The sequence below is a fragment of the Nansenia antarctica genome (assembly GCF_963989245.1).
Source record: "Nansenia antarctica genome assembly, chromosome: 2".
NCBI classification, from domain to species: domain Eukaryota; kingdom Metazoa; phylum Chordata; class Actinopteri; order Argentiniformes; family Microstomatidae; genus Nansenia; species Nansenia antarctica.
The window spans coordinates 11576007-11648095 of NC_137675.1; the positions used below are offsets into that span (position 1 = coordinate 11576007).

Sequence of the window (72089 nt, forward strand, 5' to 3'; positions counted from 1 at the left end):
CTGACAGTTAAGGTTAGTGGTGAGAGAACTGCTCATTTCTCTCTGCTGTGGCGTCACCGCCTGATCACACACACACACACACACACACACTCACACACACGCATGCACAAACACACACACACACACACTCACACACACACACAGGGGGGTGGTGTGTGGCCCAAGAGGTAGAGCTGGCGTCTAATAATCGCAAGGTCGGTGGTTTGATCCCCGGCTCCTCCTTTCGAGGTGTCCTTGGGCAAGACACTGAACCCAAATTTCTTCCAAGGCCGGCGCCTCGCATGGTAGCTTGTGCTATCTATGTATGTGTGAATGAGAGGCCATTGTAAAGCGCTTTGGAATAAGGTGCTATAAGTGCAGTCCATTTACACACACACACACACACACACACACACACACACACACACACACAGAGTGAGTGACAGGTAAGGTCAATTGTGTGTCAGTCTATTGATCAGTGTGAATGTTGATGTGGACCACCGCTCTGACATTGTCACCATTGTCTGTGGAATGACCATGTCACACACACACGCACTCCTTTCTGCTGGCCACCACATCACACACACACACACACACACACACACTCCTTTCTGCTGGTCAACATTACTTTGGTCTATATACCCACAGACACTGAAGATTCCATTCAAAATAGGAACATCCTGTGTATTCATCTCCACGAAACATTCAATTAGTACAAAATGTGATTCTCATTTTAACTCACTAATTTAAGCAGTGCAATGCAGTACATTTAAAAGTACACTTTTCCCACTAAACTTCCATTAGACAACTCGTTGAAAACACATTCTGAATCCATTTGTCCATCAGGAATTTATTTGTGGAAGCAGAGAGTGCAAAATTCATGATACCAGGAAAGTATCTGGATATGGAAATAAGTACTAAACTAAAGGTTTATATACTGTATGCAGCCTTCATCCCACCTCCAGCCCCAGACCTCCCTCCAGCCCTGGCAACAGGGCTCAACCAGAGCCTTTTTGGTGATGCATTTGGGCTCCAAGTCCTGCATAAAAGCTTTTAGCAATACAGTGCAGGTGGATTTAATTTTCTTTCATAAAAAAATCATGTCTTCAGGGGTCTTAAGTGGCGTAGCACATTAAGGGCTACACATGTGGGTGTGTGTGTGTGTGTGTGTGTGTGTGTGTGTGTGTGGGTGTGGGTGGGTGTGTGGGTGTGGGAGTGGGTGTGGGTGGGTGTGGGTGTGGGTGTGGGTGTGGGTGTGGGTGTGGGTGTGGGTGTGGGTGTGGGTGTGGGTGAGGGTGTGGGTGTGGCCTTCAGGAACTTCCTGAGGCACCGCTGGTTGGATAGTTCCTGCAGGCTGGACAGCTCACACCCTGTGATGTCTCTCTCCAATAAAGCAGAAGAATCCTATCTTCATTCTTTAATAAAATACACTGATGTGTGGACAACCATTTTTCTCTCCTAACAATACAAGCTTATTTCCGGTGAGAATACTTGTGTGTATGATGATGATATTATTGATAGATCAGGGGAGGCTGGTGGAGGTGTGTTTGACATCATTCCTCATTCCAATCGATGCTTTACAATGAGTCCGTCCACAGATTTCTACTTCCACCAGCCTCCCCTGATCTTTATGAACGATTACTGATGATTGATTGAACGAAGTGCAAATTGATTGAGGTTTATGTATCAAATTTATTTTAAAAAAAATTTAAGAACAAAATGGCCTCACCTCCATTCATGACTACTTTTTCATTCCACTTTTCACCACAGATGTAATGTGATGTCTTCTGATATCTCTTATGGCTTCCCACATCTACAGTGTCCAGTCACATGACTCTGGCCAGCGAGACTAGGTATTTTTGGCTGTCCAAGGAGAAATGTTAGTGATTCAATCCAAATGTTTTCAGTTGAAAAAGGTCACAAGTGTCCTCTTTGTCCTCTTCGACAAGATTAGTGTGTGTGTGTGTGTGTGTGTGTGTGTGTGTGTGTGTGTGTGTGTTTGTGTGTGTGTGTGTTTGTGAGTGTGTGTACATGCATGTGTGCGTGTGCTTATGCACGCTTGTGTTTGTGTGTGTGTGTGTGTGTGTGTGTGTGTGTGTGTGTAGACCACCCACCTCACCTGCCAATGGCAGCCTACGCCTGTCAGTTGGAGCTAGAACTCTGCCCTTCCACACCTGCCAGATGAATAACCTGTTATTTACATGCAAAAGGCAAAACTACATTTTGGATCAAACCACAGTGGACAAAGGCCATTTTTCAGTATTATTGTACTGCTACACCTACTGTGACTCCAAGTCCTATATTAGGTTTTCACAGTCAGCTAAACTCTCACTTGGATCATCCTCCAAGGAACAGACAAGTTTTGTCGATGGACAGGACTTAATTTAAAGAAGTGTGAAACTGAAATAAACATACAGAAAAGCATACATCAGTATTACAATACAACATAGCTTACTCAAGCTAGTTACAATTAACATAACTAATTCACTGTTAATCGCAAGAACATGAGGTCAAAACTATAATTTTCTTTACCAGAATAACTAAATGCAAGTATATGATGAACTAATCAGGTAAGCAGGAAGTAACTTAAACGAATACCACTCTAAGGATAAGTAACTACGCCCCTAGAGGCAGGGAGGCTCTAAAAATAAAGGAAACTGTTCCATAACAATTATGTTGTACTCTTAATCAATTAAGTTTGACTGCTTGAAGATGTATGAAATTGTAAAACAAAAAATAGGATGGATGATGATGCTGAGGATGAGGATGAGGATGATGATGAAGGAGATAATAAGCTGCTGGATTGAAATCAGGTGTAGTGCTGAGGCACAAATGTGTACATTTCAAGCCTGCAAACTGCGACACTTTAAATGAATGTGCAATAACACTATGTGCAATATGACAACCCTAGGGTACATAAGGTTGCAGAGAATAGGAAATGTTAGAATAGGTATAGCATAGCATAGAGTACAGCACAGTGTTTTATTTGTATAGTATAGTATAGTGGATAGTGTACATAGCCTTTATTTATGTAAACCAGCTCCTTTCCCTTCTTGTTTTTTTTTTTTGTTTTTTTCCCCCTAGCACCAGGGGAGCCCCCCCTCCCAAATTTCGTTGTTTGGTACCTGTACTATATCAATGACAATAAAGACCATTCATTCATTCATTCATAATGATGATGCTCTTCAACCTGGTCACGTTCTTGTAAGACAGTCAATGTCAGCATCAGTTGGAGCAACCACAACAAGGCCACAGTCTCAGTCGTTCGGACACCAACTGTCGCTCATGTCTCAAGGAAACGGCCCATACCAATGTCTTTTCTATGACTCATCGGACAAACTATGACGAGGTAGACTCCCCATTCACATTCAGGTGCTGCAGCTTTACGTTGGCGCATGCGCAGACCGTCGTCTCGGAGCCCGAGAACATGACCTCAGGTCTCAGATATATAAGTCTTGTAGCGATGCTTTTTTGAAGACGCGCTGTTGCAGGATCAGTGGGAGGCGACAGTCAGGCAGCAACGGTAGAAGACGGCATCCTTTCACAGAATAACAACTTCAACAAGTCTCGTCTGTCACAGTGAAACTCAGGTATTTGGGAAATGGTTTGTTTGTACTTTGGAAATAGTTGTTGGTTGGGAGGAACAATTAAGTGTGTTTATCATAACTTTGATGACTATGAATTGGATATTATTATGAGGGATAGAGATTACACAGTTGACATACAAGTGAATTGAAAAGTAATTTAATAACACTACATTGTGATACGACAAGCAAATATAACATCAGCAAATGTTTTTATTTCGATGACATGACAGGCTATCGCAGGCAAAATACAAATGAAATACAAAATCAATCTCCATAGGTAAAACAACTTTTCAGAGTGACACCCACAGCCTACGTGTGTAAATCTTCACGCATACATTTTTGTGTGTTGATATAGAACCTGCTAAAAATGATGCTTGTTTTGTTCTCAGATTGACCCTATCCACTGAGATGAAGTTGAATGTTTTCGTTTCGGCTGTGGCGCTGCTCGGTGCCTTCCAACCCCGCTATGAATGTAGAGCCATCGAGCATGCCCAAATATCCCATCTTCACACAGAGCTACAACAGCGAACTCTCCCTGTCCTCCTGCGGCTAGGAGAGGAGTACTTCATCCGGCTCGACAACGCAAATAACAACTCGCCTTCATCATCCGCATCTAACGCGTCCCCCGGAGCCTCGGCGACCGTTAACCGGGCGCTCCAACTCCAACTGCGAGTCCTTCAAGGTAAAAACGGTAACATCAACCGGGATTTGAGCAGCTACGCTGACCAGATGGAAGACCTAGAAGAAAGAGGAAAGCGGTCTGAAGACCCTCCTATCTCGTTGGACCTGACGTTCCACCTGCTTAGAGAAGTTTTAGAAATGGCTCGAGACGAGCAAATAGCCCAACAGGCAAACAATAACCGAAGAATGATGGACATCTTCGGAAAATAATAGTGAGAAAAAGATTTTGGGGAAAAAGTTGTTTACATCTTGCACAAGTATATACTGTACAATTCATTTTCTGCATTAGGCTACTCTTGAATTCGTTAACCTTTGTTCTTTAATTTATCATTTTTCTATTGACTAAAATAAGAGTTTTAGCTGTTTACTAAAATCCGAGCTGTAATTTGCTGTATAGTAAATATATTGTGTCATAAAAAGCAGACACTGTGTACTAGCACATAGCCCGTTGAAACTGCTGACATGCTGAACACAAATATCCTTTAATTTTCTCAATTTATATTAAAGCATCACATAATTTTGTATAGATTGTTAGTCACACATTTTGTTCCAGCAAAAATGGATATCACCTCTGAAATTTCCTCTGTAGCCTACCCATATACTTGTTAAAGTTTGATAATAAAATACATTATGAGCAACCAATCATATTTGTTGTGCAAGAGAATGTCTAATATTTATATTTGTAATAAAACGTTTCCAAGTTATATTCATGCCTTGTTTTGTAGCATAAATTGTTGAGTGTCTCAAGACACATTCTGGAACTCTTGCTGCAGGTGAACTCGCGCATAAATCTACCATTACGCACAACAGCGCCAAATTACGCACACGTACGTTTCTCAAATCAAGGGATCGACCCAGAGCACGTTTTCACAGCAGTATCAAGTAGTAGAAGAGCTAGATAGATTTACAATCAAACGGAAATAACGGTAACAGAGTGGCGAGATGACGCTGACGGACTCAACCAAATAAGCCATTACTGCAAATCTTGAGTCTTGATGTTAGATGAGCTATTTGTCTTGATTGTTTAGCCAGGAGAAGGAGAAGACATGACGCGTGTCTTTGTCGTCCGTGTTTTCGCTGTGTTGACTTGTTGCCGTATCAGAGGGCGCCTGTGAACATAATAAAACAAACAACAAAACATTTAGAGTAGCTCTTACACTGTAAGGTTTCAAAGACAGTCCAAAATAGCCTTGTGTTTGGAATCAGGAAATCGGATTATATAACTATAATGTAAAGAATAATTAATAATTTAAAATAAGGATATCAATTATTATATAACCATACAGAATGTAATATTCCACACGTCCCCGTCAATGATTCATTGAATAAACGTTTAGCATAGAAACAGGAGTGAACATCTGCATTTTGCATTCAGGGCAACACGATATTCAGTGGAGCCTATGTTAACGTCTTTGAAATACATACAATATCCAGAATGCATCGAAAAGTAACAGAATCACACATAAAAATATATTTAGGATATAGTGTTTTTGTATTTATCGCAAAACACACACGCACGCACGCACGCACAGATTGCGTCAATAACAACGTCAATAACAACTTGCATGTAGTGTACACTCAGGCCACTTTCAAAACCACTTGTAATGGCTATATAAATAATCAATACATATTTTTGGAATATCAATATAATAAATAATCATGAATATTCATGATGTCTGCTGTGTGAGACGATCATGTCAATATCTACAAGTGTCACCTGTTGGACCAACACCCATAACGATGGAGGAGAAGGAATAATTGACTTGTTAGAGATCATAAAACAGTTTTGGCTCCATCTCTAGGTACACTGTAGTATAAAAACACCTCAGGACTGAGCACATAATGAAGTATTATAGTATTAGTAAGGTAATGTCTGTAAAAGAAGAATGAATATGAACTTATGTCACCTATGTTCTAATTTTGGGCTTCTTTTTTTTTTTACTGTAGACCCGTGGAGGCCGGTGGAAGTAGAAACCGGAGGACGGGCTCATTGTAATGAATGGAATGGAATGAGGAATCTGCTTAGTCAAGGGAGACTGCTTAGTCAAATGTATTGATTAGTCGCTTTGGAGTAAGGCGTCTGCTAAATGCCCAAAATGAAAAATGTAAATGTAACTGCACTCAAGCTGCTCTAAAATGAGGTGGGAAAGGGGAGGAGCCTAACTACGTCACGAAACATGAGTTAATGTAACCAATGAAGAAGTGAACGTAGCCTACCCAGGAGAGACATAAGAGTAGACTTTATCACACTCCAAAGCTGATGCAGAATAATAAACAAAGCCAGAACTGTCAGGCAGAAAACTACTTCCTGTGAAGAAACAAGACAACAAGACAAAGCTTGCTTCATTTCTTCCAAGATTCATGGAAGTCTTGTCAAGCAGCATGATATGATGTATTTCACACGCACGCGCACACACATGCACACGCACATGCATGCACACACACACGCGCACGCGCGCACACACGCACACACACACACACACACACACAGACACACGCACACGCACACTAATCACAATAGGCTCTCCAAACACATAAAATGAATGCAGACTGATCCAGATGGCTTATTCAATTCTCATGATTGTGTTGGCATGAACTCTCTGCTGCTCAATCTAATTAGCTTTCTCACATGCAGATGAAACTCAACGGTGAGGACATGTAGCAGAGAGGATGATAATTATCACCACCCCCCCAACCTCCCTCTATCCATCCATCTATCCCTCCCTTCATCCTTCCACCCCTCTCTCTCTCTCTCTCTCTCTCTCTCTCTCTCTCACTCTATCCCCCCCCCACATCCACCCCCCACTCCATCCCTCCCTCCCTCAACCCCTCCCACTCTCCATCCCTCCTTCCACCCCTCCTCTCTCCCTCCCCCATCCCTCTCTCCCTCCACCCCTCCCTCCGTCCCTCCTTCACACATACAGTGGCCCCAGCAGCAGGAGAGCAGTCAGGCGTGTCCTTGTACAGCTGTCCTGCGGAGGTGAAGGCCTGTGCTGTGAGTGGAGCCAGGTCCCACAGAGACCGACTCACCCTGGACAGCTGCTCCAACACAATGACTGACTGAGGCGTTGCGATACATATTTGATATTGATTGGATTCCAGTAACAATAGCCAACCCCCTCCCTTCCTCCATCCCTCTCGTACCCCTCTCCGCCCTCCCTCCATCCGTCCCTCCCTCCCTTCCCCCCTCCGCCATCCATTCCTCCCTCCCCTCCTCCATCCCTCCCTTCCCCCTCCTCCATCCCTCCACCCCTCTCTCACACCCCCTAAGGAGATTGAAGTTAAATAAAGCGTGAAATAATGGCAGCGATGTGACGCATCTGTAATACAGTAATATGGACATTTCCAGAGCCAATATAAATGTCCTGGTTGGGTAAGTTTGGCCTGCCAGGGCTACTGTACTATTTGACTTCAATGGCACCAGGGTGAGACCAATCACATCTCTCAAAAGTCTCTGCTCTCCCTGCCTACCCATCCAATCAGGCGAGCTTAGCAAGCGGCGGACCTGAAGACTGGCATGAAAGGCAGTGCTCGTGGGCCTGATTGACAGGGGTGAGGGACATTCCACCTCGCCTGATTGGCTGGAACCGGTGGGCACGGGTGGGGAGTTGCAGGTTTAATGCAATAATATAGCACTGCTATTGAGAGTGTGTCACAGAGGCTTCACCGATAACTAGCCAAATGTCCTCTCACCTGAGCTGGGAGATCTCCTGGCAGGCCCGGGGCCTGGGCCTGTGCCTGGGCTTGGGCTTGGGCGGAGGCCAGTGGTGGGAACTGGACTTGTGCCTGGGCTTGGGCTTGGGCGGAGGCCAGTGGTGGGAACTGGATGGTACCAGTGCCCAGTGCTCTCGGAGGCAGGGGAAGTGTCGGCTGGGTTGGGGTGGGGGTCAACCTGGCCGGGGTCGGTTGGGGAGCTGTCAGCTGGGATGGGGTGGGGTTCAACCTGGCCGGGGTGGGCTGGGGGGGTATCAGCTGGGTTGGGGTAGGGGTCAACCTGGCGGGGGTGGGCTGGGGAGGTGTCGGCAGGGCGGGTATGGGTGTTGCTGCTGCCGGCTGCTGCTTTGGGGGATTGGCTCCTGCAGGACGGGCGGGCGGGTCTGGGCGGGTCGCTGCAGGAACTCCTCTCCCTTCTACCGTTGCAGCAGGAACTCCTCTCCCTTCTACCGTTGCAGCCTCTCCTTCATCCTCCTCCTCGTCCTCTTCATCATCTGAACAACCGTTGAGGTCAGAGTGAGAAAAAAGTGAATTGATGACAGTCAGTCAGTCAGTCAGTCCCTCCCTCCTTCCCACCCCCCCTTTCTCCTTCCCTCCCTCCCACCCTCCCTCACTCCCTCCCTCCCTCCCACCCACCATCCCTTCATCCCTCCCTCCCTCCACCCATCTCTCCATCCCTTCCCCCTCCTCGCTCCCTCCCTTTCCCCTCTCCTCCCTCCCTCCACCTCCCTCCCTTCCCCCTCCTTCATCCCTCCCTCCCTCTGTCCCTACCTTTAATAAAGTCTATAGTGAGCAGTGCCCTCCTGGCCTGCTCAAAGTTGGCCGTGTAGTGATCCATGTTCTCGTACCCTCTCTCCACCTTGTCCAGGTGGGATGTGTTGGTGCCTTCAACGATCCTGGACAGACAGACAGGAACGGGAAGTCCAAACAATCACCACAGGAGGTTCTGAGTAGCAGCATTAATGCAGAGCCCATCTGGGTCGACACCAGGGGAGGTTGGTGGAGCTAAACATCGGAGGACGGGGCTCATTGTAATGCATGGAACGAAATAAGGAACGGTGTCAAACATTGTGTTATGTGTTTTGATACCATTCCTCATTCCGCTCCATGCATTACAATGAGCCCGTGGTCCGATTTCTACCTCCACCAACCTACCCTGTGGTGGGCTTGACCGAGCTTGCCAGGCACGCTAGTGTTGTTGTGGTTGGAACTTCTGAGGCTATCCCAATAGCTCCATTTGTCCAGATAAAGGGTAAATCAAGCGCACCTCAAGTATTCAGAAAAAGACAACACAGACTCCTACTGGTGTCCGGTCTGGTGATAGACGCGTACTCACTTCTGTAGGAGAGGCTTGGCAGTCTGTGAAAGAGAAGATGAGACGGTTCATATTTCTCAGAAAACTGCCTCCATGTAGATTTCTTATCCTACTCATGTTAAAGAACATTCTCCTCCACGGAGGCTGGTGGAGGTAGAAATCGGAGGACGGGGCTCATTGGAAACGCACGGAACGGAATAAGAAACGGTATCGAACAGGCATTCCTATTTGCATTCCATGCATTGCAACATGCCCATACTCCGATTTCCCCTTCCTCCTCCTCCACCACCACCAGCCTTCCTCTGGGTTAATCACCCCCCCTGAGACACACCGCTCCAGGTCCTTACCTGTAGGAAGGTGGCCATCTCCGACTCCTCCATGGTCTGGATCCCCGTCTCTACGACCTTGGCCATGTTCACCAGGTGGTCCGTGTACTTCCTGCTCAGCCCTCGTATGTAGCCCAGCTTCTCGTCCTCCTCGGAGCTGACGGTCAGGGTCATGTCCCCTTTCTTCTCCTCCAGGAGGGCGTACAGGTGGTCGAACGACTCACACACCGTGGACTTCTGCCTCCTGCCGTTCTCCTGCGATCACAACAACAAGTGTTTTATTTTATTGTTGTTTGTTGTTTTTGGGGGGCTGGGATCTCACATTACAGCAGTAAACAGAAACCAAATATTTTTTAAACAAAACAAGGAGATTGTTAGAAAGTTGAAAAAAGTACTAGGGGAGAAGTCAACTCATCATAACCAATGTGTAGCACCCACCTGAGACTTCAAGGAGACTCCAAGAGTCAGAATTGTAGCATATACTGTACACTTATAATATAATAATTGACGTTCAATGTTGTCGCTGTCATGTCCTGATAAGAAAATATACTATATAATACTTGATGGTTACGACGTTCCAAAAATAAATTGTAATAGGGGAGTGAAAATGGGTCAGAAATTGGGTTTGATATTAGTAGATAATAACCGATATGAAAATGCTTTTAACCACTAAACACAAGCGAGGAGGACACTTCCGGTTGAACGATGTAGTGGATGGACGCATGGTGTTTGCCTCCCGCACATTTTCGAAATAAGTGAGTGTTTCCCCATTAACAAGGCAGCTAAGCTAATTCCAATAGGTACCCTTCCCTTCCGACTGGCCCACACCAGTTTCCGCTACTTAGGCATCAACATTGCTCATTCCCTCGCCTCTCTCCATAAAAATAATTTCGCAAAGTTGGTTATGGAAATTAAATCTGATTTGGGGCGCTGGAACTCTCTTCCTCTTTCCCTGATGGGTAGAATCAAGAGAAATACTGCAGAGAAATACTGTAGAGAAATACTGCAGAAAAGTAAACGGGAACAAGGCCTTGCATTGCCTAACCTTTTGTTTTATTATTGGGCGGCTAATCTTCAGAAAATTCATGCGTGGTGTAACTCGCCCAACCTTGATTGGTGCATAATGGAAGACAGTTCTTCCCGCCCATCCTCCCTGGCGGCGTTGGTTTGTGCCCCTCTGCGTTCCTGTTGTCCCAAATACATTAGTAACCCAATTCTACTCTCTTCCTTGAAAATTTGGAAACAATTCAGACAACATTTCAAACTTTCTGCCACGACCCCATGCAGCCCCATTAGTAATAACCACTTGTTTCTGCCCCCTAGGTTAGATACCGCTTTCAATTTGTGGAAGGAGAGAGGCCTGGTTTGTTTCAACGATTTATATTTAGAGGGCTCATTTGCCACCTTCACTGATCTCCGTGTTAAATATAATTTGCCCCACTCTCATCTGTTCCAATATTTTCAGGCCTGTAATTATGCTCGCACCCATTTCACATCCTTCCCTCAACTTCCAGTGGGCTCTCTTGTCTCTGAGGTGCTCTCTCTCTCCCCCTGTGGCACGTGGTATGATCTCAGTTTGATATGACATTATATCATCCTCACGTGTGGCCTCTCTTGAGAGGGTTAGGGGTAAATGGGAAGAGGAACTTGGACTCGAGATAACGGACGATTGGTGGGAGGAGGCCCTAATCAGGGTCAACTCAACAACTTCGTGTGCCCGTCTAAGCTTGATTCAATTTAAGGTCCTACATAGGATCCATTTTACAAAAGCCAGGCTCAGTAAGTTGTTTCCGGGTACAGGTGATACCTGTGATAGGTGTGGCTCGTCACCGGCCGATCACACTCATATGTTTTTTTCTTGTCCAAAATGTGTAGATTTCTGGTCTGGTTTCTCTAAGACACTAAGCGATGCCCTCAAGGTTACAGTAGAACCCTGCCCTTTGAAAAATCTGATGTTGTTGCCTTTTCCTCACTCATAGCCCGTAGACGTATTCTGTTGCAGTGGAAAAGTCCAACTCCACCTTCTACTACGACCTGGCTAAACGACTTGATCTCATTTTTGTCACTAGAAAAGGTGAAATATTCATTAAGAGGCTCGATAGCGAATTTCTATAAAAGATGGCAACCTATCATTTCTTATATAAATACTCTTTCCTCTCTGGATCCCAATTGATTAATTAGTTTATTGTTTGAGGTGAGCACCCAGTGTATCTGTTCTTTTGTACTTTTCTCCCTGTTTCATTTCATTTCATTTAATATGTGTTTTTTAATTTTATTTATTACAATATTTAATTTACTTAATTTATACATTTAGTTTTTGTGCTTGTTTTTATTTTTTATTTATACATTTTTAATTGTTGTCTTGTTTTGTCTCTCACTTGAGAGTTTGGGCTGGGTGGGTGTTTAGGGGGTAAAAAAAAAGAAAAGAAAGGTGTTCTAGTTCTCTGTTCGAACACCAAATGGGGGATAAAGAAAAAAAACTCTCATTTAGTTTTTATTAAGTCATTTGTATACTTTGCATTTGTATATTCTTGTCCCTGACTTGTATGCCTTTGTTCGCCAATAACAAAACAAACAAACAAAAAAAGCGAGGAGGAACCCGTTAATGGACTGACCTCTACAGTCCTGCATGTCTCCTCCAGCTGGCTGATGATAGCCTGAATCCTGTCGTTGTTCCCCACTAACATGGATATACAGTCAGTCAGCTCCGTCTGGACACACACACACACACACACACACACACACACACACACACACACACAAACACACACAAACACAGAAAGGAGAGGAAAAAGACAAGCCTTTCAGAGAAGGATGTAAAATGTTACACGCCATCTTTCATCATGTGTCTGAAATAGAAAACAACCCTCATCGGTGTTGACTGACACATACATAAAGGCTTTAGACCTTTCCAATTACGAGATGCAATTCAGCAAGAAACAGGTGGAAATGTCAAGTTTAACAACAACCCGGGGAGCCCACCTTTTGCCTTGTGAACACGGTGGTGAGCTGGGCGACCTCGCAGTCCTTGTGCGCCCCGAACACCTTGCAGAGAGAGCAGGTGGGAACGCCGCAGGTCACGCAGTAGATGTTGATCTTCTCCTCCGCGTGCTCCTCACACATTGGACCCTCTGTCTTCACCGGCTCCGGCTCCGGCTTGGTGCTGCAGGGGGGGGGAACCACAGGGCTGAGGTACAGGGGACAGGAGACCACCAGGAGAGGCTGGTGGTGGAGGTAGGAATCGGAGGACGGGGGGCTCGTCGTCATGCACGGAATGGAATGAGTTGTGTTTGATGCCATTCCTCGACAACGAGCCCCCCCCCCCCGTCCTCTGGTTTCTACCTCCGCCGGCCTCCACTGTGTTCCACGGTGGATGTTTTCCACATCACGTTATTATTCAGTTAGTCTCCCCGTCGGGTTGTTGGCGGGACCCTGAACACAGTCGTAACTTTGTCGCTCGTGTTCGTCTGGCCAACGATGCTAGGCTAACGTTTGAACTTGTTTGATGTTTGTTTTTGATGTTTATTACGTCGTCGTCGTCGTCGCCGAATCACTTTGTCTTGGCAACTCTTGAGCTGTTCTTTTCACACTGCGACAACTGTGCCAGCCAACTATTCAATGACACTGACTCGTTAAAGACGCAATTCACACTCTAAAATCAAAGGAGCAGGTGACTCCTGCCCATAGGTCCGCTTTTATAAACGTTAATTCTTGTGTCTCTTTTGAACTGTAGCTAGGTATAAAATTTGATCCCAGCAGGTGTGTTTTATGTTGTATGTTGTTTTTAGGTGCTATTCAATATAAACTATTTCTGAATTGGCATTTACGTCTGTGACTTCTTATGGCAGGCTATAATACATTGATATCTGTAGAATGTAGACAGACCCTGACCGTAAATATAAATAGTAGTCCACTCAAGACCTGATGCCTCACTGGCCTACATATAAAAATAGGCCCCTTGTGAACAGGCAACGCTTCAGCCACCCCTGGAGTCACACTCTGGGCTAGCTGTTTTCTAGGCCACAATGCTGCGGAACATTGAGAGAGACATAGAATGTGTTGAATAGAATGTTGGGAAAAGAATATGTAGAATAGAATATGTAGAATAGAACATGAATAATAGAATGTGTAGAATAGAATGTGTAGAATAAAATGTGAATAATAGAATGTGTAGAATAGAATGTGAATAATAGAATGTGAATAATAGAATGTGTAGAATAGAATGTGAATAACAGAATGTGAATAACAGAATGTGTAGAATAGAATGTGAATAACAGAATGTGTAGAATAGAATGTGAATAACAGAATGTGAATAACAGAATGTGTAGAATAGAATGTGAATAATAGAATGTGAATAACAGAATGTGTAGAATAGAATGTGAATAACAGAATGTGAATAACAGAATGTGTAGAATAGAATGTGAATAACAGAATGTGTAGAATAGAATGTGAATAACAGAATGTGAATAACAGAATGTGTAGAATAGAATGTGAATAATAGAATGTGAATAACAGAATGTGTAGAATAGAATGTGAATAACAGAATGTGAATAACAGAATGTGTAGAATAGAATGTGAATAATAGAATGTGAATAACAGAATGTGTAGAATAGAATGTGAATAACAGAATGTGAATAACAGAATGTGTAGAATAGAATGTGAATAACAGAATGTGAATAACAGAATGTGTAGAATAGAATGTGAATAACAGAATGTGAATAACAGAATGTGTAGAATAGAATGTGAATAACAGAATGTGTAGAATAGAATGTGAATAACAGAATGTGAATAACAGAATGTGTAGAATAGAATGTGAATAACAGAATGTGAATAACAGAATGTGTAGAATAGAATGTGAATAATAGAATGTGAATAACAGAATGTGTAGAATAGAATGTGAATAACAGAATGTGAATAACAGAATGTGTAGAATAGAATGTGAATAACAGAATGTGTAGAATAGAATGTGAATAACAGAATGTGAATAACAGAATGTGTAGAATAGAATGTGAATAATAGAATGTGAATAACAGAATGTGTAGAATAGAATGTGAATAACAGAATGTGAATAACAGAATGTGTAGAATAGAATGTGAATAATAGAATGTGAATAACAGAATGTGTAGAATAGAATGTGAATAACAGAATGTGAATAACAGAATGTGTAGAATAGAATGTGAATAACAGAATGTGAATAACAGAATGTGTAGAATAGAATGTGAATAACAGAATGTGAATAACAGAATGTGTAGAATAGAATGTGAATAACAGAATGTGTAGAATAGAATGTGAATAACAGAATGTGTAGAATAGAATGTGAATAATAGAATGTGAATAACAGAATGTGTAGAATAGAATGTGAATAACAGAATGTGAATAACAGAATGTGTAGAATAGAATGTGAATAATAGAACATGAATACTAGAATGTGTAGAATAGAACATGAATAATAGAATGTGTAGAATAGAATGTGAATAATAGAATGTGTAGAATAGAATGTGAATAACAGAATGTGTAGAATAGAATGTGAATAACAGAATGTGTAGAATAGAATGTGAATAACAGAATGTGTAGAATAGAATGTGTAGAATAGAATGTGAATAACAGAATGTGTAGAATAGAATGTGTAGAATAGAATGTGAATAACAGAATGTGAATAACAGAATGTGAATAACAGAATGTGTAGAATAGAATGTGAATAATAGAATGTGAATAATAGAATGTGAATAATAGAATGTGTAGAATAGAATGTGTAGAATAGAATGTGAATAATAGAATGTGTAGAATAGAACGTGAATAATAGAATGTGAATAACAGAATGTGAATAACAGAATGTGTAGAATAGAATGTGAATAACAGAATGTGTAGAATAGAATGTGAATAATAGAATGTGTAGAATAGAATGTGAATAATAGAATGTGTAGAATAGAATGTGAATAACAGAATGTGAATAACAGAATGTGTAGAATAGAATGTGAATAACAGAATGTGAATAACAGAATGTGTAGAATAGAATGTGAATAATAGAATGTGAATAACAGAATGTGTAGAATAGAATGTGAATAACAGAATGTGAATAACAGAATGTGTAGAATAGAATGTGAATAACAGAATGTGTAGAATAGAATGTGAATAACAGAATGTGAATAACAGAATGTGTAGAATAGAATGTGAATAATAGAATGTGAATAACAGAATGTGTAGAATAGAATGTGAATAACAGAATGTGAATAACAGAATGTGTAGAATAGAATGTGAATAATAGAATGTGAATAACAGAATGTGTAGAATAGAATGTGAATAACAGAATGTGAATAACAGAATGTGTAGAATAGAATGTGAATAACAGAATGTGAATAACAGAATGTGTAGAATAGAATGTGAATAACAGAATGTGAATAACAGAATGTGTAGAATAGAATGTGAATAACAGAATGTGTAGAATAGAATGTGAATAACAGAATGTGAATAACAGAATGTGTAGAATAGAATGTGAATAACAGAATGTGAATAACAGAATGTGTAGAATAGAATGTGAATAATAGAATGTGAATAACAAAATGTGTAGAATAGAATGTGAATAACAGAATGTGAATAACAGAATGTGTAGAATAGAATGTGAATAACAGAATGTGTAGAATAGAATGTGAATAACAGAATGTGAATAACAGAATGTGTAGAATAGAATGTGAATAATAGAATGTGAATAACAGAATGTGTAGAATAGAATGTGAATAACAGAATGTGAATAACAGAATGTGTAGAATAGAATGTGAATAATAGAATGTGAATAACAGAATGTGTAGAATAGAATGTGAATAACAGAATGTGAATAACAGAATGTGTAGAATAGAATGTGAATAACAGAATGTGAATAACAGAATGTGTAGAATAGAATGTGTAGAATAGAATGTGAATAACAGAATGTGAATAACAGAATGTGTAGAATAGAATGTGAATAATAGAATGTGAATAACAGAATGTGTAGAATAGAATGTGAATAACAGAATGTGAATAACAGAATGTGTAGAATAGAATGTGAATAATAGAACATGAATACTAGAATGTGTAGAATAGAACATGAATAATAGAATGTGTAGAATAGAATGTGAATAATAGAATGTGTAGAATAGAATGTGAATAACAGAATGTGTAGAATAGAATGTGAATAATAGAATGTGTAGAATAGAATGTGAATAACAGAATGTGTAGAATAGAATGTGAATAACAGAATGTGTAGAATAGAATGTGTAGAATAGAATGTGAATAACAGAATGTGTAGAATAGAATGTGTAGAATAGAATGTGAATAACAGAATGTGAATAACAGAATGTGAATAACAGAATGTGTAGAATAGAATGTGAATAATAGAATGTGAATAATAGAATGTGAATAATAGAATGTGAATAATAGAATGTGTAGAATAGAATGTGTAGAATAGAATGTGAATAATAGAATGTGTAGAATAGAACGTGAATAATAGAATGTGAATAACAGAATGTGAATAACAGAATGTGTAGAATAGAATGTGAATAACAGAATGTGAATAACAGAATGTGTAGAATAGAATGTGAATAATAGAATGTGTAGAATAGAATGTGAATAATAGAATGTGTAGAATAGAATGTGAATAACAGAATGTGAATACCAGAATGTGTAGAATAGAATGTGAATAACAGAATGTGAATAACAGAATGTGTAGAATAGAATGTGAATAACAGAATGTGAATAACAGAATGTGTAGAATAGAATGTGAATAATAGAATGTGTAGAATAGAATGTGAATAATAGAATGTGTAGAATAGAATGTGAATAACAGAATGTGTAGAATAGAATGTGAATAACAGAATGTGAATAACAGAATGTGTAGAATAGAATGTGAATAATAGAATGTGTAGAATAGAATGTGAATAATAGAATGTGTAGAATAGAATGTGAATAACAGAATGTGTAGAATAGAATGTGAATAACAGAATGTGAATAACAGAATGTGTAGAATAGAATGTGAATAATAGAATGTGTAGAATAGAATGTGAATAATAGAATGTGTAGAATAGAATGTGTACAACACACACAGGTTCTGAGGATGGAATCATGTCAGCTGTCAGATTTCATCATGGCATTTCTACTGTGATGCAACGTTCAGGACGTTGAACCCACTTGAACCTAGATTTGTTGTGAAGGGGAAAGAGAGGTGGGAAGGTACATAGAGAGAGGGTGTGTGTGTGTGTGTGTGTGTGTGTGTGTGTGTGTGTGTGTGTGTGTGTGTGTGTGTGTGTGTGGCCAGGCCAGAGGTGTCTCACCTTGTGGACTCTTGTTTGTACATATCAATGATGTTCTCCACCAGGAGGTTCCTCTGCAGGCCGTAGACCCCGTGTCTGTCCAGGACCACCTCATGTCGGCAGGACGGGCAGCGGAAGCGCCCCCCTGAGGTCACTGTGGTCCCTCTGGTGGATAGGTAAGGGTTGGAGGCCTGCAGGGGTCCGCAGAGCAGCCAGGATCACATTAGATATGGACGGACAGGAGGGTTTGTGAATGAAGGCTCTACTGTATATCATGAACCTTTGTTACTTAAAGAGTGTCTGTGTGTGTTTGTGTTTGTGTTTGTGTGTGTGTGTGTGTGTGTGTGTGTGTGTGTGTGTGTGTGTGTGTGTGTGTGTGTGTGTGCGTGCGTGTTATTGTGAAACTCTAAAGGTGAGAGGCAAGAGCAGTGAATCAAAAAGATTCAATGAGTGTCAATTGTAGGAAAGTCCATACAGTATATTCATTACAGGGGAGGCTGGTGGGGGTATAAATCGGAGGACGGGCTCATTATAATGCATGTAATGTAATGAGGAATAGTATCAAAGACTTGTCCTCCGATTTCTCTCTCCACCGGCCTCCCCAGATTCATTACTACTCAGAATATGTAGAATACTTTTTAAATACAGTACAGTTCTTCTGATACAAACAACCCTTGAGGTGTACTGTAAGAAGGCCCTGGGCCTGGATCACAAATGAAACAATAGGAAATGTTGAACAGAGTATAGGCCGACAGTGGCTATAGACAACCAACCTACCTGGAAGATATCATTGGCACACTTGCGACAGAGGTTGTGCTGGCAGGGCAGAATAACCACGGGTTTGTTAAACATCTCCAAACATATCGGGCATATCAGCTGCTTCTCCAAGCTGTCCATGGTGTCTTGCGTTTTGGAATGCGAGGAATACCCCAACGAGATACTCATTGCACACAGTAAGAAACGAGAGAGAAAATCCACACTATCTTGTCTTCCTTCGGGCGACCAAGACAAAGAAATTAGGCGACCCCCGCCAAAGAAATTAGTTGGCAAAAGAAAAACGACAAGATGTAGTATTTCTTATTCTACGACTCCTCCTTGTGAACAATGCAGAGTCACTGGGCCTAGTCGAGCGCCGGCGAGCTGGCGTGCGTGTCCCCAAAGTGTCGTGTAACGGATCGCGTTTCGGTTCTCCCCTGGCTGGCCGGCTGTGTCCGTGTGTGTGTGTGTGTGTGTGTGTGTGTGTGTGTGTGTGTGTGTGTGTGTGTGTGTGTGTGTGTGTGTGTGTGCGTGCGTGCGTGCGTGCGTGCGTGTGTGTGTGTGTGTGTGTGTGTGTGTGTGTCCGGGCCCTCGAGTGTCAGGGCTGTTTTTAGACGGCCGCACGTCAACGGTTACCATGCTTACTTGCCCATATATGAAAGTGTCATGAGTTAAGAGGGTCCAGCTGTTGCCCCCCTTTGAAAGAGGAAGGGGGTAGGTAGGTAGGCCTTTAGGTAGTGTTTAGACTTGTAGGTATAAATTGCCCTAGTAATACAAGGGTGATTCTATAGGTCATATTATTATTTCATTTGGAAAGCTATATATTTCTTTTTTCCACAGCTATATCTCATTTGGTTTGGTGGTTTTGATACCAGTGGAAGTTGATAGAGGCAGAGATCGGAGGACGGACGGGCTCATTGGAATGCAGAGATTGGAATGAAGGATTCCCTACCATTCCATATACCGTTCCATGCAATACAATGAGCACGTCCTCCGATGTCTACCTCCACCAGCCTCCTCTGGTTGATACTGAATGTACACTGTTCCACCAGTGTTTGCTGTACTGTCGAAACACACACAATATGGATCACAATAGCCGACAGGAGACATTTAAAAGCATTTAATTCCAACAAAAATAATCTTTGTTACATTTTACAGAAGAGATGCTTTGAGATCTTCGTACTGTCAATGACAACCAATAATGTATTACATTTACAATATGAGGTGCTATGAGTGTAAGAATTAAATGGGTAACAGGAGAAGCTGGTGGCGGTAGAAATCGGAGGACAGGCTCATTGTAATGCATGGAACGGAATCAGGAACGGTGTCAAACATCGTGTTATGTGTTTTGATACCATTCCTCATTCCAGTCCATGCATTAAAATGAGCCTGTCCTCCGATTTCTACCTCCACCAGCCTCCCCTGGTAAGTACAGTAAGTGAGTGGAGATGATCAATGGGCTTAACTGCATCCAATAAAAGAGACAAAAATGAGCTGTCAAGAAAAAGAAATGACGATAAAAACAACCCCAAGAAACAACCATAACTACACACATACTGTATTATTTACAGAACACAACAACAATGGGGTGTTTGAGTGTGGGAACAGTCATTCAGATACAGTTTATAGGTTTACATTTTACGATGTGCAATGGTTATGTAGTGGTATGTGTGTGTGTGTGTGTGTGTGTGTGTGTGTGTGTGTGTGTTTGTGTGTGTTTGTGTGTGTGCGCACGCATGCGTTCATGTGTGTGTGTGTGTGTGTGTGTGTGTGTGTGTGTGTGTGCATGTGTTTGTGTGCGTGTGTGCATTCCTGCGTGCATACACGCGCGTGTGTTTGTGCGTCCGCCCGTCCATGTGTGTGTGTGTGTGTGTGTGTGTGTGTGTGTGTGTGTGTGTGTGTGTGAAGTGAATGTAGTGGTCCTCTACATTGACAGCGGTGTGTGTCCAAGCTCAGTGGTCTGTGTGATATCTACGCTTTCCGTCTCCAATGAGCTGGGTCTTCTCACTGGTGCTAGTTGGCTGGTGCACCAGTGGAACCTCACCATCTAGGAAAACAATACACAACAATGAATACTGTGTGAGTGTGTGTGCATTTTATTTTATTTTTTATTTAACCTTTATTTAACCAGGCAAACATGTAAGAACAAATTCTTATTTGCAAATGCAGCCTGACCAAAAAGCAATGGCTCTTTGGGGGGGGGGGGGGGGGGGAAGCTAGAAATAAAACAAGGTTAAGTAATACAATAAACAATAAAACAATAAAACAATAAAACAATAAAACAATAAAACAATAAAACACTGGCAAATACAGATGCATTAAAATACTAACAGTCAGAGAGAGGGGAGAGAGACGGAGGAGGTAGGGGTGAGGAAGAGCGGAGGTGAGGGATAGTGGGGGTAGTGGAGCAGGTGTGTGTGTGTGTGTGTGTGTGTGCGTGTCTGTGTGTGTGTCATGTGTCTGTGTGTGTCTGTCTGTGTGTGTGTGTGTGTGTGTGTGTGTGTGTCTGTGTCTGTCTGTGTCTGCGTGTGTGTGTGTGTGTGTGTGTGTGTGTCTCTGTCTGTGTGTCTGTGTCTGTCTGTGTCTGTGTCTGCGTGTGTGTGTGTGTGTGTGTGTGTGTGTGTGTGTGTGTGTGTGCATGTGCATGTGTGTGTGTGTGTGTGTGTGTGTGCGTGTGGTGTGTCTGTCTGTGTGTGTGTGTGTGTGTGTGGCCCCTCACCAGTCTCGTTGCGTATCTCCTCCTCCAGGTCCTCGGGGGACACGTAGCTGTCCTCTCCCTCCCCGGGGGGTCTGGGGGGCTTCAGCCGGCCGCAGCAGCAGTTGCAGCAGCAGCAGAGGCAGCAGCAGAAGTAGCAGCCCGTCAACACGCCGCACACGGCAAACAGACCCTGACAGCAGAGAGAGACAAGTCAGGACAAGACCAACGAGAATACACACAAGCGCAAGTACTGTATGTAATGCATGCACGCACACATACCCTGGTAGTGAGAGAACAGACAGACAGACAGACAGACAGACAGACAGACAGACACACACACACACACACACACACACACATACAGTGCACACACGCACACGCACAGGCACAGGCACACACACACACACACTTACACATACTGTACACACACACACACACACACACACACACACACACACACACGCTACACACACTCACTCATCAAAGGGATTCTTAAAATTCGCTCGGTCTCAAAGCTCACCTTGGCCCACCAGGTGGAGAGCATGAAGTAGGTGTTGACATTCTCCTCTCCAAACTGCTGGGCCACGTAGAGCCCCAGGGAGCCGTAGCTGTCGTAGATGTTCCTCTTGGTGAGGTCTGAGAGGATGGAGTTGGCGCTGTTCAGCTCCTTGAACTTGTCCGCCGTCTCAGGGTTGTCTGGGTTCTTATCGGGGTGATACTTCAGCGCTAGTTTTCTGAGAAACACACATAACAACACACATCTTACACAAAATACAACCATATCATTCAAAATGTACATTATAAAGAGTGCGTAATTGCTTAAAACTATGGGCATAGGCAGTTGATAGTCCATTACCCTAATTCACACTACAGAGTCAATGTGAGCTGAGCCAAGCTGAGCTGAGCCAAGCTGAGCTGACCTAGGCTGCCCTGTTTACATATCCACCAAAGTTGGACAGTGCTGGAAAGGACTATGTGAAAAGAAAATATCTGAGCCTGCACAGTATGGTTGGGGTTGGCATTGGCCCAGTAGTGTGTAAAGCCCTGGGGAGGCTGGTGGAGGTAGACATCCAAGGATGTGCTCATTGTCATTGTGAATGGAATGAGAAATGGAATCAAACACTTCTTTTTCTACTACCGTCACCAGCCACCCTAGTAAAGCCCCATATAGGAGTCGTCTGTGAATGTCTTGAGTCCTGCTTGTCCTAGATTATAAGATCCACTGCTCCCTCTAGTGGCAGGCAGGCAACATCCCATGGGGGATATGGTGACATAGTGAGAGGAGTAACACTTTATTTTGGACATTATGGAGTCCTTTATAAAATGTTTATACATTATTTATAACTAGTTTATAAATAATTGATTATTTGTTCATTGATAAACCCATAACAAACAGTTAACAGACAAAATAATTTGTTATATTGTTCGATAGCCTCTTGGTGCTTGTCAAATAGTGATCTAACAAAGCCAGCCAACCAGCCAGCCAGCCAGACAGACAGACAGACAGACAGACAGACAGATAGACATACAACAATGTCTGTGCATTACTATAGGGCACTGAATAAACATGATTTTCGTTACATAATGTGTGTTTGTTAAAGCAACACTGTAGCTTCAATTCTTCTCACTGCATCATTCATTTGAATTCAAAATGTATTCTCTAAAACAGTTTCCCCAATAAAACTGAACTGAATTGAGGTACATCAGGGAAATCGGAGGACAGGTTGTAATGAAATGAGGAAGACATCTAAATCAAATAATAGTGCAATAGTTCTCCAGCAGCCACAGTGCATGGTGGGAACGTGTGCCTGTAGTCAGTATGGAGCATCTGAGCCAGAGGAATATGAGTGTCTGCTAATGATGACAACACAATTCGTCTCAACATCAAGTGACACCCCTAAAAAATGTACTGTACCTAGAACCAAAAAGAGTTCTTCGGCTGTCCATGTGGAAGAACACTTTGAAGAACATTTCTGGGTTCCATAGAACCATGTCATCAACAGAGGGTTCTACATGGAACCTAAACCGTTTTTCAGAGAGTTCTCCCACAGGGACAGCCTAAGAACCCTATTGGAACCCCTGTGTCTAAGAGATCCAGCTTCACGCTGTGGCATTCCTACCTGTATGCCTTCTTGATGTCGTCAGGTGAGCAGCCTTTCTCCAGGCCCAGGACCTGATACAGAGACTCTCCTGACGTGGACAGAGAGCGCTGCCTGGCATCAGACATCCTACCAACATTACCTGCTGTTGGGCCAGAGGAAAGACAATAGTCAACTATCTGTTTAACCTTTATCATCCTAGTTTATTTGAATGTTTTTTTATTTTTTATTTTAGTGCATTTTATTTAAAGATCACAACACACTATACATGTAATACAAAAGTACAAAAAGACAAATACTAAATGCAATCCACAGTTTTAAAAACATAGGTTGCATAGAATCTGCAAATCTATAAAAGCATAAAGTACATACATACAAGTATACAAGTACATATAAAGTACATATATACATATAGAAACATATATAAAGTATACATATTAAACATAAATAAAACCTCTAACCTATATCTATCCAGGTTAGTCTTGATGTTGAGATAACATCTCTCTTTAAAGAGAGACTGGCCAAAAATATCATTATGCATGCAACCAACTCAACTATTTAGTTACCAATGGAAACTCTCTTTTGACTGCAAAGAAATGCATCACCTAATCAAGAAATCATCCAAAACAATAAGATAGATACCTGACTTCCTCTTCTGTCCTAATTCTGTTCTGTCTTTTCCCCGTCTGTTCCTTTATCCCAGCTTCCCGTTGACTGTAGGTCCTCTATCTTCTTTTTGTGGTAGTTGTAGTTGGGTTTGGTGTTTGGTGATAGAGTTGCTCTGTAGTTGGTTGCTTCTCTCAGGGTATCTAAAACTGAGACGAGGTGCTATGAAACATTCAGCAACCTGGAGGATTGTGTTTCACACGCCACCAATGGGACTGCGACATTACTGTTGTTCGTCGCCTTGATCAGGTTTCAGTGGAGACGCTCCGCTGGGTGTATTATGGTGTGAGATGAAGGTCGGCATGACAACACCTGGCTGAGGGTCTAGGTTGAGTAGAAGAAGGATGCTAGACAGACAGTACAACACACCCAGGTGGGGACACAGCTGACCGGCAAACCGCTGTTGAATTTCCAAATTGGTTAAAATGTGGCTATGGTTAAGGTTAGGGCTACGTTAAGGTTAGGGCTACGGTTAAGGTTAGGGTCAGATTAGGAAGGTCCCTTTAGTTGCCCTCACCTCAAGTAGTCAAAAGAGTGAGCTGATGAGGAGGATCCCTTTCATACAAATATAATAAATAGAACGAACATGCCCATTCAAATCAACTTTCCATGGCCTCCATCTTTCGGTGTACCATTTGGGAGTTTAGTTCACAGCTTTATTAACAACCAACCGACGTTGGCATGTTCAGTTAAATGATGCTTGAGTTGCCATGGTGCTGCCTCTGAATTTCCAGGTTCTGTCTGTGTTCTACATATGCAGGCTGCTTTCATAAATTCGCTCTGAGAGCGCCGGAGCGCACACTGGGATCAATATCATAAAGGGACCAAGTAATTTGATTGGACAAGAGGCATTCCATGAGTGCTGATCAGATTTCCAGAGTGAATTTTACGAACGCAGCCGCAGTAATAATGATTACCATGGCAATTATCCATTACAATTCCATGTCAGCCATCTTGACATGGACATCCTGTACTAGCATTTTGTCTAGTGTACCAAAAGATGGCTTACATGGAATTGTAATATATAATTGCCGTGGTAAAATTGCCATGTTCTGGGTGACCATGTCTTTTCTACACATTCTATTTCTATGCCCTTAATGTCACCTCACCCAGGTAGGCAGAACACTTGGTGCTGGTCAGGAAGGTCACTTTCATAGAAATAGAACAAGTAGAACAGACATGGCCATTGAAATCAGGGGGAATAGATAATAGTCTCAACTGGTGGATAAAAACATATGTTACTTGTTGTTGTTTTCGTCTTTTTGCATATTACGAAAGTTAAAGTGTTGAAGAGCCAACTCAATATAACAAACAACAGTTTTAGGATCACTAAATACTTATAATTTGTGAATTGTCACTGTCTCGTTTGCTGTAGGCTACTGGTAAGTGATACATGGCTTGTAAACAAACTTACGTTTTAGGACGTATTCAAAAGCCAGGACTGTGTGATCATCTAATTATGTGTAGTTATGTGTTTTTAGCATGTTGATGCACATTTGGTTTGAGGTGTACCAACATTCAAATAAGCATATCTTCTTAAACTATTTTCAGATTTCAATTGTACGTCATTTGAAAGCTTTGAAAATGACCATCCCTACTTTTTAAATAGACCCTGTCACATATTATAATTTCAAAGGGAATAGCGCCAACTAGCACATGTGTATGGGTGTTGAAGTATCATTGTGAATCACTCATTTACCCAGTGTGCACAGGCTTATTGTAGTTCACTGGTATGTAATAGCACAGTTCCATCACAGCGTGGTGACAAACACACAAGAATGTTTTTTTGTGGTACTGTACCTACACACACACACACACACACACACACACACACACACACACACACACACTCACACACACACACACACACACACACACACACACACACACACACACACACACACACACACCTACAGTACAGTACAGTAAAACAAGTTGTATGGTCAGCAGAAACCTGAGAGCATCAATGAAGTTAAATGCTTCTCATGTGATAGTATATCATGAAGTTTGATCTTAAAATCATGCACCATATGGTTTGTGATCCTGCGGTATTGCTGGAGTGCATAGAGCACCGTGGTATTGTCCTCTGTGTTATGAATCATATGGACCTCTGACGTAAATGCAAATACCTCACTTGGGAGGTGAAACTGCATTGCTTCTGTTGACAGTGCTTCTGTGCTAATCTCCGCACCGTAATTGTTATTTGGCCTCCTCCCCGTGGGAGGACATGTTGTGGCGGTGAGCTTACACACACACACACACACACACACACACACAGACACACACACGCACACACACGCATGCATGCACGCACGCACGCACGCACACACGCACACACACACACACACATACATGCATGCACACACACATACACACATGCACTTACAGGACTCCTGGGAAACAGAGGAGTACGGCTACGCAGGCTCACCTGTGCTATAGAGAGGCTTCCTTCCTGGAAAGCTCCCTAGGGGTGGCGCCAATGATAAGCTGTGTGTGTGTGTGTGTGTGTGTGTGTGTGTGTGTGTGTGTGTGTGTGTGTGTGTGTGTGTGTGTGTGTGTGTGTGTGTGTGTGTGTGTGTGGTGTGTGTGTGTGTGTGTGTGTGTGTGTGTGTGTGTCTGTTTGTGTGTGTGTGTGTGTGTGTGTGTGTGTGTGTGTGTGTGTACCTTGGGACTGGCCTGTGTTGAAAACAGTGTGGGGAATCATTAATTGAAATGAATGCTTCCTGACTGTGCATCTCACAGCATGTTTTAATAGGTGTAGTTAAACTTGAACTACCAATCACAAGAAAGATGTACTCTTCCATCTGTAGTTTGGGTTTATGAAGCTTCATTAAACCTTGGCTGGGTTAAGGGTTATGGCTATAGGCTAGGGTTAAGGCTGGGGTTAAGGCTGGGGCTAGGGTTAGGGATAGTGTTTGGGCTGGGGCTAGGGCTAAGGTTTTGACATATTTGACATATTTGGACTAGAAACAATCCTATGACCGATGGCATTTCATATTATCTGCCAATTTCATTAATGTTACTTCTCTGTAACATTCGATCTTCTTCTATGTGTTTTTTTTCTCCCCCTTATAGGCAAATTAATTTCTGCCTCCAATAGCATATTGCACTAGTCGTGTTTTCTACTCCAATGGTTTTAGAGCACCAAGTAACTAACCTGTCAGAACTTAGAAGAATGTAGCTCTAACATTGACATCACGAACAACATAAAAGTCAAAGTCAAAGAGTCAGCACATTTTCAACCAGAATACTACTTAGGTTATCTCTTTTGTCACTGCCATGACGCACCCTCACGGAAAATCTACATTAATTACAGTACGTTCCGACTTTATCAAACAAGGACACATGTAACTAACTGTAGCCTGATAATGCAGATGTTCAATGAATCGTAGCCCAATGACTGCGCTTCCGACGCAGCCAATGAACTTCTATTTGTCATATTGGCAACTCCTCATTAGCCAATCACGGCAAGCGTTACATCACACAAGACGATGCAATTGGACGTTACGGACAGGACGCGTCAGATTGTCAACAGCTCCATCTCCGGTGGTGAATGTATGTTTGGGAAGAGGCAGTAAAAGGAAATACACGGACTCCGGTGGCTGCCTTTAGCCTTTTGTTGTCGTTGGCGTTTTTACTTTTATTTTATTTTTTCATGATCAATGGTTTCATACTTGTGTCGAAGACTGGAGACATGAACGACCCATTTTCCGCAGGCTGTGCTCCAGCGAGAGTGGGTGAGAGAGCCTTCTGTGCGTTATCACAATCTCTGCCAGAGCAATGAGGGAGAAGCGGGCTGAATGCATGCTGATTACTTTCTCTTCCACCGCTCCATGCAGTCATAGATTAAATACGAACAATTTAGTTGTAAATGCACGTTTTTATGTAACAACACCGATGCCAGATTTTATTTTCAGAATATAGTTTTTTTTTTGTTGTTGTCTCCGAATGGTTTTTCATCTGATGTTTATGGCTCCGGTGGCAGAGCGCACTGTCTCCATGAAACAAGGATTTTTTTAATATGAGGAAGCAATTTATTACAGAGATGCCAAAAAGCAAGAGGCCTTTCCGTTTCCAGGCCCGGATTTGAGTTCAAAAGGGGACAATTTTCGAAACCCCCCAAATGGATAATACATGGATTTCATGGGACTCTACGCGACACAGAATTAACGGAGCGGGATCGCTTTTGATTACGTTTCGTGCAAGTTTGATGTATCAACAAAAAGAGAACAACGAGCCATTTCTTCCATAAGCACTAAACATCCATTGACTCAAATCAAAGGAAAGAGGCAACGACATTTCTCTCGGGATTGGCACATTTTGCAGTTGTGTCACATCACCATACCGTTTCTGTATGATTTGTACGTGGCTTTTTCATTGCAATCTGAGCTGGGCTGAGCGCTGACTGTTCAATGGAAGTATGTTACCAGCTACCGGTGTTGCCCCTGGACAGGCCGGTCCCCAAACACGTCCTCAGCCGTCGGGGGGCCATCAGTTTCAGCTCCACCTCGACGTTGTTCGGCGGACCCGCTCCGAGGCAACTGTCTAAGGTACACAAAGAGCAGTGCAACCAGGAAAATAAATACTTATTATTTTTTTCATTATTATTATTATTATTATTATTATTATTATTTAATTTTTAAATGATTATTATTATTATTATTATTTTATGATTATTATTTTTTCATGCACATAACCAATCAAGGTTGATAGAATGGCGTAGAATAGAAAACGATTTTTTAATATGATTTTCATATATAGCCTATACATGTATGTTTTTATATATATATAGGCTATATGTATATATATATCATTCTTTTTTAGACAGTATGATAAATATATCATAGCACAATACATACAGATAACAAATAGAGATAGGCCGACTATGCACACACACATTTTATTATGATTAGGCTACCACAGTGGACTCTGGACGATTTGTTTTACATTTCGATTGATTTCCCTTTCTTGGAGGTTAACACTGTGTGCTCCTTCCTTCTCCTATCTTCTTCTTCAGTACGGTTCCTTTGACAGTGTGTATCTGGTGACCCGGCTGACCTGAGTGATGCACCCCTCCTCCTCCATAGATATAATCACCACCAACCCTGAAACGCATCGCTCTTACATGATTGGGCCTACTAATGGTTGTCAACCCTCCATATATGTAATACATATAGGCTTTTGAGCCTTTAAAAGCTGATTGAAGTGAGCATAAACAGCTTATCTCAAAGAACAAAACAAACCACAGTCTATGAGCTTCTCTATGATGATGATATCTAGGGGAATTGCAGACAAGCCATATAACTAATATCTCATGCATGCAAGAACATATTCCTAGGCAGTTTTTCCTCTCTATCTTCTCCACATCTCCCGATAGGTTGTTATAAATCTTTCAGATGACATGATAAACTGTTGAACTGGCTCATGATTGGTCAGAGATGATCTCATTGCTACTCGTTGTGCCAGCCACTCCTTGCTGCCGAGTGTTATGAGCGAACCCATCCTGGCAGTAGTGATGGGCCTACTTCTTGGTTAGCCCTGATCTGTGATCGCCGGGCAAGGTGCTGGAGCCTGGTCCCAGATCAGTACTGGCGTGCTATGGTAGTCAGTCACTTGACTTGTCAGAGGAGTTTTAGGGTAGACTGTCCACTTTGGCAGAAGTGATTCATAGACCTACTGCTTGTCTTGCCTGATCTGATTTCCCGGTAGGTAGTATACCCCAGATCTGTAGTCAACTGACATGATGATCATCGTCAGAGGGTGTTTGCTCTGGGACCTGGTTGATGGCTTGGTGCTCTAAGCTGCGGAATTCTAACCCCCTTTTTACATATATATTTTTTTTTTTACACCTGCCCCAGGTGTTCTGGAGGAGTTTAGTCCCTGGTCGTCATGCTAGTAGTTTGGCGGACACACAAGAGAGGCCTGCACACTAGGTTGTCACAGTTCACATATATAATCATTATTTATTGATATTTCTCTCTACCTGTTTTATGAACACTATGATTAATGTAGTAACAACATTGTGTCGTTGTTTGGCTACAGTCATTTAGCAATTGGCAATGAAGTTGAATGAACCGCAGAGCTTTACAGTGAATTGATTACTGTTTATCTTAACTTGAGTTGTTGAGATAAGGTTGTTTTGATTGATATTGTGTGCGTCACATTGTTGTGTAACTTGAAGGTGGTAGGAATGCTGAAGAAGCAGTGACTTTCACAACTTGTGCACTTGTGAAACAATGAGTAGGTTTCAGGGGGCCAAGTTGACTCCTTTATGGTGATTTTTGTTTTGTCATCAGACACTCTGTGTGTGTGTGTGAGTGATTGTGATTCTGTAGATGACTGTGTGGATGACTGTGTGTGTGTGTGTGTGTGTGTGTGTGTGTGTGTGTGTGTTTAGATTGCCGTTTGGCTACTTCCCCACAACACAGTTCCGTGTACATAACACCCACAACAACACTGCTAACTTTGATACCTAATGAGTTCCTTTCATGTAACTGGAAAGGCTGGTTTTGTGATGTACTGAGACGCGTCTGACTGTATTTGTAATGCAGACCTACTGTTACACTACCGGTCAAATGTTTGAGAACACCTACATTTTTCCAGTTTTTATTGAAAGTCATTAAAATGCTAAAATGTCATCCACAAATCTCTCAATGAGTTGAATTGAATCCACCTTAATGCAAGGATAATAGTTTATGTAATTTTGGAATTAATACTTTTGTTTTTATAGGGTCTCTGATTTGCATAGGAATCAATGACACACTGTGTAGATTAGGATGTCACTACCAACTCAGCAAATGTCATAATTTTCTCTTGATCCTGACAAACTCCCCAGTCCCTGCAGGTGACAAACATGCCCATAACATAATGTAGCTACCACTATTCTTCACACGAGACACACAGGTATGAAAACTCAATTTCATGTGCTGGATTTGCACTAAACGTAAAGCTTTGTAGTAAAACCAAATAAACACATTTCCAGCCTTTATTTGCTGTATCACTTGAATTCATTGTTGCAAACACAATTATGGATGTGAGATAGATTATTTTCCATCAAGGGATTCTTTTTGGCCACTTGGTTATAGGCCAATTTTGTAGAGTAACTGAAATGATGATGTCCCATCGCCTGTGCTTTTTCCTCTCCATCTTTGAACTTTGTAGATTTTTGTAAGTCTTCCCAGGCCTCATTGTGTCATTCCTGAGCAGTTTTGTTCCTCTCCGTTTGCTCAGTTTGTAATGACAACCTGATCCACACAGGGACTCATTGATTCCTATGCAAATCAGAGACCCTATAAAAACAAAGATATTAATTCAAAAATTACACAAACTATTATCCTTGCATTAAGATGGACGCATTTCAACTTATTGAGTGATCTGTTGATGACATTTTTGCATTTGAGCTCAATTTCAATAAAAACTGGAAAAATTGATGTTCCAAAACGTTTGACCGGTAGTGTAGGCCTATATCATAACATCACCTCACTGAGGACTCCTGGACATAGATTAAGCCTAATCCAAGACTAAAATGGATATTCAATGCTGAATCTTCTATTTGAAAGGTTATTTAGTCTCTAACCTGTATCAGAGAAACCCACCCCTAATGTCTTTCTCAGCAGAGTGCAAATTGAAGTGCTATAACCTATTTATCAAGTCAATATGACATGATGGTGATCCTCAGATCACACGTCTTCACCTCTGTGACGGTGACAAGTGTGGCGGCCAGGCCCTGGCCAGGCTCTGAGAGGCCAATCAGAGTGTGTGATGACTTTATGAACCCTCATTATGCCCCTCTCAGACTGTTTGCCTTTGCCCTGTATCTCTGATGGCTGTTTATGGCCCTCTGTGTGGCAAGCCTGAGGCCTATCGAGCCCTAGCTCCTCCACCCAACACCAGTGGACCTGTGGACCAGAGGAGGCTGGTAGAGGCAGACATCGGAGGATTGGGCTCATTGTAATGCATGGGACGGAATGAGGAATGGAGTCAAAGCACGCCTTTTGATGGAGAGATTTGACTTGATTAGGACACCCAAACTGATCTTAGATCTGTTTTTCCCCTCAACGCGAGTCATTAGTATATGATTATATTATACTTATTCGGCTAGACACTGTGTAGCTTATACCTATCCAATCCTTTCAGATCTGGACTGTGTTTAGGGTGTAGTAGGGGCTAGAGTGTAGGGGTTAGGGTCTCGGGGATGTTGGTGGTGGACAGGGCCCTGGTAGCCAGGCCAGCTGACGTGGTGGGACCCTATCCCACGACACAGCCCCTCTCTCTGGAATGTCCAGATCCTGCTGCTGCCTCTCTTCGCACAGCTGTGCCACAATTCATGGGGGAGCCTTGAATTTCGGAAGCACCTTAGAACCCGTTTAGCCCCCTGGTCCCCGCTGCGTTCAGACAGAGTGCGCATTCTGTGGACAGACACACACGGAGGCCAAGCCGAGGCAGGAAGGTTCATGTCGATGTCGTCCGCGAATTAGATAACAGTGTTATTCCATGATGACACATTGTTCTCTAATACCCTTATTACCAATGCCCAGTTGTACATTTCTGTTTTTTACTGTCCTACATCAATAGAAAACGATGTTGAACATGATGGTATATCCCTGCTGATGTACAGTAGTAGTGTAGTACTGCTGTAGTAGCAGTAGTAGTCATGTAGTCCTCATTCACCATCCTGAAGTAACCACGGTCCGCACCATGGTTGACCAGGGGATAACATAAGGATAACATGAGCTAAGCAGCTGTTGCTTTGACCTAGATTTCTCTAAATCCACGATCATTAAAGCCTGACTTGATGGTTGTAATTCATTCGGTAAAAAAACGGCCAAAGCGTAAAGCCTCGTATCGCTGGGATTTGTCCCGGCGGAAGTGCGTGAACAGAACAACTTACTGCCTTGAAACGGACCTTACTCCAGTCGCTCCAAAAACCAGTGTCACCGGTCCGCTCGCTGACCATCTATTATCCTGGAAGTGCGCGCGCGTTTTGTTCTGAGTGCGTCACTGCTCCTCTGACTGCCAAGTGAATCATCTGGGATCTTTTCTGCCCTCTCTTTGTCATAGTCGTTAGTCAGCCCGGTCCTTGACGTTTTCTCTGATGTCTCACTCGAGGTGTCAGCGGTGGGGCTAACCCTCTCTTAAGACGGGCTGAACAATGCCTACTGATGCAGGTGGCGATAAGGGGAGAGGCAGCAGGTCTACTGTGTGTTTGTGTGTTTGTGTGTGTGTGTGTGTGTGTGTGTGTCTGTGTCTGTGTCTGTGTCTGTGTCTGTGTCTGTGTCTGTGTCTGTGTCTGTGTCTGTGTCTGTGTCTGTGTGTGTACAGCCGGGGCTGGGCCCGGGCCCCGGCCCCCGTGACGTCAGACACACCGAGACACTGGCGGGCGTGACGCGCGGAGGAGCTGTTTAGACACGACTGCCAAAGTCCCCGTGGAGACGGCAGACACCATAGAACCAAACCCAGAGGCATCTGATCTGATTATTGAATGCCATTCTTGGGCATTGGGTTTTGTTCCTCTGCGTCAATGAGAAGGGTGCCGGGATGGTAGGCACCAAGGGGCTGTGGTGTGTCTCTCTGAAAAGATGCATTTAGACTGTATAGAAATGAACGAATGAATGAAGAATGTATCGGTCACAATCACAACTTTTGTTTGAGTCGTGTCTGTGCGTGACGTGGGAGTTCGTTGGTCGTACTCTTCTCCTTTGATATACACGGTAGCCACAAAGAACACTTGTTCTCTGACAAAATGTGTCCGTTCGTTCGCGAATACTTTTTTGCTAGAATACACTGTGTGTGGGAGTACTGATATGACACGTCCACTAGCCTGGTCTATCTTATCACGGGACATTTCTCGCTACAATACAGAGTGTGTTCATAAGGCCTCTAAGTGATAAGGAGGCTCCCTGGCTAGCGCCCCCGCCCGGCTAAATGTAGCTGTCACGCTGTTCCTGTACCTGAACCTTCTAGATATTTGAATATACAAGCCGCCTCGGTTTGCATGCAGCCTGTTTTTGCATGATATTTGACAGTCTAAGAGACAGCGCATCTCCCCAGCCCACAGAACAAGGCCTCAGATGAGGCTGGTCTGATATGAAACACAAGTACCCACTTGTGTGCGTATGTCTGCGTGTGTGTGTGTTTGTGTCGTGTCATGCTTAAATATGCGAGGACAGCAGGGGAGGCTGGTGGAGGTAGAAATCGGAGAAATCGGGCTCAATGTAATGCATGGAAAAGGAATGAGGGACTGTGTCAAAACACTTTCCTCCACCAGCCTCAGTGTAGATGATCGTACCTCCACCAGCCTCAGTGTAGATGATCGTACCTCCACCTCCACCAGCCTCAGTGTAGATGATCGTACCTCCACCTCCACCAGCCTCAGTGTAGATGATCCTACCTCCACCTCCACCAGCCTCAGTGTAGATGATCCTACCTCCACCTCCACCAGCCTCAGTGTAGATGATCCTACCTCCACCAGCCTCAGTGTAGATGATCCTACCTCCACCTCCACCAGCCTCAGTGTAGATGATCCTACCTCCACCAGCCTCAGTGTAGATGATCCTACCTCCACCAGCCTCAGTGTAGATGATCCTACCTCCACCTCCACCAGCCTCAGTGTAGATGATCCCACCTCCACCAGCCTCAGTGTAGCTGATCATACCTCCACCAGCCTCAGTGTAGCTGATCCTACCTCCACCTCCACCAGCCTCAGTGTAGATGATCATACCTCCACCAGCCTCAGTGTAGCTGATCATACCTCCACCAGCCTCAGTGTAGATGATCCTACCTCCACCAGCCTCAGTGTAGCTGATCAACTTCTGTCAGAGTATTGTATGCCAAGGGATCATGTCACCCCATATGATTTGCATATTTCCACCCTGCCAAACCTGAATTACAGACCTTGCTGTTACGGTAGTCTTCCTGAACTAGATTACAGTCCTCGTAGTTCAGCTTTCCTGAACTAGATTCAAAGGCTGTGTTCCAAAATGCGTCCTGGCACTCTGTCTACAGTGTATATACACCACACTTGGTATACACTCTTGATAGAGTGCAAGAACGCATTTTGGAACACAGCCAAAGAAAGTTTCAAGCTTAAGAAGTTTAACGTGCATTTTACATGGCCACAAAACACGCACGCACGCACACATGCACACACACGCACACACACACACACACACACACACACACACACACACACACACACACACACACACACACACAATATGAATATAACACACAAAACACGAAAATGAATGTTCTGAGAAAGACACGTCCTAGGGGCCTCGCACACATATGTTTACACAGTGGAATACCTTACGGCATGTACAGTGTCATGTTCTTGTACTTGAGTATAACCAGTTAGCCAGTGTATTTACCTTATGACTCATGTTGTTTACGTTCACCATAGCTCGTAGCGGATCATTTACATGAATGCTTTAAGTAATGCGTGGACAGGCCTTACTTAAGACTTAAGACAGGAATGACAATGTCACATTCTCAACCGACCCCCAACCCAACATATACAACAGCCTTTTTAAAATGTACCTTTTACAATCATTCTTCTGAAGAAATGAGAAGTGTGTGTGTGTGTGCGTGTGTGCGTGTGTGTGAGAGACCACATGGATGTCACCAGAGAAGACACATGGCACGGAACGGGAATGGGAAGGAACCAAACCAACACACCATGTGTTGATATGGAAGCTTTCTCTCTCTCTCTCTCTCTCTCTCTCTCTCTCTCTCTCTCTCTCTCTCTCTCTCTCTCTCTCTCTCTCTCTCTCTCTCTCTCTCTCTCTCTCGCTCTCGCTCTCGCTCTCGCTCTCGCTCTCGCTCTCGCTCTCTCTCTATCTCTCTCTCTCTCTCTATCTATCTCTCTATCTCTCGCTTTCTCTCTCTCTCTCTCTCTCTCCCTCTCTCTCAGTCCCTGTGTTTGTCTTTGTCTTTCCCTCTCTCTCACACAGACACAAAAGCAGACACACACACACACACACACACACACACACACACACACACACACACACACTCCCCCATCATATACGCAGAGAAACAGAAACATGATGATCTGGAAAAACAAACAAATCTGTGTTATGCTTTATGTTGCCAGCACTCAGTGGGCTGTGTGTGTGTGTGTGTGTGTGTGTGTGTGTGTGTGTGTGCGCGTGTGTGCGTGTGCGCGTGCATGTGTGCGTGTGACCTGTTCGATAGAAGCTAGTTTGTTGTCTCATATTACTCTCTAAAGTATTGTATTACTCTGTATTGTATTATCTTAGGATGTCAGTTGGTCTTTGACAGAGTTTACAGTACATACAGTTCTCTCTGACGCTGATCTTCTAAAGTAGCTCCAAGAAGGCCACATTAACACTGTATATCATATGGAAAGGAAGGAGTTAACTTTAAACTACATTTCTGGTCTCAGTCAGTTCCAGTTGGGGCTGTCAATGAAGTTGTTGAATGTAGAATGTTAATGACATGATTATATATCACTCCCGGCCTAATTGTCAGTTTGTGTTGTTCCGTTGTCACCCAGGCTGTAAGATAGTTAATGTTTACGAGGCATCATCACTCTTCCTCTATAATTCAATTCAAATGTGACGAGAGGTCTTTCTTCTTCTCTTCCTCCCTGTTGCTCCTAAGTCAACTGTTAGCTTAAGGCTAAAGAACCAACCTTTGGAATGTGACATTATCAGCTGTGAGGTGTTAATAATTATTAAAGGTAATTTAACTAGATATTGTAACTTTAACTTGAACCTTTAACCTAACTTTACCCATAATGTATCTGTCCGTGACGTTGATGTTGTGGGAATACCAGCGCACTTCAGAAAAACTGTATTGTCCACAATGTAGAAACATGATCACTTTTGACAGTTTAAACAGGAGGAATGTTTACATAGCTGTCCATAGCAGGTACTATGCTGCCTACCCCAGGAGGAAGCCTCCTGTTGGCTCGGCCTTGTTATGGAGGAGCCCAGGCTAGGCCTTGTTATGGAGGAGCCCAGGCTAGGCCTTGTTATGGAGGAGCCCAGGCTAGGCCTTGTTATGGAGGAGCCCAGGCTAGGCCTTGTGACGGGGCTATTTCTGTTCCCCGTTCGGCACACTTATCAGCTGCCATGTTGACGTAGGTTGGGGGTCTAATTTGGTCTGCGTGTGTGCGAGGGAGGGGAGGGGGCATACCTAACTAACTGCTGTTCTGTTCCGTGACTCTCTCTGTTCAAGGCTACTGTTACGTCTCAGAGTGTCTCACAGAAACATCCCCCTGTCTTTCTTTTTCTCTTCCTACGACTGCTTGACTGGACTGTAGGTTCTTCCTATCGGGGGGGGGGGGGGGGGGCTGGTGGAGGTAGAAATCAGAAGACAGGTTCATTGTAACGCAAGGAACGGAACGAGGAACGGACTCAAACGCGCACGTTTGCGTAACGCATGTCCATGTGTTTGACGCCATCCCTCATGCCTTTTCCCACGCGTGACAAAATGAGCCCGTCCTCCGATTTCCACCTCCGCCCCCCTGACCTGCGTCTTATGACAGCTTCATAAGACCGGGGCGTGTATAGTGTAGTGCCTTCATAAAAGACCCGAACGGGTCTTGTCAGCGTTTACAGTCTGTAAGAGAATGGAGCGAGGGAGCCGCATTGTTCCCCCGTGACGCTAACCGCATGGTAGAAACAGCAACTTGGGGGGATGGGGGGCGGGGGGGGAACCCACAATGAACGCTTGTTTAATGATCAGAAAGGTGAGTTATTATTAGAGATGAGAGCGTGTTTCTTAATCGCAGCCGAGGCACATTCTGTCCCTCTCACGTGGTGCGACTCAGGTTGCGATAGACGAGGGGGGAGGGGGGGGGGGGGGGGTCTGTGACAAGAGCGCGCTCGATGATCCGTGCATTGTTATATCCACTGTTTTTCATCCACTATTTTCATAGTGTGTATGCGTGGCCTAGCGCGGTTGACAGTACACACAAGCCCCCCCCCCCCGGCCACCGCCGCTGTTTCAGGGCCGCAGTCTGTGTCTGCCTGACCTTTTTGATGAACAAACCCTACGTCACAGATAACGTGACATTGGAAGGGTACTGTCGGAGTGCCCTCGCCACTCCAGCTGGGCACCCTGACACACACACACACACACACACACACACTCTTTCTCACAGGCACACACACACACACACACACACACACACACACACACACACACACATATACGTACACTCTCTCTCTCTCAAACACATACACTCTCTCTCTCACACACACATGCACACCCTCTCTCTCTCTCTCACCCTCTCGCTCTCATACACCCCTCCACCACCAACCTCCTCCTATGGTCTGTGTGTGTGTGTCAGAGTGTTTACTAGCGTGTTTGGCCGTTGCCGTAGCGCGCGGGTGGCTGACAGGGAGGGAGCGGTCTAGCGAGCGCCGCTCTCACACACCAGCTCCTTCAGTCAGGCCCGGCAGCTGGGTTCCCTGGTGCATTCCCCTAGTCAGCCAGCCAGCCAGCCAGCCAGTCAGTCAGTCAGTCAGTCAGCATGTCAGTCCGTCAGTCAGCTTATCAGTCTGTCAGTCAGTCAGTCCGCCCGCCCGCCAGCCTGTGAGTCAGTCAGTCAGCATGTCAGTCCGTCAGTCAGCTTATCAGTCTGTCAGTCAGTCAGTCCGCCCGCCCGCCAGCCTGTGAGTCAGTCAGACGTCAGACGATTGTAAGTCGCTTTGGAATAAGGCGTCTGCTAAATGCCCAAAATGTTAATGTAAATGTCAGTCAGTCAGTCAGTCAGCCAGCTAGCCTGTGTGTCAGTCAGTCAGTCTGTCAGTCCCTGAGGAGTGGGCAGTCAGGTGACAGCACTCCCGCCGCCGCGACTCGGATCCGAAGACAGCTGCCTCAGGCTCTATTTCCACCCTGCCTGCTCCAGGCGGACTGCCTACGTGCTCCTTGTTCTGTCCTCTCGCCTGCTCTCGGACCAGCGTGGGCCAGAACCCGGAAACCAGAACCAAGGATTTCCGACAGGGACACGCAAGCACGCACTCTCATGTACCGGCAGGGAGGGGGACTATGATCCTTGGGCCCGGGTGGTCCGGTGGTCCAATGGGAATTGTTCTGATCTGGTCCCTGATAGTGATTCTGATGAGGTGGATCAATCGGAAGGTAGGTGGTTGGTCATGTGACTCCAGGGGGCGATCAGTCCGTTTGGAGTTTAGGGGGGAACTCTGCCTTTCTTGTCAACAACAGGAGGTTTGATTTGACTTTGACACAGAGATCTCTGTCCGCTTCGGTGTGCCGTACTTTCGATGGGCTTGCCGGTCTTTGCGGGAAAGGTGTGTTTGTGTGTGTGTTTGTGTGTGTGTGTGTGTGTGTGTGTGTGTGTGTGTGTGTGTGTGTGCACGTGGGTAAGCTCACAGGAGTTAGTCGTGTGTGTCTAACGCGTCTGTTATTCTGAGTGACAGGTGAAATGTTGATCCTACTAATTTCTGGCACAGCAAACGCAGCGCGACCCGAACGCGGTGATCAGGCGTAAACACTGTCGTCAGACACCGTCGGACACTCAGACACTGTCGTCAGACGTCACGGCGTACGCCCCTCGCCCCCCTTACGGCGCGTCTTGTCGAGGTACAGCGTCGTGAGAGAGACAGAGCGGTCCCTACCAACCCGACGTGACAAAAAAACCTCAGTGTCCCGAATCGGCCGAGGCGTCATGGAGACTGCGGTGTGTGTGTGTGTGTGTGTGTACGGTGGGAAAAAGTGAAGTGAAGAGTGGAGCGTTGACATTTGAGTGGGGTTGGATCCCTTTTTTTTTTTTTTTTGGAACCCGGTGTGGTTAAACTGTACACTGATTTCCCACCGACACTGACACCCAAGCCCTGTCGCTGCCCTAATGAGAAGGCGTTCTCTCTGGGGCGAGAGCCTCTCCTCTCTCTCTCTCTCTCCCGGGCGGTGCCCTGTGGGGGTTTTAGCTTCATTAGCTGAAAGTGAGCCTTGGGGGTGGGGGGGAGGTGGGAGGGGGTGGGGGGGTCCGGGAACCGGAGGGCAGAGACGGAGGAGGCTCGGGGTGGGCCTCCCTTCCCCCGGCACCGCTGGGAATCCAGGAGCGATCCGTTTAGAGCCTATTAATGACTTTTAGCCTGCGAAGGAGGGGGATTTGTTTACAGTGTGTGTCATGGAGCGTTGTTGGCTTGTCGGGGGGGTGTGAGCTAGATGAGCTGGTCAGGGGGGGGGGGGGTTCTTTCCGAGTTTTGTGTTGGATGATTGGGACATGGTTCCGTATGTGTTCTGTACCAGTACCTCTGTTCATCTCTGTGCCCTTTTAGAATAAAAGCTGTTCGTACTGTACTAAAAAGGGTTCTTCAAAGGGTTCTCCCACAGGGACTGCCGAAGAACCACTTTGAAAAATCCAAGAGTGTACTCTCAAGACAGAGAGAGAGAGAAGAGAGAGTGGTGTGTCTTAAACATGTTTTGTACCAGGTAGAAACACATCTCCATTTGACCGAGTTCACGATGACTGACTACAGTTAGCTCAGTGAAAAACTAGCCCCCTCCCTCCCTCCCTCCCTCCCTCTCTCTCTCTCTCTCTCTCTCTATCTCTCTATCTCTCTATCTCTCTATCTCTCTCTCTCTCTGTCTCTCTCTCACTCCCTCTATCACAGCAGCAGTGGGGTTGTTGACTTGGCGTGGTGTGAATGTAGAAGTGAATGTCAGGCATCTTAACGGGAGCGGAGGGCATGAGAGATAGTGGCATATGTCCGTCCCAGCCTGACAGACGCCACAGCGGCGGGCCGGTAGTGACGCACGGCCACACCACGGCCCGCTAGGCCCGCTAGGCCCCGGTGACGCGGCCCACACACTGGAGCGCAGCGCCGGGAGAGGGAGGGGAGGGGCCTGTTGCTGCCTGTGTGGACGCCCTGACTACCTGCCTGCCTGCCTGACTGCTTCTGTGGTTTCCTCTCTGTCTGCCTCTCTGTCTGTCTACCTCTATACCTGTCTGCCTCTCTGTCGCTATACCTGTCTGCCTCTCTGTCTGTCTACCTCTATACCTGTCTGCCTCTATACCTGTCTGCCTCTGTCTCTATACCTGTCTGCCTCTCTGTCTGTCTCTCTGCCTCTATACCTGTCTGCCTCTCTGTCTCTATACCTGTCTGCCTCTCTGTCTGTCTCTCTGCCTCTATACCTGTCTGCCTCTCTGTCTCTATACCTGCCTGCCTCTCTGTCTGTCTACCTCTCTGCCTCTCTGTCTGTCTACCTCTCTGCCTCTCTGTCTGTATACCTGTCTGCCTCTCTGTCTGTCTACCTCTATACCTCTCTGCCTCTCTGTCTGTATACCTGTCTGTCTCTCTGTCTGTCTGTCTCTATACCTATCTGCCTCTCTGTCTGTCTACCTCTATACCTGTCTGCCTCTCTGTCTCTATACCTGTCTGCCTCTCTGTCTGTCTACCTCTATACCTGTCTGCCTCTCTGTCTGTCTACCTCTATACCTGTCTGCCTCTCTGTCTGTATACCTGTCTGTCTCTCTGTCTGTCTGTCTCTATACCTATCTGCCTCTCTGTCTGTCTACCTCTATACCTGTCTGCCTCTCTGTCTCTATACCTGTCTGCCTCTCTGTCTCTATACCTGTCTGCCTCTCTGTCTGCCTCTCTGGCTCTATACCTGTCTGCCTCTCTGTCTCTATACCTGTCTGCCTCTCTGTCTGTCTCTATACCTGTCTGCCTCTCTGTCTCTATACCTGTCTGCCTCTCTGTCTCTATACCTGTCTGCCTCTCTGTCTGTCTACCTCTATACCTGTCTGCCTCTCTGTCTCTATACCTGTCTGCCTCTCTGTCTCTATACCTGTCTGCCTCTCTGTCTGTCTCTATACCTGTCTGCCTCTCTGTCTGTATACCCGTCTGCCTCTCTCTGTCTGTCTCTGCCTCTATACCTCTCTGTCTCTCTGCCTCTATACCTGTCTGCCTCTCTGCCTCTCTGTCTGTCTACCTCTCTGCCTCTGTCTGTCTACCTCTCTGTCTCTCTGCCTCTCTGCCTGTCTGTCTCTCTGCCTCTCTGTCAGTATGTCTGTCTCTCTGCCTGTCTGCCAGTGTGCCTCTCTGTCTGCCTGTCTGTCTCTGCCTGTCTCTCTGTCTGCCTGCCTGTCTGTCTCTCTGTCTATCTGCCTCTCTGTCAGTATGTCTGTCTCCCTGTGTGCCTCTCTGTCTGCCTGTCTGTCTCTGCCTGTCTCTCTGTCTGCCTGCCTGTCTGTCTCTCTGTCTCTCTGCCTCTCTGTCTGACTAGTCTCTGCCTGTCTGCCTGTCTGCCTCTCTGCCTCTCTGCCTGTCTGCCTGCCTGCCTGCCTGTCTGTCTCTCTGTCTATCTGCCTCTCTGTCAGTATGTCTGTCTCTCTGCCTCTCTGCCTGTCTGTCTCTCTGTCTATCTGCCTCTCTGTCTACCTGCCTGCCTCTCTGTCTGACTAGTCTCTGCCTGCCTGCCTGCCTGTCTCTCTCTCTGGCTGTCTGTCTCTCTGTCTATCTGCCTCTCTCTCTGGCTGCCTGCCTCTGTGCGTCCTCTCCTTGTCTCCTCTCCTCTCCATCAGCATGGGTGTGAAAGCCCCAGGGTAGGTGAAAGCGATATCACAGAACCCTACCGGGGGTTTTCACTTTCACCTGCCCGGTCTCATTCACATCAGCGTGGATAAAGAGCAGGAGACAAGGGGGCGAGGAGAGGGACCCACCTCAGATTATATCATATGTGACGGCAGCTGGTGAAAGGGGGGAACAAGTCGGTAACTTGTTCTGAATTTGTATTCTGAAAAAATGTCAACAAATGTCAACGTTGTTGAAAACGAACGACACACTCGCTAATCAGCTAACACAGCTTGTTTTGTGAGTCTGCTAACAATGTAAAGTAGTGTTTATAGTTAACTAGGTAGAAGTGTGGGATTACTCACCGAATCCATCGCATTGCAATAGTTTGGCTTGACATTTATTCACATTTTTCGGAATAAAAGTCTGAACATTTGGATTGGTTGCCGACTTGTTCCCCCTTTCACCATCTGCCGTCTTATATTGAGATGGGCGACCCCCCCGTCCCTCTAAGGCCTCAGTACCATCTCACCCTGCAGTAAACACAGCTGATTTGTGTAAACACAGTCAATGTTGACACTACAAATACTGCCTTCAGACCAATCGGATAGCATTGCGAGGGCTCTATGTAATACTGTATGTATTATCTTTGCCCGCACACATTGAACCCCCCCCCCCCCCCCCCCCCCCCCCCACACACACACACACATTGGCTGGTGGTACAGTATAGCCACACAGTCAGCATTTCATTATCAACTCAATCAAAGGCCATCAACAGACATAGAGGCGAGATGGGGGTCATAAAGCAATTCTCAACACTGATATCCATTGTCTTGGGCCCTCTTACTGTAGATAAAAGGGGGAAGGCTGTGTGTGTGTGTGTGTGTGTGTGTGTGTGTGTGTGTGTGTGTGTGTGTGTGTGCGCGCGTGTCCGTGTCCGTGTGCGCGTGTGTCACTAGTCAGGGTGACTGGTTTCCCTGTATGCCTGATGACTCCAGTATCAGCCCAGATCTGGGTCGCCTGTCACTAGTAGGTCAACTGTCATCATCCCCCGGGGGCGCAACTCTCTCCTTCTATAATCACCCCCCCTCCCCCCGCCACCGTCAACTCCCTGGGTCTCCTCTCCTCTTCAACAAAATCAATAGGAAATAGGTCTATATTGACTTAGGGTTTTCTTTTATCCTGGTTTTTAACCAGCACAGTGGCCTTGCGGTTAGAGTGTCCGCCCTGAGATCGGGAGGTCGTGAGTTCGATCCCCGGCCGAGTCGTACCAAAGACTATAAAAATGGTACCCGATGCCTCCCTGCTTGGCACTCAGCATTAAGAGTTTGATTGGGACCACCGTCACGTCCAGGGGGGTGTACTTGTACATCAAGCCGCCTCACGCTATGGAAAGAGGAGATAGGCTCCTGCCCTAAGGGCTGTTAGGATCGAGAACCGTCGGTTCTCAATCTCAAGGCTACTTACTTACTTTCAATGAGGCTTTAATAATGTGTCCTGTACCGCTGGTGTGATATCAGCTTTTATATGTACTGTATTTCAAAATAATTCATGGCCACTTCCTTGTGTGGGTGGTGACGCACTCTATTGTATTATTGAAGGCAGTAAATTGAAGTGAAACCCAACCAACCGACCGCAACAACAACGACAACAACAACAACAGGATTTCTGTGTCATGCCCATGCTTCCTGTACACTAAGCCCTTGTGTGGATGGATACCATGGTTGCCTGGTGGTGGTGGGTGGGTGGGCGGTTGGGTGGGCGGGCGGAGGGATATCAATTATGCAAATGTCTTGAGGTCTGATTGACGTCATAGTTAGAATTCGATGCCTTCCAGGGACAGCCCCCCTGGCTGGCTATCGCCACTGACACATCTCTGAGCCTACGTGTGGAGGGGGGAGGGGGGGCTGGCCTCTACGGGCTGCAGACTGGGGGGTTGGGGTGTTAGGTAGGTAGGGAGGAGGGAGGGTGGGAGGGAGGAGGGGGGGTGGCGTGTGAGATCCTCTCCCTGACCGCTAGAGTGTAAATAATTGCAGCAGGTTCCTAACCCTAACCCCCCCCCCCTCCCCCGTAACACCATGTCAGGACGCCCCCCCAACCCCCCCCCTGTCAGAACCAAGAGCCCACGGGGCACACAAGCCTCCACTGCCCAGTCCGTTATGTCAATGTGCTAGATCCATTATAACACGTTCTGAAAGCATCTTGCTGCAGGGGTTTGTGTGTGTGTGTGTGTGTGTGTGTGTGTGTGTGTGTGTGTGTGTGTGTGCGTGTATGACGTGGGCTGGGATGGTAGTGGAGTGTATCAGCTTGCCTGCATGTCAGACGTAAGCTATCCTGCCATCCCCATCAGTGGCATTCCTTCTGACAGCTCTTGTTATCATAGCAACTGTCGCCCTGGTACCTCAGATGACCTCGGGTCACTTTCACTGGCTTTTTTACTTTACGACGTTTGCATCATTTTTATGACAGGGGGAATAAAAGCACCCCGAAAACCACAACTAGCACTGTCTTCTCGTTTCTATTCTTTATTTTTCATTTCGATTCATCCTTTTATCTTGCAGCCTTCCTATAAAGACAGGGTTTCTAATGAACTTTCCTGCCTTAGATTATAGGGAAGAAACATTTTCCAGTGAAATGTCTTTTTCTTTCAATATCGTCAATAAAGGTCTTCGTCGTAAGAAAAAAATGCATTTGCAACCGTTTCCAGAGTGTGATGGTTTTGTTTTGACTGATCCCTGTTCTCCCGTCTTCCTGCAGAGACGAGGGGCGATCTCCTATGACAGCGCCGATCAGACGGCTCTCTACATCCGCATGCTAGGTACGTAGGACCGTCACCCTCTCTCTAAACAACACTAGCTCAATCTGTATAGAGAAATATCGTAGAAATGTGTCGAAATATCTGTATAAATCGTTCTAAATCTGTATAGTCATGTGGATATCATTGTAGATGGACAGTGATGTCTCCTCGGTGAATGATACAGTATGTATAATGTAGCTTGTCTCCTCTGTGGGTACGATTAACATCATTTCAGATCATGTACTTTATACCGAGACCTCTACTGTTTACGTCTCAGATTAGGATTATAAAATGCTTCACAACAACAGCTGGAACTAAGCGAGATTATTTTATGTTATTTTCACTCTACTGTGCAATCTATGTATTGTTTCTCTGTGTACTGTGTTGTGTACAGTGTTGACTATGCTTCAGTACTGTACTGTGTGTCTGTGTGTTTTCCCCTATCCTAGAGAACAGCTCCCCTATTCCTAGTGTAACGGCCGGTGAGTGATTTGATCTAGTCTGAATATAAAGGACTGCCTCTTCGTGAGCTTTCCCAAGTGATACAACCCAGCGTGAATGCTAATGGCCGCTTGGCACTGTGTCGTTCGTTTGGCAGTTTCCTGTTCAGCTGTCGCCTTCGACACAGGGCACAATCCTTCTCTACATAAAAGGGTTTTATCTAAAAAAAATAAAAAAATAACGGGTTCTTCGGCTGTCCCTGTGCAGGGTGGGGGAGGGGGGGGGGAAGATGAAAAAGCCCATTGAAAAACCAATTTTTATGTTCTTTCAAAACCCTTTTGGTTTCCGAGTACTGTAGAACCCTTTTTGAACAGAGAGTTGAATGGAACATGGAACCCCCAAAACGGGTTCTTTTTTTCTTTTAAACGTTAGAAGTGGTGGTTCTTGTCAGTACCTTGAGGACTTGTTCTCTTTCTTCTAGGAGATGTGAGAGTCAGGCGCCAGGTGGGCTTTGAACCGGAGCGGAGAGGGTCTCATCCTTACTTGTATGTCGACTTTCGAAATTTGCACTGTGAGTATGAGCCCGCATACCAACCCCTTGTTCAACGCTGCTTCTCTACTCCGCCTCCTTTAAAACGATTGTCGATCAATAAAGAATAGGCACCTTTTCACATATATTGTTATTGTTATATATGTTACAGTACAGTATACACTGCGCTGGAAAAAAAATAAGAAATCACTGCAGAATTATCAGTTTCTCTGGTTTTACAATTTATACTATAGGTATGTGTTTGAGGAAAATGAACACTTTGGTTTTATTCTATAAACTACTGACAACATTTTTCCCAAATTCCCAAATTCCATTTTGAGACCTTGAATAATGTAAAACAAGTTCATATTCAGAAAACACGTTCACATTCATTTTTAAACAACACACTACTAAAGTTTTAACTTTAAGGATGTTTTTTTCAGTGCTGTATATATATTATTGTTACACCTCATTGTTGTATGACATGAAAACTAAACAGTATTAAACATAGGTAAGGGACACCTCTACCAGGGGAGGCTGGCGGAGGTAGAAATCAGAGGACGGGCTCATTGTGTTTGATCACGCGTGTTTGATACCATTTCCTCATTCCATTCCATGGATTAAAAATGAGCCCGTCCTCCCATTTCTACCTCCGCCAGCCTCCACTGCTGTACACACTGTTGTCGATGATATCACTGAGGCTAACGTCCTCCGTCCCCAGGGGTAGACACAAGCCATGTGTGTTACAGCCGAGCTTAAATGATCCCAATGGAAGCAGCCACCTCACGGTGTTATTCACTTGTCAGATATGATCTTATCTGACGCCGTCTGATGAAGAGCAACCGGCCGGTTCGCTCTCAAAACCCCCGTCGATGAAACGGACGTCGTCCAGCGAGTTCGTCCTATCGATCACACGCGTGTTGTGTGTTCTGACTGTAGATTACATTCGCGGCCGATCGATGATGGATCTGTTTGTTTTGGACTAGGGCCTATTTAGTACATTTGAACCTATCAACTGACTGCGCTGTCGGGGTAACCGGTTGCCTTGGTTTCTGTCGACGTCGTGAGTGTTCTAGAACAGAGGTCTGTGCTGAGGGCATTCGGGCCTGCCAGGGTGAGTGTGCTCTGACAATGCAGGACTGAGGGGTTGGGGGGCTGCCAGCTGGCTGGAGAATGGGCTGCTGTGTCAGCAGCATGTCTGCCGCGTACACTCTCTCTCTCTCACACACACACACACACAGAAATGCAGAAACCCACCCACACACACACTCACTCTCTCACACACACACACACACACACACACACACACACACACACACTCACATACACACACACACACACACACACACACACACACAAACACACACACACACACACTCACCCCGTTGCACCACTCACAGTCTGGTGGTGGTGGCGGTGGCAGGCTCAAATGCGTCCTGTGTTTGTCCTCTATCAGGCCTACTCACTGTTTGAACTGGCTCTGTGCGTTTACCCACTTCAAAAAGTTTCACAGTACACGTGTGATAGTCACACTGCTCTGTGAAATGCATCTGTTCTAAACTGACATTAGGGTTCCCAACCAACCAGGAATGTCACCTAAAATGTAATTGATCTAAGGTGTATATTTTAGCTCATTAGCCTGGCATGATAAACTGTGACCTGCTTGTTAGTGCGAGGGTAGATGACTGGAGCTTTGTGTGGACAAGAAAGCCTAGAGTAGATGGAATTCTGGGATAGAGCTATGGTTTGAAAATGTTTCAGTGTTCTAGAACTTCTGCAAGGCTGTAACAGACATCATTTTGGGTTTGTTTTTCAAATCATAACATCATCATAACATAACATCATTATAAGAGCCCAGTGACAGTGACATGGAAGATATCTCTGCAATGGGATTAAGTAAAAAGGGTAGGTACTGTAGTCGCTAAGCTGTTGATGGTTGTGGAGAATGGACTTACATAAGAATGCCACCAGGTATGACCTAACTCTGAAATTCAGGTTCAGTTTGATGTTAGATCATCATAGCTAGCTAAGCTGTAGGAGGGTGCAGCTCAACGACAGAGAGCGAAATGGTTCTGTGACATTGACGGTTTGTGTCCTCCACCAACAGCCCGGCCCGATTCAGCGGGGCCTGTGTCTGCCAGGAATGTCCGCAGGCTACTGAGCTTCCAGAGGTACCTCCACGCGTCACGGATCCACCGCGGCATCCCAGACCTTAACCCTCTCTACATCCTCGACGCTGACTACACTGGTCAAGCCAAGGTGTGTCTGTGTCTGTGTGTGTGTGTGTGTCTCTGTCTGTGTCTGTGTCTGTGTGTGTGTGTGTCTCTGTCTCTGTCTCTGTCTGTGTCTGTGTCTGTGTCTGTGTCTGTGTCTGTGTCTGTGTGTCTGTGTGTGTGTCTGTGTCTGTGTCTGTGTCTGTGTGTCTGTGTGTGTGTGTGTGTCTCTGTCTGTGTCTGTGTCTGTGTCTGTGTCTGTGTCTGTGTGTATCCAACAACAAAAGTAACTCTAACTCTTTATTCAGTATGAGTTGAATACGTGTTGTAATACGTTATGTAAAACCCCATGTCATATTTCTTGGCTTTGCAGTGTATGCTAGAGAGGGTTGGAAACTGGAACTTTGATATTTTCCTGTTTGACAGACTCACCAACGGTAAGGCACTTTTTTTTTCCTCAGGTGGTTGTTGCCCTCTGCTGTTTGAGTTTCGTAGACGCATGCATGTAGGCTTCCTGGTCTCACCTCCATACAAATGCTGTTCTCTTATTTTTCTAAACGTCTCGCTATGAAGCGGAGCAGTTTCAATGAACACGGAGTGACACAGACCTTTTATGGTATTTGTTGTGGGAAGTGTTTCTGACTCATTTCCTGCCTGGAGTGTATATAAGTGGTTGGGGGGAGTTCAGCTGTGGGTCAAGGAGTAGGGCTGTTACATCATGCGTCTCCGTGTCTGTTGTTACTACAAACTTCACTGTTATTATTTGACGCGTTCGTTGATTTCTTTATCTTCCTCTGTCCCTTTTGTCTCCCAGGGAACAGCCTCGTCAGCTTAACATTTCACCTGTTCAACCAGTATGGGCTTATTGAGCTCTTTCAGCTGGACATGGTTAAACTTCGAAGGTTTCTAGGTATGGAAATGTCAACACTTGATGTTTACTCTTTAACCCTAGTCGTGGCTACAAAGACACTTTTATACGGTGTCCCTTTAAATTGTGTCCTTTTAGAATCTTGATGTAATAGTAGTCATTACATATATAGTCATTACATATTTTGTAATCAGTGCACTTTTGGAAAAGGTGAAGGTCCCCTGAATAAATGGCTAACGGATAAATAAATAAAATTGAATTAAATACTGTTCATTCCATTGCGTAGATGTATGAGTTTCTCTATAATACAATATTGTCTGCATAGCTTTTAGTATTAGAATGAAGTAGTGATGTGGAGTCAATATATTTCATGTTTTTATCTTCTAAAAACCCTATTTGTGTTATTTTCCGTGTCAATAGTGATGATTCAGGAGGACTATCGCAGCCAGAACCCCTACCACAATGCTGTCCACGCTGCAGACGTCACTCAGGCCATGTATTGTTACCTGAAGGAGCCCAAGGTTAGAGGAAATACAGCTCTGTAGCTGGACTGGGGATACATGATTTCACTGCAAGGACAGTGGGAAGGGCCTGTTGTTCTAAACGTGACTCATTGTGTGTGTGTGTGTGTGTGTGTGTGTGTGTGTGTGTGTGTGTGTGTGTGTGTGTGCATGTGTGTGCATGTGTGCGTGCGCGTGTGCGTGCGTGTGTGTGCATGTGTGCGTGTGTGTGTGCGTGTCTGTCTGTGTGTGTGTGTGTGTGTGCAGCTTGCGGAGACTCTGACCTCCTGTGATATCCTGCTCGCCGTGCTGGCTGCTGCCACCCATGATCTGGACCACCCAGGCGTCAACCAGCCCTTCCTCATCAAGACGGACCACTACCTAGCAGCACTGTACAAGGTAAGACCCCCCAACACTGGACCCCAACACTGGGGACAACTCTGTCTGGGCACAGGGTATATATTATATAATAATATATCAATTATTCAGATTCTTATTAATGGATTCTTATTATTCCATGGAGGAAAGCCTGACAAATAATGTTGACCAGACCATCATATGCTGAAGGACTTTAAAATGAAACAATACCTGCCCTGCATCAACGATGTGTGAATTCATTGTAAGATCTTCAATAAGTCACATTTGGAATGTTTGTGCTGTTTGCAGAACAGCTCCGTTCTGGAGAACCACCACTGGAAGTCTGCGGTGGGCCTGCTCAGAGAGTCTGCCCTGCTGTCCCACCTCCCCGCTGAGGACAGGTCCGTTCACGATACTCGTACAACACCAGGGGAGGCTGGCGGAGGTAGACATCGGAGGACGGCGCTCGTCGTAATGCATGGAACGGAATGGGGGAAAGGGACGGTATCAAACACTCCATGCATTACAATGAGCCCGTCCTCCGATGTCAACCTCCACCAGCATCCCCTGCGGTACAGATACATACTGTACATATTGTTGATATCAATGGTCACCCCCGACAACCCCTGAGTGGCAGAGACAGAGATGTTATTTAATCTGGGGACAGAGAAGGAGCAGGAGATAGTCCCTCTCTTCTACTGCTGGTTGTTTACTCAGTGTTTGCCTGTGTGCCATGGAAAAAAAGCCTGATTGGATTGAATCATTCTTTTATGTGATACGTGCCATGTGATGAGTTGTTTGCGGTCTTGCAGACAAAGGTTCCTTTTTCCACAATTAGAATAGAAGACAGGGATGAAGAACGCCCTTAGTTTTGGCTTCCATGTTTTCTTTTCTTTTACTTCATTACGTAATCACGGCTGCTTTATTTAGTTTATTCATTGTTGCTTTTTAAATCTGTTATTTATTTGTTAGGTCTATTTCTATCTAGTTTATTAGTTTATCTAGTTTATTAGAAATAGTCTCAAGCATTGCTTAACTTGATGATGAAAGGTACTCTGTTTCTTAGTTGAGTTGAATGTCCATGTAAACGTTGTCTTATCTCAACGCCATCTGATAAAACGGACATCTTCATTGTAGCCCTTCAGCAGACGCGTTTATCCAAAGTGACCTACCATTGTGTCTAAAGTGAGTTAATCAACTGTGAAGTGCTACCGGCAGTCACAGCGCTAGAGAAAGGAAGAAAATAAGGGGTTATGTTTTATTTTTATTTTTATGTATTTATTTAGTTTCATACAAAACAAGGTAGCCCGCACTCACTTTTCGTTGCTCCAATTTTTATTTAGCAAGCAGCAAGTAAAAATAGACATTTCGACCGTGAGGTCTTCTTCAGTATAGCAGGAAACAGAAAACAATGTCTTTTTTAGACAAATGTGACATTGACAATCATTAGCCCCACCTGGTGTGTTGGAGCACGTATCAGTGTAGACATTATTTAGAACAAGATTCACAAAAAATTACATGATTACATAGTATTGTTTTTTTCTTCTTTTTCTTTTTTATATAAAAACAAAACAAAATTTAGAAAATACACCTCTCCAAGGAAATCAGATCCTAACTATTTATTTAGTTTCATGCCAAAGTTCAGGTCATGTACAACATGACGTTGTTTTTAAGACCCTGCTTCGATACGCTCGCTTCTAATGGATTACCATGTGATGTTGTTGTTGTTGTTGTTTAGACTGAACATGGAGGAGCGTCTGGGCTCTCTGATCCTGGCCACAGACATCAGCCGGCAGAACGACTACCTGGCGGAGTTCAAGAAGCAGCTGAACAAGGGAGACTTCTGTCTGACCACCCCAGGACACCGGCACTTTACTCTCCAGGTGGGCACAGTCAGTCAGGTGGATCTCACTAGTGACTAGTTATTAGTGGTGTTTATTCTGAAAAAAACGGCGTGACATGAGAGGAATTCCATTCCCCCTTTTGAATGGTTGTACAGGCGGTGTGGCGTGAGCGACCGATATTCTTGAGGCCGTTTTGAATTGAAAGTTTTTAAAGTGAATTGTCAATGTGGTCGAGGCTGATGGAGAGGAGAGTGGGGGAGGGAGGGAGAGAGAGAGAGGGAGAGAGAGATAGAGAGAGAGAGAGGTGTGTGTTGTCCTCTTCCTGAGTCTGCCGTCTGTTTTCCCCATGGCCCTGAAGATGGCTCTGAAGTGTGCGGACATCTGCAACCCCTGTCGTCCCTGGAAACTCAGCAAGCTGTGGAGCGAGAAAGTCACAGAGGAGTTCTTCCATCAAGGTTGTGTGTGTGTGTGTGTGTGTGTGTGTGTGTGTGTGTGTGTGTGTGTGTGTGTGTGTGTGTGTGTGTGTGTGTGTGTGTGTGTGTGTGTGTGTGTGTGTGTGTGTGTGTGTGTGTGTGTGTGTGTGTGTGTGTGTGTGTGTGTGTGTGTGTGTGTGTGTGTGTGTGTGTGTGTGTGTGTGTGTGTGTGTGTGTGTGTGTGTGTGTGTGTGTGTGTGTGTGTGTGTGTGTGTGTGTGTGTGTGTGTGTGTGTGTGTGTGTGTGTGTGTGTGTGTGTGTGTGTGTGTGTGTGATAAGAGAGCTTTACTTAATGAGTAACCACCTGTATTCTTTTATCATCAGGAGACATCGAGAGGAAACATAACCTTGAAGTGACCCCACTCTGTGACAGGCAATCCAACACTGTAGGCAACATCCAGATTGGTAAGACCGCTATGTCATTGAACACACGCATATTAGAAACACAGGGATTTGATAATTTTTCCATACAGCATACTGATTGAAGGTTCAACAGAGGTTTTTCGTTGCCAGGTGCTCTTGTTCTAAATGTGAGGTGTCCTCCCTCTCTGGCAGGTTTCATAACGTACGTGGTGGAGCCTCTGTTTTTGGAATGGGGCCGCTTCTCGGTCACACGACTGTCCCAGGACATGCTCAGTCACCTGAGCCTCAACAAGGTTTATTGGCAGGCGGGGGGCCTGCCGGAGGACGACGTACTGTTCCCGGCCCCCAAGGACACTCACTCTAAAGTATTACCTCAGGGAAGCAAAGGGTCATGACACGGCTCAACATGACTGGTGGGGCGGCACGGTGAGGTCAGAGGGGTCAGCGGTCAGAGTGGAGAATCTTCATCGGACCGAAAAGTTGTTGACCAACAACACTCCCTTTTTTATTATGACACCTCAGCCACCTATACACGCTACCCATCTAGGTAAACCACTGATTCTTATTTTCACCTAATTTAACTTAATTTATTGAATTTGGACCCTTTTTTTGTTTTTTTCTTTAACATAGAGCAATACATAGATACCTCATGTTGCTTCTGCTGTATTTTATTGTTTTGTTTCTGTTTTTTTGTTTGTTTTTATTTTGTATTTTTATTTATTTTTCTGTAGTACTGCCTCGGCATCACTAATTTGACACGCCACCCCCTTTCTATGGAAGCCTCAAGGAATCATATTAAAAGTGTATTGAAGTGCCATTTGCAAACATTTTTTGTTTTAATGCTTTGAAAGTGAGAAAAGTAAGTAAGACAGCCTTGTATCCAGAGAGAAGTGGATGTTGATTTAGACAAGCTTATGTGGGTGGCTGACTAATAGAAGACATCTTCCTCATCTAAGAACCAATGTGAAGAGCCCACAGATATCTGCTGCCTCTGAAGACTGTTTACAAGCATCCTATTGTGTTGTATTTTACAAAATTAAAACATTGGTTCTGTAAAAAACAAACAAAAAAACAAAGCACATATACTGTATGTGGATAACCACTCCTCACATGAAATATTTGTCCTGTTGTTGACAACTTTACTGAACAAACATCGCAGATCAACACACCAAAATGCCATGAAAGGACTTTTTGTTGGTCCGTTGGTCGCTCCTTGCACTGTGAAATGTAACATGTATGACCCAAGAGTCTGTCGGCTCAGAGACGACTGTACTACTACTAGTGGAAAAGTCTCTCTTGGATTTTGGATGTGGTATGAAATCAATTTTTGTACCGATATGGTGTACGGTGTTGGATTTAACCTTAGCCTACAAAAGACAATGTTTTGTAAGGGGAGAAGGGGACATGCATGTGGCCTTAACAGCCTTTCAACACTTGAATAACCACTTTTAATACCAGGAGCGGATGAGGACAGGAATTAAGAGTGAGTTAAGGGTAAAAACAGTATGACTTCAGTCCTGAGTTTTTCCTGGTCAGGTCACGTGGTCCAGGGAAAACTCAGGGCCCTAAGTACGACTACTTATTTGAACTGAGGGGACTACCGGCACGTTCCGGTCGAACCGTGCCATGATAACCTACAATGTTGTATAACAGACAGAAGCCCTTTTAGAAAGCAAAAAGGCAACTTTTAAGACTGCAACAATTGCCTTAAAGCTATGCACATAACTAAGTGACCAAACCAGTTCTTTTTTATAAGGTGTTGTCTTCTTTCAATGCATTGTCCAACTGTTTGCCCCTTGGTGTGGTTTTTGGCATTAGTTAAATTGGACAGTGACCCATAACATAAAACATTCCATATTTAGTTGTTTCTTTGGTATTGTTTTGATTCTGTACACAATGCACAAATTGTGTCTCTGGTTGGTCTTTCAGTATATTGAATGGACACCGGTGCTTTTCATATTAAGGTAAAAATTTGTATTTTCTGGTAATTATTGCAAGACTGTTTGATATAACTGTTTACCATTTTTGATGTAAGTCATTTTTGGGTAGGAACTTGCGTGGCAAGCTATTTTGTGAAAGCTATGCCAAATTGATATTTTGATACATGCCAGTTGCAGTTACATTTTCATTAATAAAACACGTTGTCACATAATGTAAAATGTCCATCTTATTTCTTTGTCTGTGGACTTAATCTGACTTTCTGTAGTCTCAATCTAATCCAGTTGTGAAGTGTTAACAATACAGTGATGGAGTCTGTCTCTCAGTAATATTAAGCTCACATTAATTTTAATGTGTCCCACTACACCATGAAATACTATGAGAAAGTACACTGATGAATCATTCATTTATTTCATGTTTAATATCATATATTCAACAGAATCACAGAGGCTGACATATAATAGAAAAATAAAAACAATAAAAATACAAAGGAAACTTACTGTTGAGAATTTCCAATTAATTTTGTAAGAACGAAAGAGAGGGTCATGGCAAATGATGCTGGGAGCTCTGAAATCGTCTTGTATCAAAATGTCTGTTTTCCATAAGCAGATCTATGTCCTATCATGGGTCACCAACAGGCGGCCCGCGGGCCAAATGCGGCCCACCAAAGCTTTCCATCGGGCCCGCCGAATATTCATGTTTTTACGGGGTTTTTAACGTTTTTTTTGGGGGGGGGGGGAATTCGAAAATGAGGGAAATACCGTTTAGAACATATATCATAGATTCATATAGTTCTTACAATGCAGGAGGAGTCAGACCTACCTCATTCACAAAGCTGCAGCCTTGCTTCTGGTTGGGCACTAAATAGCAGTAGCGAAGCTGAAACTAATTCCCCTCTTTTATTAAATGGAATGCGGCAGACGTAGCGCTATTCTCATGCAAGAATGAGGACAAATTCATAGCTCTCATTTAACATTTCGTTGTATTTAATTTTTTCACATAGCCTACTCATAGGCCTATTTAACATTTCGTTTTATTTCTTGTTTAACATTTCGTAACATTAAAAGTGACTTAAATAACTAACTTCTCAGTCAGAAAAGGAAAAAGATTAACATCACTTAAATAAAAAAAATAGCATGGCAAAAGGCCTTCATTGCCAGAAATGTTGTTTTCAAGTCGGTCAGTCAAACGTTCACCGCGGCATCCTGGTATCACCTGGCATCTGTAGCCTATATCAAATAAAACGGTAATAATAACCAGGTCATTAAATTACACTTTAACAATGAATAAACCATGCCATTTAACATAGCAACAATAAAATCCTATGTCTGCAATACTCACATTTTGTTAATGAGAGAACTAACATCTCCCCTCTGACGCCAACTTCTTAAAATCAGGCTGGAGGTCCTCGTGAATGGCTTCAGATTCCAGCACAAACTTGCGGAACAGGCGATGCTGCGTACTGGAAGTTCCTCTGATGAAGTTAATTATTTTCATTGTTTTGTCCATAACCTCTTTCAGATCCCCACTTAGTTTGGCACACAGCACGCCAAAATATCTCGATTGCCCCCTGGTGGCTGGTTGGATAATAGGTGTCAGGAGTCTGTTCACACTGATAATAGGCTAATAATCATTAATAACATTAATTTAGTAAGAAAATGAAAATATTAAACAGTAATATGCTAATAGTACTATATACAATAGTATGCCTAAATAAAATAATTATATATATATACGTATATATATATTAAAGTCCGGCCCCCACAGTGTATGCTTTGAAAAATTCTGGCACTTGGACAAATATAGTTGGTGACCCCTGAATGATGTCTAAAAACACGCTACAGCAAACAGCAAAACTGACCTTAGATCAGTTTACAGTTTACTACACATGACGACATCGGCAACCTCCATAGGGCGTCGGCGACTCCTAAGAACACTGCAGCTGATTGGCTTGTGGAGTGAGGAGGTCGCTGACGTGTCCAATCAGAGACGTTTATACTGTCGGGTGGCCGCTTTCTCGATCGGCCAGGAAGAACAAGTCAAAAACAGTCCTGTCAGTTCGTGACTAGCGGTGCCATAGTTCTCTAGTTCATGTGTTGAGACCTTCAAACCCTGTAAGGCTACATCTGTCTGGTTTGGCACTTGGGTCTGGTTCATGTAGTCTGTCCTGGCTGCTGTGTGCACTCGGTGCTCGACGAAAGAGACATTTCAGGTAAGATATTTGCGGTTGTAAGAGGTATGCGGGGTGTTGAGCTGGCTAGCCAGGGCCAGCAATAACAATGGGTGCGTTCGTAAATACGCTCTGGAAATCTGATCGGCACTCATGGAATGCCTCTTGTCCAATCAAATGACTTGGTCCCCTTTATGACGTTGAACCCAGTGTGCGCTCCGGCGCTCTCAGAGCGAATTTACGAACGCAACGTCTGCTGCTGATGAGCCAAACCCTGCTAGCTAAGCTATGTGCCATACAATGAAGTAGCATACTAGCTACTTTCCTATCCAACATTACAATAGACCTAGGTATCTTTCAATCTTGATGGCAAGAATATCCTTGTCCGTCGTTAAACGACTCGCCTAGTACAAACCGTACACGAATATCAGTAGAAGAATGTGTCTGAACCGTCCCTGTTAGCTAAGTTTGGCCAGCAAGTCATTTAGTATGTTGACTAGGCTACAACCTCTTGGACATTGGCAATGTGTGTCAGGATTCTTGCCGGTATTGAACCTGGTTAACTAAGACAGCAAGAGATAGGTCAAAGCTGACATCATGCAACACGTTTCCCAACATGACAGCCACTCCATGACTGCTGACAAGACGCCCCCTTCCTCTCTCTCTCACTCTCCCAGGCCTCCTGTCGGACGTGCATGGGTCTCTAAAGAGGTGGCTGCACCATGAGTGGGGAGCCGGACGCGTTGGCCGTAGTGAACCAGCTGAGGGATCTAGCAGCGGATCCCCTCAACAGGAGGGCTATCGTGCAAGATCAAGGCTGCTTACCAGGACTCATTCTCTTCCTGGACCATCCCAACCCCCAGGTGGTCTACTCGGCGCTGTTGGTAAGATGCCACCGTCGGATCTGTAGCACTAAGAGTTACGGCACCTGATGATAGTGACTTTGCTGCTTTTGAGAGTGTGATAGAAGCTCTCTATTACCCATGCTGTGGGCCGACCCGACCCAAGCTGTTCTATCCCGTGCCAGACCTCATTCACTAGAGCGCAGTGTAGAACAGCCCGCTTTTCATTGCCTGGTTGCCTGCCCCTCAGCATGGGTACAAGCAGGCTGTGACCAGATATGTTGTGAAAGGAAAGCATCTGTGCCAGCACCCAGTCTTGGTACGGGTTGGAAACCAGCTTTTGAAAGGATGAGAGAGAGAGTGTGAAATTGAAATGATAGTTTTTATAATTATAAATATTATAAATTATAGTTCATATAAAACCAGTCTGTTTACTTGGGTTGCAGGTTAGGAAAGTGTCATTATTTGTCTTATGTTCTTTTGTGCTCCTAACTTGTGAGTTGTGACCTTGTGTTGTTGTTGATGTTGATATCAGGCGGTGCGCTACCTGGCAGAATGTCGTGCCAACAGAGAGAAGATGAGGGGGGAGCTGGGGATGATGTTGAGTCTACAGAATGTCATGCAAAAGTGAGTGAACTACTCTTACAAAAACCCTGATTTGTGATAATATTTTTTTTTTTAAATGTATCTTGTTCATTTTCTCTGAATTGAAGGACTAAATAAAAGCTTTTTTTAAAAGAGATTTGTCTTAAGAGTCATTGCCTTCACAAATCCAAGTGAAACAGACGTCGAGTTGCTGCTGTTGCTTCCTCACACTCACACTCAACCTGCGTCCTTCTACGTCGACAAAAGCTAGCAGTTAAAAAAATTAACTTGTTTGGATGCTTTCAAATCAGATTTTTAGTGGTGTCCTCCATCTCCCCCCCCCCCCCCCCCCTCAGGACGACCACCCCAGGGGAGACCAAGCTCCTGGCCTCTGAGATCTATGAGCTCCTCCAGGCCTCGGGCAGCGCCGAGGGGGAGCAGGAGAAGGAGGCGGCCTCCTCCCGGCGGAAGGCCCAGTTCTTCCTGGGCTCCACCAACAAGAGGGCCAAGACCGTGGTGCTCCACATAGACGGCCTGGACGACTCTGTGAGTGGCTCCTGACTAGAACAAGTCACCCTTGATGTATTGACGCCAGTGACGGTACACACCTGGGGTTGCAGTGACAGTTCACACCTGGTTCAAACAGTCACCAGCCGTGCAAGTCACACACACATTATTAAACCAGGGGGGAGGCTGGTGGAGGTAGAAATCGGAGGACGGGCTCATTGTAATGCATGGAGCGGAATGAGGAATGGTCTCAAAACAAATTCTTCATTCCATTCGATGCATTACAATGAGCCCGTCCTCCGATTTCCACCTCCTACCAGCCTCCCCTGATGTCGTCCACTGTCTTAGCTTTGCTGACAGTTGTGTGTCCCTCCCCGGCTTCTCCACACACACACACACACACACACACACACACACACACAGAGCCGGAGGAGCATGTGCGAGGAGGCCCTCCTGAAGATCCGAGGGGTCATCAGCTTCACCTTCCAGATGGCGGTCAAGAGGTGCATCATCCGGGTCCGCTCTGACCTCAAGGCGGAGGTGAGGAAGGATCGGATAGTGATTTCATACGTATACGTTTTGATTGTGTCGTTTTCTGATAGTGTGATGTGGCCCAACTCCTGCCCTGGTACAGCCACTGTGAGCAGGCCTTTTATTTCTTCACTCCTACTTGCCTCCATCACTCCCATTGTTGTTGTTTTGTTAGCCGTGGCTAAAGTTAGCAGTGGCTATTTAAACAACTCTGAACCCTGGGTAACACTGGAACTGAATCCTGGCCCATGGACTACTTTCAGACTAAAAGGTGTTCAAAAATGAAGGGAACTATCCCTTTAACCTGGTCTTTAGTCTGGACTGGAGCATTGTTTGTTAGTTCAGGTATGCTAGGTATGCAGGTGTGCTGGGCTGGAAAGGAAAGCTTGCATCCATAGCTCTCCTGTTACTGGAGCTGGAGACTCCTGGTCTAAAGCAGGCTGTCTTTGACAGGCAAATGTGGGGTGGTGGTGGATCCTTCAAAACAGGACTAACAATCTCTTCAGACAGACCTTCCTGTATTCTTCTTTGATCATTCATTGTTATTGATTTTAATGTTTTAATATCTTTTTTAAATGAACTCAGTTCTCTGCACTTTGAGGTTGTTCAAATGAAAAGCGCTTTACAAATAAAATGTATTATTGTTATTGTTAGTAGTAGTAGTATTAATACAAACCTTTGCTTCCTCCAGGCCCTGGCATCTGCCATTGCCTCCACCGAGGTGATGACCGCTCAGCAGGTGGTCAAGGGAGAGAACGGAGATGAGGTGAGTTCCTCAGGATGAATTGTTGTTTGGTTCCATCCTTGAGTCTTTGTTTGTTATGTGGGGAAAAAAGGTCTGTGCTTTGTAAATTAATTGTATTGTTTCAGGAGCTGAGTATCTCTCTCTCTCTCTCATATATTCAGGTGTTGATACCGTTCAATGAGGACGGTTCGGTGCAGGTGGAGCATAATGTGGACGTCCCAGACTACCTCCCTGAGGAGGAGACCCAGTCAGAGGAGCCAGACAAAGCCGTGATCAAGCCCGGCACGGGGCAGGATGGAGCTGGGTGGCTGGGGACCGCTGCTAACTTCCTCTCCCGCTCTTTTTACTGGTGACCCTCCCAGGCCACCGTACCCCCCAACCCCCCCCCCCCCCTGAGGGTGTCTCTTCAGACACTCACCAGAATCAGACTCTCAACTGCCACTAGAGAGCTGGACTGGACTGGGCCGGACCGGACTGGACTGGACTGGACTGGACCGGACCGGACTGCCAAATGCAACATGTGACAAACTATTCCTACTGTGTGACAAACTGTTCCAATCGTATACACACTTACACACTTACACACTTACACACTTACACACTTACACACTTACACACACACACACACACACACACACACACACCCTCTCTCTCTCACACCTTCACGCACAATATATCAACTGTTCTCCTACTGGGCAAACATGACACAGAAACCTCCACAAAGTCAACAAGGAAGAAGAGAGGACTGGCTGTCTTGGAATGGATTCTTATGTATTTCATATCTCTTTTGGGTTTGATTGAGAACTAGAATATTCCTTTCTGCACGGGTCATGTAAACCACGGGTCCATATTTCGAAAACAACCAAAATGTCTTATTGTGAGGAGCTTTGTTATGGAGGTGTTAGGGACTTGATCCGTTGGGCAACAATCCCTAATCCCATGCCATGAACTAAGTTCCCATGGTTAGATTATTTTTTTTTTTTATCGGACTTTTGTAATTGTTTTGACCAAGAAAAAAAACCCTCACCATTTTTTTCCCCCCTTATCTCTTTCCCTCTCTCAATGGTTGTTGCCGACTCAGAATATGCAGTAGTAATAATCAGTGTGTTATCGTAAGGTGCCTTCCGTTTCATTCTGTTTATATGAATACCCTGGTGGTGACTGCCTTTGCTGCTTCAGTTCTTTAAAAAAATTATAATATAATATATAATAATTTTAAAAAGTAGAAGCCTGTAAGTAGAAGCCTGTAAGGCCTGTAAGGCTCCTCTGCCATAGAAATAGAATTGATAGAACATACACATCAAGGGACGTTGGTTTGAATTGGGATTACGGTTCTATTGATTCTGTTTCTATGCCCCCCCCCCCCACCTCCCCCCTCCATGAAGATTGAAGGTTGCTAAGGAGGAACTCTTTGAATTACAGTGCCAACTTGAATCATTCCTTCAAGTGTGTCTCTGCTGTTTAAGAGGCCATGTTTACAGAACCGTTTGCTTGGGGGGAGAGGAGATGGGTTTTTTAGCCCCAGTAATCGATATCAAGTCTCGAACAGCATGACAAATTTGCACATCCCTAACCCTGCATGGTATCCTCTGGTAATGCATTCAGCGTCATGCCTCCTAAGCTTGGGTTTTGTCTACTATTGTAGTAGTAATGAACACCGTTAGGATATCATAATGAATGGTTGCTTTGATTCAAAATTAAAATGATAATGTCATTTTGGGGGGGGAAATTGATTGGATAGTTTGTTTTTCTAAATAAGGGTGTAGGTAGGTCTTCTTTCAAGAACAAACTCTGACATTCGTTTCCTAACATTCCATTCTAATCCAGACGTCGTGCATGATTCTATGCTCGCTTAAAAAGAATGCAAGGCTGAGTGATGTATTCTGAATCGGAATATATGCTACGTACAAACAAAACAAACCTATTATGAGATTTGATTATGAAAGGATCGACATGGGGGAAAAATCCAGGCTTATTTTTGATAAGTCTTGCAAGATGTTGATGGAATTCCCCTCAGGAGTGTCCTTAAACCTGTAGTTGAACAGAGCTCATGTGAATGCTGTCTTACATCATGATGTTCTGTCTGTGTGTAAGTAACTAATGGTGACTGTTTTTGGATGGTTAAATCAATGTACCATCAAATCGGCTATCCAGCCTCATACGCTGGGTTTGAATTACAAGGGGGGGCTGTGTACCCCAACAAATCAGGGCCCTGGGCACCCCTAAAGTGTAAAAGTGTCAATCGAACCCTGAATTGAGCGCGTTGTTGTGGAAGTGAATCTCTGCATGAGGTGGAGCCCTCTACCCAGACCACCGGCTGTACCGACAGACCCCTTTTAAACCCTTTTTACCACCCTCTGCCTCATAGAAAAGGTTCCATTTCTGCCAAGAGTATTTCTTCAAAGTGTGATTGTTTTTGTCTGTGGAGGGAAATGGTAATGTTGTATAATATTGTTCAGATGACTGTCGTGTGTTTGTGTGTGTTGCCCCCCCCCCCCTTTCCTCTTGAACTGTGCCCCTTACTTTAGTGTAATCTGTAGACCAGTGATACTCAATCCTGGTCCTGGAGACCCACAGTGGGTCCAGGTGTTTGTCCCAGCCTGGTATTGATTGACACCTGATTGAACCAATCAACTGATCTTCAAAACGCCTCATTAGCTGAATCAGGTGTGTCAGTCTCAGTGCTGAGCTGGAACAAAAGTCTGCAGTTCTGCGGCTCACCAGGATCGATCACTATCACTCCTGTAAACTGTCCTGCCTTCATCCAACCACCACGGACTAGCTTGTGTTCATGTTAGAATTGGTTATCTTATGCTAACCGGATTAGCATACATCCTGTTTACAAATACTGTATGTTTGCTGTTACTCATCAGTCATGTCCATTGGTTGCCAACAAAGATGTGGAGTATTTTCCCCAAATGTCTTTGTGTCTTTAAATTGGCATGCTTATTGTTCATAGACCATTTCTTTTTTAGCTTTAAGTAAATCTTAAGTCTCAGCTTTGTTCTACTCAGGTTCCATTGCAATCACATCATAGATGGTCTCATGTAGGCTATTTAATATGAACTCCAAAAATGACTCCTTATGGTTAACATTACACCCTATTTATATTTCAATTATGAGTAGTTGTGTTTTCATTTCTACAGTATGAGCATGTATCACACGGGATGTTACGCGAGGATGCTTATCACAGGGATGCTTGCAGGCTGTCTACAGGGTCAATGGGCTTCTGTTGTGTATGAAACGTGTGTTGTCTCATCATGATTCCTGAGAGTTACCATACAAGAATAATAAAAAAAAAGTCATGTTATATGAAAATGCCTCTGATTGTATTGTTGTGTACACACACACAAACACTGATCTACCGGTTGTGTAAATGATACTACTTATATGGCCCCATCGTCTTCATCACCTATCTGAATAGAGAACATCACAATTGAATCAACATAACAAATAGGTGGTTCGCTATTACAAGTGTTGATTCGACAATTATTAAGAGATGGAACGCTCTTCCCCTTAGCAGACAACAGTGATGCCATAAGAGGTATTTGGGCTGCTCCTCAACATGATTTACTGCGTCAACAATCAACAACAGCATGAAAAAACAACGTAGTAGTTTTAGTCGTAGTAGACAGTCAAACACCCCCCTATCACAACTACAACACCACCCGTCAAGAGCCACTGGCTTCCCGCCCCTCTAAGTCCATGACTCACTGAAACCCACCCCCAAGAAAAACCTACCAAGGAGAAACCGAGTTGATCCCCCCCCGCGGCCGTGACAACAGGGCCTTGTCTCCATCAAACGCTTCGCACTCCCACCACTGCCACCAGTACGGACGGTCCAGTCCAGCGGGCTTGGCCGCGTTCCAGCCTCCCACATGTGAACCCAGTGGGAGCCTGGAGAGAACATAGAGGATTATGCTATGTCCAGACATGGCGAAAGACTGTGTTTACAGGCTTACAGCTGTACAGCTCACTGACTGGACTGACTGGACTGAGTGACTGTACTGACTGACTGACTGTACTGACTGACTGACTGACTGTACTGACTGACTGTACTGACTGACTGACTGACTGACTGACTGTACTGACTGACTGACTGGACTGACTGTACTGTACTGACTGACTGTACTTACTGACTGACTGACTGGACTGACTGACTGACTGACTGTACTGACTGACTGTATTGACTGACTGTACTGACTGACTGACTGTACTGACAGACTGACTGACTGACTGACTGACTGTACTGACTGACTGACTGTACTGACTGACTGATTGTACTGACTGTACTGACTGACTGACTGTACTGACTGACTGACTTGACTGACTGACTGACTGACTGACTTGACTGACTGACTGACTGACTGACTGACTGACTGACTTGACTGACTGACTGACTGACTGACTGTACTGCTGTAGCAACTCTCAAGGCTATGCTCTTCTGAAACATCATGGGGGGGTATCTTGCACGTTGAGATATTGTTATGCCTTTTAAATGGTCTAGCAGAAGATATAGACAACAGATGCAGACATACAGACAACGCACACAAGACAGATATAGATATCTAGATAGACAATCTCGATATGCAATAGATAGGGATAGCAATGTAATAGGGGGTTAGGATTGATTTTAAAAGGTACAGAAAAGAGAGCAAATTATTAACTTCATATCATAACTCCTCGTTCTGTTTCCATGTAATGGCATGAGGACACACGGGCGTTTGATACCGTTCCTCATTCCATTCCATGTATTACGATGAGCCCCGTCCTCCGATTTCTACCTCCACCAGCCTCCCCTGATGTACAGTAGCTGCCTCATATTGATTCTGGCTAAAACCTCAATGGCCCATCCCTCTGTGACCTCTCTATGACCCCGGCTGGAGACTATACAGACTGTCGTAGACAATCCCCATGAATGTGCAGAGGAAGCACAGGCCCGCCCCATGTGACAGCCAGGCCTAGGGTTGGACCAATGGGAGCTGACCAGAGGGCCTGCTGTGGAATGTGCCCACTGTCATCATCGCCATAGCTGTCCTTTTATATTCCTGTCAGAACAATAGACACACTCCATTCAGAATCAGAACACTCCAGTCATACAGAATGGAATGGAATAGAACTTGGTTGTCTGTCCGAGGACTCCGCACATAAGTTCAGCTGTATGGCTCCATGTATACTCCATAAACACTCAAAAGGGGAGGCTGTGTGTTCCTATTACTGTACACCAGTAGAGGTAGACATCGGAGGAAAGGCTCATTGTAATGCATGGGATGAAATTAGGAATAATATCAAACATGTGTGATGTGCCCGTCCTCTGATTTCTACCTCCACCAGCCTCCCCTGCTGTACATACAGGACATTTAATGTGCATTAAATACTAGAGCAAATACTACAACCTCGACATAACGGTACAGTAAATGCAGTACACTAAAGTAGCCAGAGGGTGGCAGTGTAACATCATCTCCACCAGTACCCCCAACACAGTGGTCCTACCAGGGAGCCTCCTTGTACAGCCTAGGTGGAGTCTGGTGAGATTCTGCCTGACATGTGGGACAAGAGAGAGGGAGGAGGACGCTGCCAAGACCCGCGGAATGCTGTTCCTAAGCAACACACAAGCCACCACACGGGGGTTCTTAGGGGACAAGAGGGAGGAGGTGAGAGAGCGGGTTGTGGGGGGGGGGGCGAGGGTGAGAGGGAGGATGTAGTGTGTTGGGGGGGAAGAGAGAGAGAGAGAGAGAGAGAGAGAGAGAGAGAGAGAGAGAGAGAGAGAGAGAGAGAGAGAGAGAGAGAGAGAGAGAGAGAGAGAGAGAGAGAGGGGAGGAGGTAGTGGGGGGGAGAGAGAGAGAGGGAGGAGGTAAGACAGAGAGAGAGGGACAGAGACTTGGAGAAAGAGGGAGGGAGAGAGATGGAGAGTAATATTTGGGGAGGGGAGAGAGAGAGAGAGAGAGAGAGAGAGAGAGAGAGAGAGAGAGAGAGAGAGAGAGAGAGAGAGAGAATGAGCAATGGCTCAGGAGGTTGTTGTAGCTCTGCTTAATAGAACAGGGCTCACAGTAAAGTGTATGCAACATTTCTGAAATGACAATTGCTTGGTAAGACATGATTGCTATTCACTGCGCCAGAGCTCAGCCCACCTAAAAGCTATGGGTTGGACAAGAACATGATTACAAAAAGATCACGACGGCCACGGTGATAGTTCATTAGAGAGAAATTATGATTGGTGGATCTCACCGACGGTTCGCCCTTCAGGAGGGCTCGGGAGACCGACGGGCGCGGGGGCACAACGCTCAGTGTTTAAATCATCCATAATCATGCAATATCAGCCGCGGGGAATAGCCTATTTAATAATGTGTTGTTTTATAGCAGGGCTACCACAGACCTGACCTGTACTTTATACACATTATCTACCGTAGTAGATTCGCCAGTCCTGTGTTGTGGTGTGCAATTAGTCAAGATCGATGAAGCAAAAATGTTGCATCATTAAAGTCATTATCATTAGTTGAGGTAATTATCTCTCTATGCAGAATGGCCCATTAGTTTTGTTATGTATCGACTCTAACCAGATTTTATTTTTTTCAAAGCCCTCTCCACCAGATGGAAGGATATCAAATGTGGATAAATGAGAAATGCTTAATCCTTAAGATTTAGGGAGCGACGGCGCTTATCTAAATAAGTCACCGCAAAATTAAAAACAAACAAAGACGAAACGTCCACTGGGGATTTTTTGTTAAAAAAATGTTAGCACACTGACCTCTTTTAATACCTTGTCATAGGACTGTCTGTACGTGTCGGCAGGAGCCCACTGTTCTCAACAAATGATGTCACATTGAAGGTCACTCCTGCTGGAGTCCTCTGAGCGCGCGCCTATGGGGAAGGAGCGGGGAGGACAGAACCGACTCCAAGTTCCAGCCCATATGGCCTCTCTCCCATACCCAGCTGGGCTCACCATGTGTGTCTACTACAACACACCACCACATACATACATGGGACACATAGAGAAAGAATACCATCATTCGATTTCTATTCATGGAACACACATCGGATTAGAAGTCATTTTGGGGAATCTATGCATCAGACCATCAGTAAAAGAAATCACACACAAAAAGAAGCTATCTATAAAACACAGACAATAATAGAAAAGAGGAGGAGGAAGAAGAACTCAATCATTCTGATTCTATTCATAGAACACACACACACACACACACACACACACACACACACACACACTTACTAAATGTGTCTCTTCAACACACACACACACGCACACACACTTACTCAATTTGTCTCTCTCTTAAACACACCCACACACACACACACACACACACACACACACACACTCACCGGTCTTGTGTGAGCTTGTTTGTGACTTGAGTGTCATTATTAGTCATTGGGTGATATGGGAGAGAGGTTCTGAATGGAAGGGATCAAGGCTGTCAGTAGACCGTGGTGGCTGACTAAGGTGTGAACCTTAGGCGTGAGAAATGTCTACAGCTCGTCAGATTGCACAATACTTCATACGACCTGACTCCACTCCATGAGCGAGCCATAAAGTATCTTTTCCTTGGGCCAGCATTGTTTGTCTAAGTAGGGAGTTGGAGGCTGGCAGAGATCTTTCCTCTCAGGCTCATCACCACGGCGGTCATCATTCATTAAGTTCACGGGACGCAGGCCAAAGTGGGACGGGGTGTTTTGAGTGTGTGGAGCTGGAAAGCAGCCGTTTTCCGTGATGAGCCTCACCAGCTGTTGTCCGACGGTCTATGATAGAGCAGGGGGTCTTCTGACAAATGTCCAAATTCAAATTCATTTCCATCTTCCTTCCTTGGGCCATTTTCAGTGGTCTACCACCGTTTCACGGATGAATACAGTATTGGCTGACTGACTTTTCCAATCACACCTCAAATGAGTTGATCATCAATGTGAGGACTCAAATTAAACAAAAAGCTGTCACATGGCATAGCTGTAGCCCTATCGTCAAAGAGCTGAATTGTGTGCAGGAGGTGGATGTTGTTATATGACAACCAGGGGAGGCTGGTTGGATTTAGAACTCAGAGTTTGATACCATTCCTACCATTCCAAACCATTTGATCACACGTGTTTGAGACCATTCCTCATTCCATTCCATGCATTACAATGACCCCGTCCTCCGATTTCTACCTTCGAACCTAAGGTCTTGCTTTAGTGCTGAATGACAAGACTAACTTTGAACTAGTTCTGAACACCTTTAACCTCATAGGAGCCAACGGACCCCCATGGGCATCCGAAGTGATATAAAGAGTTTACCTCGATCAATTCTCTTCAAAGATATCACATTTTTTTCACAACTTTGCATGCTATACGATGCCACCATTTTTTTCCAGAGACGGTAAACACGGTCTAAGTCACATCCAGTTTTCTCCAACTGGAGAATGTGTCATGTCCGGTTTCAACGCCGAATTTCCATACCATTGGTCGGCCAACCCAAAAAAATCCCCCCCCCCCCCCCCCCAAAAAAAGAAAAGAAATCTGATACATGAGAAAGGTCAAAGGTCAAAGATGGTGCCAACATATCTCCAAATGGCCTAAACATATAGGTGTCCGCCTAAACATACCTGTACTAAAACAGGTACAAAGTTGCATTTGCTCACATTACTAGCATCGACTTTGGCACAAGTACTAATAAGACCCTGGAGTACTGATTCCTAGATGATTTGGGCTTCGTTATCAGGTTTCCAAGGTGATATTCACTGTAAAAGCTGTAGTTTTTTTAGGCGGAGACTGAATTTGAGATGTTTTATAATGTTCTAGCTCTATTTGCTCTGACACAGTAACATAGATTTTGATTCTGACACTTCTACAGCCACCCCACAGGTGTTAGCTTTCATTTGATAACAATATCATTATGAAGGCCCTTGTGATTGTGGAGATATTCTATATTCACTGTGGGCATGTCATTTTGAGCAGAAAACCAGAAAAATGAGGTGGATAAGATGAGGTTAAATAAATACAGTATGGTCTTTGTATTTCATGTCAAACCAGCCTCCCCTGAGGCCTAATTCTACCAGCCTCCCCTGATGTAAACCTCAACCCATTCACTCAGAATTCACTTAGTAGAATGAACATGTCGTAGGGATTGTTCCGAGCACCCTGCTAAGGCGAGGGTGTGGTCCTGTACACAGTAGGTGTCACTCTGAGAATGGACTATTGTCCAAACTGTGAACAGTTTGTGACATGTAAAATGCCACGATCATGTCCAAAGAAACAGGTTTGGTAGGGTATCACAGTGATTATGACTAAGAAGGAATATGAATATATCACAGCTGTGGAGGGGATACAGATTATGCGATTAAAACCATGTGAATCATCTTCACTTCAGAAGCAGTTGGCAGCTCTGTGGTGTCTCTGTCTGTGTGTGTGTGTGTGTGTGTGTGTGTGTGTGTGTGTGTGTGTATGTGTGTGTGTGTGTGTGTGTGTGTGTGTGTGTGCGCGTGTGTGTGTGTGTGTGTGTGAGAGAGGAATAACAGCTTGGAGTGTGTGTGTGTGTGTGTGTGTGTGTGTGTGTGTGTGTGTGAGTGTGTGTGGAGGAGTGATCCTCCTCCCCTCCTGAGGGGCATGGTTGTAGTCCTAATGGCTGCTCTCCTCCTGCACAGAGATAAAGACTCATAACAAGCCAGTGAGCCCACCATCTGGCTCCGTGCATGTGTCCCTACTGGAGACCACAGCCTCCGATCTGTAGCTTTACTATACTATCAGAGTGTGTGTGTGTGTGTGTGTGTGTGTGTGTGTGTGTCTGTGTACTGTGTATGTGTGTGAGACAGACCAAAATAGAGTGTGTGTGAGTATACTGTTTGTGTGTGTGTGTGTGTGTGTGTGTGTGTGTGTGTGTGTGTGTTAGAGAGAGAGAGGAATACAGTAGTGTGTGTGTGTGTGTGTGTTGTGTGGGCGCGTGTGCAAGAGAGAAAGAGTGTGTGTGTGTGTGTGTGTTTGTGTACACACGCATTTGTGTGTGTGTGCGTGCATACTGAAGTGTGTCTGTGTGTGTCTGTGTGTGTGTGTGGAGGGTCTCAGGAGACAACGCCACGCCATGCTACGAGGCTGACAGATGGCACGGCTGCTGCTGCTCGCGGCCCCGTGGACGAGACAGCACATTCACCTTCATTAAACTCTGACTGGCAACATGGGCACCAGACCCCTTCAAAAGAACTGGCCCTTTCTCTCCCCCTGAACCAGTGGGGGAAATAATATGTGATCAAAATGCTAATGAGCTAGGCTAAATGTTCTAATCTGAATAATCAGATTAGGCAGTGAAAAACTGTGATCTTGATGAAGCTGTCAATTAGTCCGGATTAGGAGATTAACGGGCAATAGATTAGATGGGTATTTGATTTGACATATTCGAGTGTAATGAATCTCCGAATGTCCGCGTCGTCGTTGACAGCGACTGTAGCACAGCATTGAGAATCAGAATCAGAATCAGGTTTATTGTTACATCTCGTTATAATAGTAGAAGAGAGTAAAATTAGGGTTAGGCTTCGGTTCCTCAACAGCAACAAGAGAAACAAATAATAAATAGTGGGGGTGACATTGGCGTCCTCATGACTAGAAGTAGTACTTGGGTTGGTAATTGGGTTTAGGAAGCTAGTTTTTCTTAGTCTAGTCAGATATTATTCAAAGTGTGGACTAGGCCAACTAGAAGCATCACATGTATAGTCACAGTGATGGTGGGTGGTGTCGTGCTACAAATAGGCTTCCGTCCACTGGCACCCAAAGGGATACTGAGCTGCCAGTAGAAATCTTCACTTTAAGCAAACATTCAGAGGAACAGAACTGTGGATGTTGTTGTCCTTTTTGAATAATATATGGAGCCAGATGCCCCAAGATTTGCTTACCATAGCATACTCTCTTATGCAGTGGAGGCTGGTGGAGGTAGAAATCGGAGGACGGGCTCATTGTAATGCATGGAATGGAATGAGGAACGGTATCAAACACATGAAACATATTGATACCGTTTCCTTATTCCGTTCCATGCATTATGATGAGCCCGTCCTCCGATTTCTACCTCCACCAGCCTTGTCTGCTCTCATGATAGTGTGTGTGGTCTACTTGGCTGACAGCAGTGACAGCACAGCAGTGAACCACCATTAGGTTACTAAATTACTAAATGTTCTGACAAAAGAACAACATTTTCTTCTGACTCAAAAACATGACATGTTGTGATAGCTATGATGGTTTCTGGAGATAGAAATGCTCCGAGAAGCAGTTTACACTGACATGTTTTCTGATAAAAATGCAAATGTACAGCACACTCTTGGAAAAAAGGGTTCAGAAATGGTTCTATCGACTGTTCCTGTGGGAGGAAACCCTTTGAAGAACCCTTTAGGTTCTTTCTTTGGGTTCTATTGAACCTTTGTTTCTGTACCTAGAATGCAAAGGTACAACTGTGTTTCCTGTGATCCTAGGGATGACTTAACCTACACATGAGAACAGTCAGCAGAGGAGGTAGAGAGTTAAATCTTTACCAAATCCCAAAAGAACTTTGAAGAACAGCTTGGCAGCACACGCACGCATGCACACACGCACGCACGCACACACACACACACACACACACACACACACACACACACACACACACACACACACACACAAGAAAGTGAAACAAAGCTAGTTTGGAATCATCAGTCTCAACTAAATCATCCCTGACTAAGATTATTTTATCTTAGATCATTATTGCATGATTCCAATTCAGAGGAGGAAACCCAGTGAATTCCACTTAACATTAATGCTGATTAGAGAATAGA

The 72089-nt window shown here is 44.6% G+C and overlaps 5 protein-coding genes across 5 annotated transcripts; 3 read left to right on the forward strand and 2 right to left on the reverse strand.

Annotated features, from left to right (window-relative positions):
- Positions 1 to 3974: 3974 nt before the first annotated feature.
- On the forward strand, positions 3975 to 4457 carry LOC308176092 (corticoliberin-2-like; the record flags this gene model as incomplete). The annotated part of the gene is made up of 1 exon (XM_080550697.1): positions 3975 to 4457. One exon carries the CDS (start codon positions 3975 to 3977, stop codon positions 4455 to 4457), a length of 483 nt encoding a protein of 160 aa, XP_080406823.1.
- A 797-nt stretch (positions 4458 to 5254) lies between these two features.
- Positions 5255 to 18829, reverse strand: LOC308149793 (tripartite motif-containing protein 54-like; the record flags this gene model as incomplete). The annotated part of the gene is made up of 9 exons (XM_080522682.1): positions 5255 to 5356; positions 7941 to 8455; positions 8733 to 8857; positions 9298 to 9320; positions 9624 to 9857; positions 12218 to 12313; positions 12585 to 12765; positions 17906 to 18075; positions 18662 to 18829. 9 exons carry the CDS (start codon positions 18827 to 18829, stop codon positions 5255 to 5257), a joined length of 1614 nt encoding a protein of 537 aa, XP_080378808.1.
- A 1763-nt stretch (positions 18830 to 20592) lies between these two features.
- Positions 20593 to 23565, reverse strand: LOC308149794 (dnaJ homolog subfamily C member 5-like; the record flags this gene model as incomplete). The annotated part of the gene is made up of 4 exons (XM_080522683.1): positions 20593 to 20687; positions 21360 to 21528; positions 21859 to 22072; positions 23459 to 23565. 4 exons carry the CDS (start codon positions 23563 to 23565, stop codon positions 20593 to 20595), a joined length of 585 nt encoding a protein of 194 aa, XP_080378809.1.
- Positions 23566 to 28515: 4950 nt separating this feature from the next.
- Positions 28516 to 53395, forward strand: LOC308149795 (high affinity 3',5'-cyclic-AMP phosphodiesterase 7A-like; the record flags this gene model as incomplete). Its single annotated transcript, XM_080522684.1, has 14 exons — positions 28516 to 28653; positions 45373 to 45433; positions 45862 to 45894; positions 46335 to 46424; positions 48490 to 48641; positions 48969 to 49032; positions 49410 to 49505; positions 49884 to 49984; positions 50231 to 50362; positions 50630 to 50721; positions 52059 to 52203; positions 52523 to 52619; positions 52962 to 53042; positions 53193 to 53395. 14 exons carry the CDS (start codon positions 28516 to 28518, stop codon positions 53393 to 53395), a joined length of 1485 nt encoding a protein of 494 aa, XP_080378810.1.
- A 3668-nt stretch (positions 53396 to 57063) lies between these two features.
- LOC308150904 (armadillo repeat-containing protein 1-like) lies at positions 57064 to 60705 on the forward strand. The gene is made up of 7 exons (XM_080523692.1): positions 57064 to 57150; positions 57786 to 57992; positions 58486 to 58577; positions 58892 to 59081; positions 59466 to 59582; positions 60265 to 60339; positions 60480 to 60705. Exons 2-7 carry the CDS (start codon positions 57831 to 57833, stop codon positions 60669 to 60671), a joined length of 828 nt encoding a protein of 275 aa, XP_080379818.1. The 5' UTR covers positions 57064 to 57150; positions 57786 to 57830; the 3' UTR covers positions 60672 to 60705.
- Positions 60706 to 72089: the final 11384 nt, after the last annotated feature.

Coding starts and splice junctions, on each gene's coding strand:
- LOC308150904 (XM_080523692.1), top strand. CDS start 57,831: ATGAGTGGGGAGCCGGACGCGTTGGCCGTAGTGAACCAGCTGAGGGAT. Junction 59,583..60,264: donor GCTCTGACCTCAAGGCGGAG/GTGAGGAAGGAT, acceptor TGCTTCCTCCAG/GCCCTGGCATCTGCCATTGC. Junction 60,340..60,479: donor AGGGAGAGAACGGAGATGAG/GTGAGTTCCTCA, acceptor TCATATATTCAG/GTGTTGATACCGTTCAATGA.